The sequence below is a fragment of the Papaver somniferum genome, chromosome 9 (assembly GCF_003573695.1).
Source record: "Papaver somniferum cultivar HN1 chromosome 9, ASM357369v1, whole genome shotgun sequence".
Lineage (NCBI taxonomy): Eukaryota > Viridiplantae > Streptophyta > Magnoliopsida > Ranunculales > Papaveraceae > Papaver > Papaver somniferum.
The window spans coordinates 145,444,175-145,516,263 of NC_039366.1; the positions used below are offsets into that span (position 1 = coordinate 145,444,175).

Here is a 72,089-nt window from a genome sequence, read left to right on the forward strand (position 1 = left end):
GACTATTCAAAAGGAGGAGATTGGATGTGACTTGCCTATTGTTATAAACGGTGTAACACCCTCCCAAGAAGATTTCACAATTTATACCGAGGAAGATTTAATGAGAGATGAATGGTCCGATTCCGATGAAGAGGTTGACGAAGAGATTGAGATTGAGAATGAAACCAAATTGATTAAAGTCGCGGAAGACCCAATTGAGCTAGATAATAATAGTTCAATAGATGACCACGATATAATTGAGATAAATAATTCACTGTTAATTACGAATGAGGATCCGAAACAAGGTTTGTCTAATCCTTTGCATAATTCAATATCTATTGATCCTTTTCCTCCAATTGAAGTAGATTCTAAAAGACTTGTTAACCCAACTTTTAAGAAAATAAATCACTTAGGATTGGAGTTGTGTGCTTCCAAAGTTTTAACGGATTATTTTTCTTCTAAGTATCCACCACTTGATGTGTTTGATTTGAGAATTGTGCAGGTTCACCAAGCTGAGGAACCTTTTGAAGTACCTGAATTCTACGCTCTCTATCCACTTTCGAGTGTAGAAAGGACTGAGTGTGGGGGAAACTTCAATAAAGTGATAGCTTCAATATTTATACTTTGTGCTAACGATTTTGGGAAGCTATTATTTGAATTGCATATTTTTATTTGGAAGGATTACCAAATTTTCAGATTGTTGGTGTACGGACGATAACAATAACGTCGGGCTTTGACGACGTTAAACCAAGCACTTCGTGGGAGGAAACCCATCGGTTTTGTATCTGTATCCCTTTTGTTTTTAGTTTTCTTAGTTTTTCATATCATATCTTGCATTCCCATCTTAGATTTTACAAGTCCTACATCTATAATGAAAGTTTTGACGAATTCTCGTCAGAAAATTCTGACTGCACACTTGTTACAAAAACAGCTCTCGAGACTTCATACGGAGTCCGATTTGAGTGGTTGACCCCAAATTTTAAAGAGGACAGACTCACCTTTCTTTTACAAAAATAAAATCTGAATTCGAAGTATTTTAAGTTGTAGCGATAAGCCTGGACATTTGAGTTTCGGTATTATTTCAGAACTTGTTCAGATTGCTTGTCAGTCAGTACGGAGGCTATAAAAGTCAGACCGTTTATCGAAACACTTTAAAGTTTTGACACCTTATATAAAAGACGTAGGCGAACAACTTTCGTTTAGGATGATTTTCCTAGTTCCCTACCCATTTGTACAGATTTCGAGTTTAATTTGTTGTTACGTCAGAAATCAGAATTTTCGGTTTTGAACATTGAGGACAATGTTGAGTTTAAGTGTGGGGGAGTAGTTAAGCATGTTTGGATTGCATAAAAAAATAAAAATAAATAAATCATACTCTTTGATTTCTTGCATTCTTGCTTGAGACTTCATATTTTGGAGTTAATTATGAGCTACTTAGGATGACACTCTAAACCTTTTAACGTTGAAACAGTTCTTACGGCTATAGATTGAGTTCCACTTTATCATTCCAAAAAACTTAAATATATACGTTCATAATTGATTGTGAAACTAAGTTATGGTAGTCGTTTGAAAGATTTATCCTCGCAATTAATCATTACTGAATCACTTTCTTTTTATTTTTGCAGTTATATGTTTCTCTAAAGTGATTTGGTGGGATCCTGATACTGCCATGGATGTTGTAGCAAGCTAATCATTGGTTGAGTATATAAAAGCCCCATAAGACAATTGTCTTACATTCATGAAGAGTAAAGAGTGAGCCGGAAAATTTTTTTATTATATATAAATAAGGCTCCTCTTCATTTAACGACACTAATAAATGATAGGTCCGGAATTGCGGACTAATCATGTAGTCGATGAAACAAAAAAAAACGTTTTATCATTATATCGCAAGTAGAAAGACTATTGATGAGGTTATTGACACTTTGATAGAAGTATGTGTGAAACGTTGTCCCTGTCTCCGTCGCCTAAGCAAGCATGGAGTGCAGGATCCAAGGCAACTATCACATACTTGCTGAAAAGGAACATGCGCTTAGAGTATCTAATCATGTGGTCGAGTTAAATGGGTGCTTCTCTCAACTAGTGCGCTATAAATAAATCTCCTTTGACGACATTCATACAAGTATTGTGGGTAACATCTTTCACTTAAGTCAACATTTGCACGCTTCACTTTTCTATTTCCATTTTCTTATCTATCCATGTGATTTCAGTATGCGAGTGTTGTGACAAACGTTGCAACAAGTACAATGACTATTTTTAGTAGAGTTTTGACCCCAAATCACAATGACTATCTCAGAGAGGTGATTGATTAATCTAGGTTGTTCTTCGGGAATATAAGACCGGATTATCAATTGGTTCCTGTTCACCTTGATTTTATATCTTAAGACGGAACAAAACCTAGGGTTTATCTGTTGGAGACAGATTTATCCTTTGATAGACTTTTCTGTGTGAGACAGATCTGTTTATTATCAAGTCTGTGATTTTGGGTTGCAGCAAATCTTGGTTGTGGGTGAGATCATCTAAGGGAATCAAGTGCGTAGTATCCTGTTGGGATCAGAGGCGTAGGAGTACAACAGTACCTTGGATCGGTGGGAGACTGATTGGGGTTCAACTATAGTCCAGTCCGAAGTTAGATTGGAGTAGGCTAGTGTTTGTAGCGGCTTAATACAGTGTGTATTCAATCTGGACTAGGTCCCGGGGTTTTTCTGCATTTGTGGTTTCCTCATTAACAAAATTTCTGTTGTCTGTGTTATTTCTTTTCCGCATTATATTTTATATAATTGACATAATACAGGTTGTGCGTTCGTGATCATCAATTGGAAATCCAACCTTTGGTTGTTGATTGATATTGATTGATCCTTGGACATTGGTCTTTGGTACTGTCCAAGTATTCTTGTGTTTTGATTAGGACTCGCTGATTTCTATTAGCTTGAGTAATATCAAAAACAAGAGTGAGATATTAACTCCTTGAGATACTTTTATCTAGATTGAGTATGATTGTCTAGTTGATTCTATAGCAAAGTATTTCGGAGTTAGTCCATACAAATTGCTAAGCAAAATATTGGGTGGTGTTGTTAGACCCCCACTTTTTCAATTGGTATCAGAGCAGGCAAACACGTTTAAGACCTAACAAGTCCGTGTTTGTAGCGATCTGACTCTATGGACAGAAATGCTATCTCTGTGAACGTACCACCAGTCCTCGGTGGCTCAAACTATCTATGGTGGAAAGTTGCTATGCGCACATTTCTTCAGTTGCGTGACTTCCAATCATGGATATGTGTTGTGAATGGCTATGAGACTCATGGAAAGAGATATTGTTGTACCAAAAGATTTATGTATGTACAATACTGCCGAGTTAGTTGCTGCAAGGCAAAACTCTGACGGGTTGAACGCCATCATGCATGCTATTACCCCAAACCTTAGACATCATGTGACCTCTTGCGCTACGTCTAAAGAAGCTTGGGATACTTTAGAAAGCGTATTCGAAGGTAACCCTAGTGAAAAGGAAGCTAGGCTTCAAAACCTTAATTCCGAATGGGAAGACCTTTCTATGGCATAAGAAGATTCGTTCGACGATTTTTATCACAAACATTCTGAAATTGTTAATGCATCATGTGCATTGGGAAGGACCATTCCTGAAAAGGAAATTGTGATGAAAATCCTCCGATCGCTGCCGTCCAGATACGAATCTAAAAGACATGCCATCGTTGAAGGAAATAACCTTAATACTCTTCACGAAACACACTGGTCGGAAAAATTAGAATTTTCGATCGTGAATATATGGCAAGAGACGATCATCATTTGTTTGGCAACCGTGTCATATCTCATGATCATAAATATTTTTATTCAAAATTGGCGAAAGATAAAAGTGAGAATTGTTTTATTTCTACGTTGTCTTTGTTTATACAAAAACTTAAGAAAATCCTCAGACGTGGTAAAAGAAAGTCTCAAAAGGAAACTCCGTTAGTCAATATAAAGGATAAGAATACCAAGAAGAGCCGTACGAATGAAACTGGGCTTATGTGTGTTCAAGTATCTTCGAAAAATCCTGAAACGGAGGTAAGAGAGATAACTAAAGCATGGATGAATACTCTTGATTATTGTCCTGAGAAAATCTATGATTGCTCTCTCAGTATTTTGCTGAAAATCATTCTCATGATTCTTTCATGACATGTTCGTCTGTGTATCATAAGTTGGATCAGAAAACCCCTCCTGATTTTTGTTTTGAATTCCAAGAGTTACTCGAAAAAGGCTCTACGAATCTCTTTGTTCAATTGAGTTCATCTCAAGATCACCTTAGCACGATAAATCAAAAACAGTTCTGCCTGGCTAACCGTTGTGTGCTGAAAAAGAAAAGGAAGTCTACCCTTCACCAAAAGGGGTTTTCAAAAACAGTGCAGGATTTGCAAAGATCTGTAGTCAAGTTTTTTTAAAACTGTGATTACAATGGATATGAAAGTTCTTCATAACTCTCCTTTTCAAATGGATAAACAGAAACCTAGTGGAATGGGTGGTTTCTCTCTTTGCAAAGATTATCCCAGTCTAACCTTGGATTGGAGGCCTTACGCTCAGTAATCTTGTTGAAAAATGATTCTTGTATCATCTTCCTCTTATACAAGAATCATGATACACAAGGGGACTGTAATATAATCTTGTTATTTTCTGTTTGTGCTTTTACCAGGTCTTGTTCGTGAACGGCTTCAACTTTTTGGATAACTATCTTCTGTTAGGGTTTGGTAAAAAGGGTGTTTCTGGAAATTCTACAACTGTATTCCTTTAAAATCTCTACCTCTTCAGCACTCTCATTTCATCTTCTCTATCATGTCATCCTCTAGTCTTTCGAGTAAAGAAAGTGATGTATGGACGGTTCTATTTCCTTCGAAGAAGATTCGTTTCGTTTCTTCTGACAATGAGATGTGCTATGACAAATATGTCCCTTCTTCTGATGAGAGCCCTACTGTCTCTCAGTTTGATAAGCCCTCTTTAACCATGAATCTCGTCTTGGAACAAGTTCGTTCTCTGAAAAATGAACTTGAAGTCTCTTCCAAAAGACTTGAGGAGAAAATGGATAGTCTTGATTCAAGGATTGACCTAATCGAAAAAGATCTTGAAGAATATAGGGAATATGAGAAGAAAATTCAAGGTAAATGAAATGATTTATAAGAGGTTTAAATGCCTAGTATGTATTCTTTTTGGATTTGTTGGAAGAATAACTAGTGTTTTGAATAACGATGATTGTGACTACACATAACTATTTTTTGTTTTCATCTTCTTATGTTTATTTTTTAGGTTTATTGGGTATTAAATTCTAAAAATATTTGGAGGATGATGATATTGCAATTTGTTTATGGGATATGTATTGTTTACGTCCGTGAACTTGAAGGTCCCATATTGCAGTCAAAAGTAAAGTCGTTCATGAAGTAGTATTTGTATTGATGAAAGAACGAATGGAATTTTTGACAATTACAAAATTTATGCCTATGCAATCATGTATTTGATGGAAAATATGATGATATCTTTGTTTGACAAGGATAAAGTCTATTATATCGTTATGATGGAAAATAGAATAGATCCTTGTATGTTATCCACGGTATTGATCTTCATTGATCCATCTTGTTATGTTTTATCGTGAAGGCTCCATTGTGTGTCTTATGTTGAGCACGATACAACTAAGTCGATTTTTCTTATTGGCTTGTTAGTTGTTCCATAAGATGATATATGTCGATCATTAGGAACTAAATTAATCAACCAGTTTGGTTATTTAGTTTGTACTCCATAAGTGTTCCTTCTTATGTCGAGTACATGTACAGTTAAGGTTGTCATATTCTATGATGAACTTAGTCGGGGTTCCATAAGTTCTCTTATTCTGAGCCCAAAATAATTAAATTGATTAGTTCGGTGATTAGTTTGGTTGTTTGTATTCCAATTAGATTAATTATAGGTTCTCTTCTAATTAATCTAGTTGAGTTTTCATATATTCCACAAATTCTTGTGTTGAGTATATGAACGGCTATACTAATCATGTTCTATTGGCTAATGTAGTTGTATATTCCGTAAGGTTTTCCTTATGTTGAGTATGTGAACTATTAAGTTAGTCATCTCCGTATGATTACCTTAGTCGTAGCTCCGTAAGTTTACTTATGTTGAGCACCTTCAATTAAATTGATCACTTTTGTGGTTTGATTTAGTTGCGTATTCAATTGAATTAATCATGGGTTTACTTGTGATTAATTTGGTTGAGCTTTGGATATTATAAATCATTCCTATGGTTTTTGGTGTCCAATTAAAAAATCCTTCTTTTCTTTCGAAATTAAGGTCGCTCTTGTTGTTCTTTCGGGAATGACATCAAATGGTGGAAAGTTCTTTTGAACTTGTGTTTAATGGTAATATCTTGCGGGGTGTGCGGATGTGGAATTTTATAGGGGTTATCTTGTATCTTAAAACTCCTTGATGAATGCATTTAGCTTCGGTTTTATGATTGCATCTAAATTAAGTTGGTATGTATTTTTCTTTTAGTCTATGAAATGTCTCTTGTGGAAATTTCATTATGATCCCGTTCTTGTACCTTTGCCAATTTTATTGACAAAAAGGGGGAGAAATAATGTGGTTCACACTACAAATACATATGGTTTTCGGATCATTGTGTAAGGGGGAGTGGTTTCCATGATAGAGATGGAGTATTGACTAAGGGGGAGTGATACATATCACCGTAGTATTATTGTTAAAGTCGTTATACAATTGGACTTTGATGTTACATAATAATACCATGACACTGTATAATAATGATCGAGAATATCGATTTCTCTCATTGTTATAGCTACGGATCTTCAACTACGGTGATGCTAAACTTACAACCTTTGGGATCATTGGAGTACTTGGAAGGACGAAGATTTCAGGGAACGTTGAAGATTAGACTATGGAATAGGACCCACTAAAGTTTATCTTTTTTGTATTTTATATGTATTAATAGTTTTGTCACTAAAATTGACAAAGGGGGAGAGTTTTAGAGAATAGCTCGGTCGACCTCGCATGCGTTTCTATCTCAAGCATGTTTGTCAATGTTAGTGATCAAAACTATGAGTCTTGATTTCTAGCCTACATAGCTAAGTCTCGGACTAGGATAAAAAAGTGTAGTTGAGCTCAAGGACTTCATGGCGATTCATCATACAACGACGAAGATCTACTCAAGGAACTGATGGAACTTCTCGACAAAAAGGTATGTGGAGACTTGAACTTATCTATCACTCAAAAGTCCATTTATTCTATCTCCTACTTCTTATGAGACAAAAGTCATATGCTATATAGACTAGATCATACACATTTGACATTTTAAGCTGAGCATTCATTGCTTATCTTTTATCTCGAAATCATGTGTTGGTAAAGCGTTTTGCTTTGATCAAGTTTATCTTCACCTAGTGATGAAAGTCATGAAAAGTTTCAATCACTTTGAGAATTGCTCTGACGTGAACCGGTCTGTGAATAACGGCTACATAGCGTCCTCTGAGAATGTCTCAATGATTGAAATGAGAGTTTAGATTACATAACCATGTATTCCTTGAACAGAAGTTTTCGAACTTTGTTGATCAAGAGAATCAGGAGGATTGTGGAATTGGCTTGCCAAGTCCGCGAACCCAGTCCGCAGACTCAGTCCGCGAACTGTCGGAAGTTCTCGACCGAGAATTTCTGATGGATTTTCCAAAACTCGTTTGTGAAGTCCGCGAACTCAGTCCGCGAACTGGCGGAAGTTCTCTTTCCGAGAATTTCTGCTGAGTTTGGAAAACTCAATCGATTAACTTAAGTCCGCGAACTTGTTTGTGAACTTAAGAGGTTATGATCTAAAGATGTGCTCTGAACATGAAATATTAAATTACTAAGGAATGCTTTATGCAAAACGTGGCTATAATGTTCATGAGCCGATTCAATCGAATCGAATCATCTTTGTTTCAATTGTGTCTTGTGTAGTTACATAAGATCTCATAGCAATTGAACAACTCTTTAACTAGTTCATTTGAGTCAATTGAACTGGTTATGGTGAAGAAGAACAAGGTTGATATGAAATGCTCATATGGTTAACCCTTTGGGTTACTATGTTAAACCAACATACACGTACAAACTTGGGCATGGTTTTCACAAACCCAGTAAACGTCTACCCAAGTGTGTGTGACAAGCTAAGTTGTCGATCTAACGGTTGAGAAATATTAGCTTGAATCTAAATCAGGTTTTCATCTAACGGTGAATAAAGATTGCTTTGTAACTAATGCAAAACCCTGATTTGAAGGCTATATAAAGGAGACATCTAGCTTTGAGAAAAACTAATCCCCACACGTCTGTGTGATACTAGTGTGCTCGATAGAGTCGATTCTCCTTTAACCTTTGGTTTTCTTCTCTAAAACCAGGTTAGCGACTTAAAGACTTCATTGGGATTGTGAATCCAGACCGATACTACTTTTATCGTAGTTGTGTGATCTGATCCTGCATCTTCGATCGTACGAGTACAATCGATTGATTGGCTTGAGATCATGAGAGTTCTCCGATAGGCATGATAAAGAAGTCACAAACATCTTCGTCTCACTGTTTGTGATTCCTCGACAAATCTCCTGTGTAATCAGGAAGGATTGTAGAGAGGTGATTGATTAATCTAGTTGTTCTTCGGGAATATAAGACCGGATTATCAATTGGTTCTTGTTCACCTTGATTTTATATCTTAAGACGGAACAAAACCTAGGGTTTATCTGTTGGAGACAGATTTATCCTTTGATAGACTTTTCTGTGTGAGACAGATCTGTTTATTATCAAGTCTGTGATTTTGGGTTGCAGCAACTCTTGGTTGTGGGTGAGATCAGCTAAGGGAATCAAGTGCGTAGTATCCTGCTGGGATCAGAGGCGTAGGAGTACAACTGTACCTTGGATCGGCGGGAGACTGATTTGGGTTCAACTATAGTCCAGTCCGAAGTTAGCTTGGAGTAGGCTAGTGTATGTAGCGGCTTAATACAATGTGTATTCAATCTGGACTAGGTCCCGCGGTTTTCCTGCATTTGCGGTTTCCTCGTTAACAAAATTTCTGGTGTCCGTGTTATTTATTTTCCGCATTATATTTTATATAATTGAAATAATACAGGTTGTGCGTTCGTGATCATCAATTGGAAATCCAACCTTTAGTTGTTGATTGATATTGATTGATCCTTGGACATTGTTCTTTGGTACCGTCCAAGTATTCCTTGTGTTTTGATTAGGACTCGCTGATTTCTATTAGCTTGAGTAATATCAAAAACAAGAGTGAGATATTAACTCCTTGAGATACTTTTATCTAGATTGAGTCTGACCGTCTAGTTGATTTTCTAGCAAAGTATTTCAGAGTTAGTCCACACAGATTGCTAAGCGAAATATTGGGTGGTGTTGTTAGACCCCCGCTTTTTCAACACTTACTATCCTAGTCTGAGACTTAGGTATAGTAGACTAGAAATCAAGACTTATAGTTTTTACCACTAACATTGGCAAACATGCTTGAGATAGCAACGCATGCTAGTTCGACCGAGAAATGCTCTAACAATCTCCCCCTTTGTCAATTTTAGTGCTAAAACTATCAATACATATGGAATACAAAAAAGATAATGAAACTTTAGTAGCTCTTATTCCACATGTCTAATCTTCAACATTCCTCGAAATCTTCGTCACTTCCAAGTACTCTAATGATCCCAAAGGTTGTAAGTTTAGCATCACCGTTTTTGAAGATTCGTAGCTATAACAATGAGAAAGCATCGGTCTCGATCATTGTTATACAGTGTCATAGTATTATTACACATTGCCAAAGTTCAATTGTATCACAACTTTAACAATAATACTATGGTGATATGTATTACTCCATCTCACATGGAAACCACTCCCCCTTACACAATGATCCGAAAACCATATGTATTTCTAGTGTGAACTACATATTAATTCTCCCCCTTTTTGTCAATAAAATTGGCAAAGGTACAAGAACGGGATCATAATGAAATTTCCGTAAGAGACATTTCATGACTTGAGATAAAGAAACACACATCATCTTATTTAGATGCAATCATATAACTGAAGCTAACAGCATTCATCAAGGAGTTTAAAGATACAAGATAACCCCTCTAAAATTCCACAGCCGCACACCCCTCAAGATATGACCATTAAGCACAAGTTCAAAAGAGCTCTCCCTCATTTGGTGTCATTCCCGAAAGAACAACAACGAGCGACCTTAATTTCATGAGAAAAGAAGGATTTTTATTGGACACCAAAACCATGTGAATGATTTTTAAATCCAAAAACTCAATCAAATTAATCACAAGTAAACCCATGATTAATTTAATCGAAATACTTAATCAAATCAAACACAAAAAGTGATCAATTTAATTTATTGTGCTCAACATAAGTGAACTTACGGTGCAACGACTAAGTTAACCATATAAGAGAGTGATTGGCTTAATCGTTCGTATACTCAACACAAGAGAACATATGGAGTAATAACTAAATAACCAAACAAGATGATTAATTTAGTTCTAAATGCTTAACATAAAGTACCTTACGGAACAACCAACAAAGCTAATCAAAAAATTAATCAACTTGGTTGTATCGTGCTCAACATAAGACACATTACGGAGCCTCACAGTATTACATAAAATATGGATCAGTGAAGATCAATACTGTGGAATACAAAAGGATTCATTATATCTTCAATCATTATAAGCATAACAGTAATTAATAGACATAATCCTTGGATACAAAAGATTTTAACCTATCTTCCATCAAAGGATGACAATATAGGCTTAACTTTTGTAATAGTCAAAAGTCTATTCATCCTTAAATCAATACATGAATAATGATCATGAATGACTTTACTTTTGAAAAAATATGGGACAACATAGTTCACGGACGTATACACCAGTATCCCATAACAAGTTGCAATATAACAAATCATAAAGATTAAATACTGCAAAACATCATCCTCCAAACAGTTTTAGAATTTAAACAAAAAACCTAAAAACATGAAGATGAAATTAATAGCTATGTGTAGTCACAATCATCGCTATTCAAAGCACCAGTTATTCTTCCAACTAATCCAAAAAGAAGACATACTAGGAAATAATGTCTTTGAGAAATTCTTTATCATTCCCGAACTCCTTGTCGTCAACAGCCATTGGTACATAAGGTTCGTGAAGATAGGAGTTAATATCAACAAACCGTCTTGGCTGGTGATGTCGAACCAGGGGTTTCTGAATTTCCAAAGATCTTAAAATGCAAGCCTTAAAATCACGAATCTCCTTTCTTACTTCCTTCAACTCATCAAGAACATCGGAAAACTTCTGAGAGTTAGAAGGGACAGCCCTCGGCTTTCTTGTATTCCTTCTTTTTCTTTTCAAGGACGGACTTATTGGAGATATCTCTCTTTCCTTGATTGAAGGCTTAACAATCATGTTGACATCCTTTCCATCCAAAGAAAAGATGCTTTTAGGGAACAATTATAAATAACTGATTTTTGTGAGTGGAATTCACAATCTCAACAAGCAGTCTTAAGATATAAAGAATGTCATAGAGGAAAAAGGAATGTAGGGATCGCAACTTTTAAACAGGTTTGTGGACGTCCAACTCTAAACCCTACAAAGAGTATAATTGTCGATAATAACCCTTCCTTTTATTTGATAGACAGTAACGAACATACCTAAGAAGAAAAACTTTTCCTAAAGCATGTGCATTTGCAACCTTGTCTCTTTTGATCAGGCACATGAGACAAGATTTACCAATCAATACAATTAATTTGTGTTGTGGTGAACAACAATTTGTCCACCATTTTCCTCTTGAGAGGAATCTTCTGACCTTTGTCTATCAAAACGATTTGACCATGTTTTCTTCTCAAATGGTCTTACTTTGTCTTTGGAAACTAAGTTCTTAGACGAAGATAAAATCCTACATACCTCAGCGGTCTTCTAAGCAAGTTTAAGCTTCCTTACAAATAGATTTGCTCTTCGTTGAAGTTTGTTGGCGTGCCTCATTTGATGTTTGTACTTGTAACATATTGATAGTTCATGACCCTTCTGAGAACAAAACGAGCACCTCAATCTTGGATAATATTCAGGAATCTGTGGTGTGACTGCAGCTAAACACAGGGTAGATCCTGAAACATTACATACAGAGTTTCCAAAGGATGGGTCAATTGATTATTCCAGCTTGATTGGGTTTTCTTCTTCACCAAAACCATCAAGATTGATATATGTATTGCTACAACTATCAAAATCAATGTTCTCAAATAGAAGACCGACACTTGATTTCCTATCTTCATCAGAATCATAGATCTCAGACATCTCATCAAGTGTTACAACAAGACCTTTGTTCCCAATGTATTTTCTACGGTTTGGGCACTCGTTTGCAAAATGACCAAAACCTTTACACTTAAAGCACTGTGGCATATCCTCGTCATCAGCCTCGTTAGCATCCCTATTTTTAGGAGGAATGCGATTGTGAGGTTTATCTGATGACTTAGGTTTGTCTCTTGAAAACTGTTTACTTCTGTTCAATAGAAGGTCCCTAAACTGTCTTGTGATCAAAGAGACTGATTTATCAAGATATTCATCCGAAAAATCACTCTCAGACTGATCATCCTCAGAGACATAAACACTTTTACTCTTATCAAGTAATTTAGTGTTCTTCTGTGCTTTAAAGGCAACATCCTTTCTGATTTTGGATGTATGCTCATAATCAAAGATCTTTAGATTTCCAACCAATGTGTTTCTGGAAAGATTATCAAGGTTATTTCCCTCAACGATGGCATGCTTATTAGACTCGTATCTAGATGGCAGCGATTTGATAATTTTCATCATAATGTCCTTTTCAGGAATAGTCTTACCCAATGCAAAAGATGCATTAACAATTTCAGACACTCTATCTCATCAAATGTATCTTCATCTGCCATACGAAGGTTCTCCCAATCAGAATTAAGGTTTTGAAGCCTAGATTCCTTTTCACTGGAGTTTCCTTCGAATACGGTTTCTAAGATATCCCAAGCATCTTTAGACCGAGTGCAATTAGACATATGGTGCTGAAGATTTGGGGTACTGGCATGTATGATGGCATTCAAATCGTCGGAATTTTGCTTTGAAGCATTTATCTCAGCAGGGGTGTATTCACCAATAGGTTTGGGAACGTTTACATCTCCAACTACCACAACGGGAGCATCATATCCATTAAAAACATATACCCATGATTGATAATCACGTGCTTGAAGAAAAGCTCGCATAGCGATTTTCCACCATAAGTAATTGGAGCCATCGAAGGCTGGTGGTACGTTAATAGAGATATCACCTCTGTCCATAGAGTCAGATCGCTACAAACACAGACTTGTAAGGTCTTAAACGTGTTTGCCTACTCTGATACCAATTGAAAAAGCGGGGGTTTAACAACACCACCCAATATTTCGCTTAGCAATCTGTATGGACTAAATCCGAAACACTTTCTAGAGAATCAACTAGACAGTCAGACTCAATCTAGGTAAAAGTGTCTCAAGGAGTTAATATCTCTCTCTTGTTTTGATTTACTCAAGCTGATAGAAATCAGCGAGTCTTTAATCAAACACAACGAATAACTTGAACGGTACCAAAGACCAATGTCTAAGGATCAATCAATGACAATCAATAACCAAAGGTTGGATTATGCTAATTGATGATCTAACACACAACCTGTATTATTTCAATTATAAAGATAAAACAATATAATACGGAAACTGAAATAACACAGACACCAGAAATTTTGTTAACGAGGAAACCGCAAATACAGAAAAACCCCGGGACCTAGTCCATATTGAATACACACTGTATTAAGCCGCTACAGACACTAGCCTACTCCAAGCTAACTTCAGACGGGACTATAGTTGAACCCCAATCAGTCTCCCACTGATCCAAGGTACAGTTGTACTCCCTACGCCTCTGATCCCATCAGGATACTGCTCACTTGATTCCCTTAGATGATCTCACCCACAACTAAGAGTTGCTACGACCCAAAATCGCAGGCTTTAACGATAAACAAATCTGTCTCACACAGACAAGTCTATCAAAGGATCAATCTGTTTCCCACAGAAAAACCCTAAAGTTTTTGTTCCGTCTTTTGATAATAATCAAGGTGAACAGGAAACAATTGATAATCTGGTCTTATATTCCCGAAGAACATCCTAGATTAATCAATCACCTTACAACAATCTTAATCATATGGTAGCAAAACAAGATGTTGCGGAATCACAAACAATGAGACGAAGATGTTTGTGATTACTTTTTATATCTTGCCTATCAGAGATATCAATATCAAGCCAATCAATATGATTGTACTCGTACGATAGAAGATGCAAGGTCAGATCACACAACTACGATAAAAGTAGTATCGGTCTGGCTTCACAATCCCAATGAAGTCTTCAAGTCGTTTAACCTGGTTTTAGAAGAGGAAAACCAAAGGTTAAAGGAGAACCGACTCTAGTACGCAAACTAGTATCACACGTAAGGTGTGGGGATTAGTTTTGTAGAGTTGCTAGATGTCCCCTTATATAGTCTTTCAGATCAGGGTTTTGCTTTAGTAACAAAGCAATCAATATCCACCGTCAGATAAAAACCTGATTTAGATTCAAGCTAATATTTCTCAACCGTTAGATCGAAAACTTAACTTGTTATACACAAATGAAATGCACGCTTCCAGGTCTGTTAACCGTACCCAAACGTGTACATTGTTGGTTTAACAATAGTCAACCAAAAGGTTAGCCATATGAGCATTTCATATCAACCATGTTCTTCTTCGCCATAACTAGTTCAAATGACTCAATTGAACTAGTTAGAGAGTTGTTCAATTGCAAGGAAATCTTATGTGACTATACAAGACACAATTTAAGCAAAGATGATTTGATTCACTCGAATCGGTTCATGAACTTGAATATCCACGGTTTGCAAATAACATTCCTTAGTCTTTTTGAGTTTAAGTTCAGAAATCATCTTCAGATATATAACCTTCTCAAGTTCGCACACTAGGTTCGCGGACTTAAGCAACCGGGCAGAGTTTACAAACTCCAGCAGAAAATCTCGGCAAAGGACTTTCCGTCGGTTCGCGGACTGGGTTCGCGGACTGGTACTCACGCAACTAGTTTGTCAACTCCAGCAGAATTTCTCGGGATGAGAAGTTCTGCAGTTCGCGGAATGGGTTAGCGGACTTGGCACTTGCCAGTCTTCCGGTTCTCTTGATCAACAAAGTTCGAAAACTTTGGTTCAAGGAATAAGACTTATACATAAATGTGTTTCCACAACAATGTTTATGTCCACCATTGGTTATGTAATCTAAACTCTCATTCCAATCATTGAAACATTCTTAGAGGACGTTATATAGTGGTTACACCATTTCTCGTCAAAGCAATTTTCAAAGTGATTGAAACATATCATGACTTTCGTCACTAGGCGAAGATAAACTTGGTCGAAGCGAAAAGCTTACCAACACATATTTCGAGATATAGATAGGCGAGGTATACTCGACTCGAAATACCAAATGTGTATAATCATAGTCTATATATATAGCATACGACTTTTTGTCTCAAAGAGTAGGAGATAGAATAGATAGACTTTTGAGTGAAAGATAAGTTCAAGTCTCCACATACCTTTTTGTCGAGAAGTTCCACCGGTTCCTTGAGTAGATCTTCGTCTTGTATGATGAATCTCCATGGAGTCCTTGAGCTCAACTGCACTTACTATCCTAGTCCGAGACTTAGATATAGTAGACTATAAATCTAGACTTATAGTTTTGATCTCTAACATTGACAAACATGCTTGGGATAGCAACGCATGCGAGTTCGACCGAGCAATGCTCTAACATACTTTGTTGTATTTTCCGTTTATAAAAACATAATAGATTTAACTTCTGAGCATATATGAAATAGTATCTCAATTCACGAGAACGTAAAAACACAAATATTTCATAAGACTTTTGCAATAATTAAACCAATAATGATTACATACTGCAAGTTTATCTTCCAAAAACTCTAGAATTTAAACAAATAAATCTAAAAACATGCAAGATGAAAAATGTTGGAAATAGTTATGTGTAATCACAATTTTTTCTATACCAAACCCTAGTTATCCTTCTCAAGAAAAAATTCTCAAAAGAAGTTTCCTAGATAAAAACAAAAGAAAATAAAATCATATGTAGTCTGCGACTTGAGTATTGAGAGAGCCAAGGTCTTCAAAGGCTTTTCCCAGTTCCGAAATGAAAAGTTTGGGATCCCTTTTGGTAGGAGACAATTGTTCGAACACCACCTTGATGTCACTCATAATGTTTCCTACCAAATCTCGATAAAACTGAACCGATCTTGACCATGTTTTTTCTTGAGCAAAGTAACATGATATGGTGGAAGGATTATCGTAAAACTCAACAGTACCTTTGGAACCATCATCCTCCATCTTTTTTGAATCTTCCTTTGTGTTGTTTGAAAACTTAAAAGCATCCATGGTTTGAACGTCCGTGAGTTATTCAGCACTTTGTAAACATGACACAAGGTAGGCGTACCTTGAATACATATATATATATATGATCCCTGTCGTATGCGTCAAAAATAATTTCACTTTCTCACTCAACTAAATATAAATGAAGTAAGTGGTAAGAAAGAATCGTTCCCACAGAGAGGTCTTGGATTGTCAAGTTGTCTCAGTTTCCTATGTAAAATAAAGGGGGGATTTTATGATTTTTAATAAACTAAAATAAAAGCAAATAAACAAAAGTAAACAAATCAAACAAGTGAAAATATTGGTCAAGGATTTCATCTTCCTTCACAAACATGTATTTGAAACAATAACTAGAATTGATATTTAATCTCAACTTAATCAAAAGCCCTAGGATATCTTGATCGCAAGAATATCCCGCTAATTTCCTCTTGTCATCAACAAACACATTAAAATATGCGAATATCAACTCTACCTAAGAGAACAACCTAACGTTTAAAGGCAATAATCAAGTTTAATTCCCTAGATGCATTAAGTTCTATGAAATCAGGACAATCAAAGCAACCGATCGTGGAAAATGCATTAACTGATTTAACAAAGGTTATGATTCACTTGTGAATACTAGGATATATCACTACAAGCAATCAGAAATTATCACTTTTACGTTTAATAACCCTAATCTAGCAATAGAGAAACAAACTCAATCGATTCTAGACTCGACCAAACAAGCATTCAAATCACATAACTATATCAACATTGAATCATAAACGATAAAGCATGGGGACAAAAATAATTTATTGAATGCAACTCATGTTTGGAAATCCAATTTATTCCTTAACCAAAATAAAATTAAGTACTCATGCTCAAGGAGTTCATGACAAGAATAAAGAGAAAAGGCTTAATATTTCCAAACCCTAGAGCCAAAGTGGAAGTTAAAGATTCCCTTCTTATGGGTGTTCTCTGCCCTTTTATAGACCTTCTTTTGCAAAACCACGAATTTATAAATCTCGGCAAAGGCCTAACCTTTCTCAATCTCGACCAAGCCCATTATGTCATAGCCCAACCCTCATAAGCTTATTTAACTGGTCAGTCTCGTGAAACTGACAACCAACTCCAGCCAACACCAATACCACCAGGAACACAACATAGATCCTTTCCTGCAATGTCATTCACACACACTCATTCTTACTTGCACAAAATGAAAAAGCGGGGGTCTAACAACCACACCCAATATTTCATTCGACAGTCTCTATGGACTAACTCCAATATAATTCCAAGAGAATCAACTAGACAGTCAGACTCAATCAAGGAAAAACATCCAAGAGTTATATCTCAATTTCTCAATACAATCTGCAATGGAACAGATAGAAATCTATGAGCCTGATTAATATGAGAAATAACTTGAACGGTATCAAAAACCAATGTTCAAGTCCAAGACGAAAGGACTGGAAATAAATAATGTCAGCCTAACCCAGAGGTTGATAAAAAAGGGAGAGGAACCCAATGCTTAGTTCGATCTATAAAGAGTCATATCGAAATCATCCAATCAAAATCATAAATAAGACTGGTACCAAATTAAAGGAAGACTAAGCCATTAAGACTAAATTCGAAAATTCAAGACCCAATAGAGGTCATAAAATGTTACAGGTCGAAAAACTTAAAGAGTTCAGGCCGAAAAGAGAGTTTGGATTAAAGATTAACTTAATCCCATTATATGACTCAGATCAAAAATAAGATCTCGAAGTAAAAAAGAAAGTCAAGTTTTTAAATATTTGATCTATATCTAAGTCATGCCAGGTTAAATACCAAATCCAGGTAAAAACTAAGGCTTGAAAAATCTGAAGCTTCATAGAAAGCAAATCAGATCAAACAGGACACCAAGACCATGGTTTCCACAAGGATTACTGACAATAAAATCAGAATCTAAGCTTAAAATTGTTTCCTAAAAATTAAAAAGCGGGGAATAGCCAAAAGAAAGTGGAAATGTGAAAAAATATATATAATGCATTAACTCAAGGCAGAAAATAATTTCATTTATTTTATAAATGAAAAGATAGAAATAAACAAACATGGCCTTAGTCATTACAGACAAAAACATACAACAGAGAAATTATAGGGAATAAAGCTCTCCAACAGCTAGAAGCTTCGCAATCTAAAGGAAAATAGCTATGATAAAGCAGCTTCATATCACAAGAGTGATCATTCAACTTTCTCAAACTCCGTAGGTCGCAACCAACGAGCTGAAGCTACCCTCTCTCCAGCCCAACGATCCTCTTTTGGCCTTCATTAACCCGACCTCAAAATGTCTAATATAGAGAACCCTGCTTGTAAACTAACACAGAGAACCCTGATTGTAAACAAAAGATAGAGATCAACAATAGAGAACGAAAAAAGATGGGTAAAAATAATATCCAACTCACCCGGCCAAACCGCGAGGCGTACTTAGCCTCAACCCCTGAAGATTGCTCATAAGCAATGAAAATGGGGAGCACAACTCGAAGTGCATCTGGAAAGATGAACGGAGCATAGACTTTTATCTTCAGATGAATACACCCTGATAGCGGTGACTAACCCAATAGCGGGATTCATGAGTACCAATGCAGATAAGGGTAACCGAAGAAAAAATATAAAAGACTGACATCTTGTTTGTTTGCAGCTGACTTGGCGTCTGGATCTCAGTCAACCTCTGACTCGGGCCGAGTCAACATTCAGACCGTTTGTTTTGCATTTTGAGTCAGATCTGACTCGACCTATGACTCATACATAACCCCTGACTCGGACCCATTTGAGTCAGGTAACAAAATACCCCTGACTCACGGGACCAAACCACTGACTCACGTTTTTTGAGTCAGATCCAGATGAGTCAGGTGATTTCATGCAGATCCAGATGACTCAGATCCAGACGACTCAGATGAGTCAGGAGTAAACAAACATAGTGTGAGTCTCTCAACCTTCTAGTTGATCGAGAAGAAGAATCAGTTTCTAAGATCTTTCGTTTGTCTGAAGTATCTTTTCCCCAATCTGAAAAGTAGAGGAACAACATGGTTATGGTCAGATTTTATATTCAAAATAAAAATAAAAAGATAAAAAATAATAATAATTAATATTTCCTTGCAACTTACTGGAAGAGAGATGAACTTTTAAATCATCAAAACTGTCAAAAAGCTCGTGTCCGCAAAAACCAAAAAAAATTAATGAACATCTTTCTAAAGATGTGCCGCTAATACCAGGAAGCATAAAAAGAATGTCATAAGATGGACCAACAAGAGCACAATCATTTTCTACCAAAAAGAAATGTACAACAACATCGGTAAAAGATGTTAAACCACGAAGCAAGAATGACCCAGGAATGGGTAGCTCATGTTTCATATAACAATCGATGGGAGAAACATTGTTACTAAAAAACTCGCACCAGCGGATTTCAACCCCAAAACAATTCGAAACGGCGGAAAGATCCAGAATAACTTCAGTAGAAGCACAAACTGGATCTATCATCGAAAAAATAAAAATGCCTTCAAAATACAGCTTAAGAAATCAAAACTAAAAAGCTGCGGGGAGAAATCTGAAAAATCGAATTTCAAGCTGAAAAGGAGAGGGTACCCAAATATACCTCAAGCTAAAACTTTTCCTACCTATAAGTCCTTTCTCCGAAAGTGATTGTCTATTAACTGAGTCGAGACAATATAAATAATAGGTTCACACTTTGTGTGATAGTCTATGGGTATGAGATCGAGACAATACAACAACGAAGTATGTTTACTTGATACAGAGGTTCGGACTTAACCAAACACAATAGGATTGCTTATCAAGTAAATAAGAATTAACGTTTGTGTAATTTACTTTAATTATAATAAAACAATTATAATGCGGAAAATAAAAGTAAATGACACAGCAAGATTTTGTTAACGAGGAAACCGCAAATGCAGAAAAACCCCGGGACCTAGTCCAGAATTGAATACTCTCAGGATTAAGCCGCTACACAAAATTACACCTAACTTCATATAGTTGAGACCAAGTAACTAATCCTATAGTTCACTTAGTTCCGTCTGTGTTCCCACGCCTCCGACCTATGAATAAGTCACGTACTTGGAACAATCCCTTTGGTTCGTATTCCAAACAGTAAAGGAACAAGAAATCTGTTTGGTATCAACTCTATTCAACCAAGTGATATGAGTCGGACAAAGGCTCTTCTGTTTATCTTAACATAAACTCCTTCGTCGGATCTAGATCTATCTTATGTTTAATCACCCTAAGGTAATCGTTTAAGATTAAGCCAACAACACCTTTAATCCGAAGAACCGTGTTGATGCCGATCTACTCAATTAATCAATCCAATCTACCACAAGGATAAACCGATTATTAATTGGATCCTCTTTTACCGAAATAAGTATTGTGCACACCAAAGATTATAAAATCCAAGTCAGATCTTCAATATCTTCTTTGTCTTCAAATCTTCTTAAATCTTCAATAAAAACCTGCACACAATCACTTTAATCTCTTGCGATCAATCACGCACAGAACGGAGTCTGTTAACAATGGATTATCACAAGATCGTCTTTAGAACTAACAACAGTCTAAAGATCCCTGTCGAAACTCTGAACTAGTTTGAGTGAATATTATATCAGAAGAGAAGATTCTCAAGAATAAACAAACTAGGTGCAATCAGATTTCAACCACCGTTAGTCAATCAAATCAATCGAAAACAAAGATAAACCGCAATTATCTAGTTTCCCACCAACGGGTCGCGCTAGAGCTTCTCAATCCCAAAGAAGACTTTAAAACGAGCAGCCGTAAGAGATTTCACCTAATTAGATTACTCTCCTCTCCGATAGGCGGCTACACCAGTAACAAAGACAAAAGAGGAAGTCTGTTGTTACGAAGGATTAGTTTGCTAGAAAGGCAAACTTCGTCTATTTATAGACAATGAAGTTTGGACACCAATGAATTTCCAAAATCGAAAATATTCTCAAGATATTCATAAATGCACAGATTCGGTTTTCATAATTCCTGGAAATGCTCTGTCCAAAAATAACAATCGAAATCTCTTGGAAAATATAATTAGTAAATGCACATTACCAATTCTGTAATTTCCATATAAATGAAATTAATAACCTTAATTAAAATATTCTTAACTTATTTTTGTTTCGATCCTGAGATTCTCTTCCCTTAGCCGTTAAGGAATATCTTTGAACAATTATAGAAATAAACATTCTCAGCACGTGTTCAAAGTTTGTCGACATCTTTACTTTGTAAGTTCTCTTCCACACTTACAACCTTGAAACCGATTTTCCACACTTCCAAACAAGTTTAGAATTGGTTCATCTGACTTTCAAGAACTATGTGATTGATCAAACCAACATTCAATCACAATCATGAGTTTACGGTTCTACCAAAACAAGTTTCGGTTCTATCTCCATGTGAGTACAACGCATAGTCACACTAGCTTCCCAAAATATTCGGTTGACTAGGTACTAGGATCGGTTCCCCACATATATATGGTATCTAACTTATATGTGTTGCACATGTTCACAGGATCGGTTCCCCTTTCTGCTGTAAACCTTGATGCACCCCATACAAGGATCGGTTCCCCTTGATGTACTGCACCCCTTACAAGTATCGGTTCTCTTTCCCCAAGGCAGACATAATCCGATCATACCAAGGTGATTACTTAAGATTGGTTTTACTAATAAAAGTTATACCAATACAAAATTCAGGCCTTTGTGAATAGTTCTACCAAAAACACAACAAGTTGTGAGCGGTTCTACTTTATCACACATATTGGTTGTTCATAAGATATGCAATGAATAACAAAACCAATAACACCTGGAAATTTCCTTTTCGGTTCACAAAAAAAGTTTATGAACTTACTTCCTCAGAACACATGTAAACATTGTTCCCTAGGATGAAATCCTCACCTCATACCCATACATAATCATAATAGCATTCAAATGATTATGGCGATGTATTATCTACAAAGTTTAATGGTTAAACAATAAACCTCGTATTGTATTCCTTAATACTATGTCTATCTAGAGTTCAAATATGCTTCGCAGTTATGTTTTCAATATGCACGACTTGAAAGATACGTTAGGGAATGAAACAGTTCAAGTCAAATATCACTAACCTCAAGTGGAAGGACGATTGTTGTCGTTGTAACTCCTTGCTTCTTCACATCTTCAAGTCTTCGCAATACTTGTAATGTCTCATATCCTAATGCTTTCAAGCTAACTTATACGAAGTTTAACTCTAGTACATAATCAAGCGACTCTTAACATGAGTTTTGATTCACTAAAATATGACAACCAAACTTGACATACCAACGCTTGGTGGGTTCAACCGAGCCATGCTCTAACAATCTCCCCCTTTGTCAATTTTAGTGACAAAACTCTTATATCATATGGATAAACAAATTACAATAATTCATTACAATCCGCTTGATTCCCGATTCAACAACACAGTGAAACTGCTTACATTCAATCCTTGAAAATGTCGTTGTTGACATTATAATAACAAAGAAAATACTCCCCCTAAGGAAGATAGGTAGATATTCAATCCGCACGTCTTTTTTATACCAATCTATATGACATGTTACTCCCCCTTAGTCTGTGCTTTCACTCTTTCGTTAGATAAAACATTCAAGTACCAATGTTCTTTTCCTTAGTTATACCAATTAATCTAAAATAAATGCTAGTATCACTTGTTTACTCCATATATTTCTCCCTCTTTTTGTCACAAAAATGACAAAGAAACGAAAAAATAAAGGACAACACGAAAAGAATCTTACAAATCTCAGAATAGACTTGCAAACCTGTAGAGTTAGGCACGAGGGTTCCACACATCATGTTATGATAACCAATATCACTGAAACTACAAGTAGTCTTATTTTGATATGTTACCAAGGAAACAATTACCCGAAACAATTTTTCCCATTTAGTTTAGTAAACCAAAAACAACTAATCACATTAGTTCCTTTGCTAAACCGATTGTTCAAAAACAACCGCTTAATTCGATAAGACCAAAATAAAAAATAAACTCCATTTTTCTCATCGGGTTCTAATTATCCATAAACTTAGACCTTTCAATTTTAAACAAACCAAATACTAGGTTAGTTAACTAGTATTTCTTTGTTTAGGCATTCAATTAGACTTGAATAACTGAAACCTCACTTTGATAAGACAAACTAAGATCAGAATTAACTTAGTTTCTTATTCGGAATCGAATTGGACTAAACAACTCATCCCGTACACATATTATTTCGTTAAGCCATAAATAATTCATAGAAACCAATATAAATCAATTTGCATAATTATTCACCTCAACCGGAAGCAATCGAAACAATAATAGATATTATAAGCACCGCAATTGCACCGAAATTTTGTAAGCCTAAACGATTGATACCATACAAAAGCAAGATAACAATAGTTTTTCTTAACCAGAACCAATTGAATCACACACACATCAATTGTACCGAAATTTTGTAAGCCTAAACGATTGATATCACACAATAAAGCAATATAACAATAGTTTTTCTTAACAAGAACCAATTGAAACACACATCCATACACACATCATGGAATAAATATCAATTGAACCTAAATTTCGTTAAGCAAAAACAACAATATATATAATATAAACTCAGGCTTTTCTTAAACAGGAAAACAATTAACTAACAAGATTGTTACCTCAAATTTCGCATCCACTTCTCCAATATGATTGCATCTTCGTCCAGGGAGAATTGATATTGAAATATCACCACGTTGTCATCCTTATGTGTGAACAAAAGAATAACAACATACCTCAACCTTTACCAGAGAAAGGTTGAAAACCGGTTTTAATAATTGCAAGCAAAAGTTGAAAATCGTCGAAACACATATGCTTTTATGCTAAACCAAAACCGATTCAACATATTGTGACTTTTTTACATATTGTTTCTATTAAAACCCCTCATAATCGTTTGATAAAGCCTACCTACTAGGGATAGAACTTAATCCCGCTAAATCAAAAAGTCACCCAGACCATGAGGGTTCACAATATATGAGATCGAATATTAAGGTATAAAACCGAAATCAAACATCCCATAAACAAACATAGCAATAAGGTAAAAGCAATTAAGCACAGGCTATGTAAACCAAAAACTATCACAAGAAAAATTACTAATCAAATAATTTTATTCATAATAGACCAATACAATCAATGAAAGAAATAAAAAATTGATCTCTACTAAACTTGATTAAGTATTACAGGAAATAACTTAATCTATAGTGGTGCTCTCTCGTTTCTTGTGAAGATTTCTTTCAAAAACTGGATTCAAGTTCCTCTGAGTACTTCCTCTTTCAATTGATATGTTCATCTTCAGCAGTTGAGAATGAAGGTTTTCTAGTACTTCTTTCGAATCCTTTAACATTAGTTCATGATATCTAATGCAACCTTTAACGGAGTGAATCTGTTTTCTTAGAGAGTCTTGAGGATCATCATGAAGAGGAACATCAAGAGTTTCAGTCATAACTGACGCACAGAGTGCTAGTTCATCAAAAGATGATTTTTCTTTTTCCGATTTCTCCATTGAAATATAATAGTCTTCTTTCGGACAGGAAGAGGATTTATATGATAAGAGAAAATCAAGGAATATCTAAAATTTTGGTTAAAGTAAACCGAAATTATTCTTTTCCAAAAATAAGAAATATTCAATATTTTTTCACTAAAGAAACGGATATGAATAATTTTCCCAGATTTATGCTTCCTCACAATCAGAATTTTGGGCAACAAGTGAGGATGCAAAACTCAACGTCATCAGTGTGTGTTGAGGTGAGAATTATCCTCACCTTTCTTATCCGAAACATCCTTAGGATGATTTATCAACACAGTGAACTGTGTTTCCTTCTGATCTTCTTCTCTCTTGTAATTGCCAGAGTTTGCAATCAGTTTTTGAAAACCCAAAAACTTGCTAGTCTTCCTTATACCTTTTCGAAGGACTTGAAAGAGTTTGATTTCACAAAGGATTGTAGCGAGATCTTTTTCTTCACATGAAGAGCTTCTTGTGTCCTGAGAAAAACCGGTTTCCGATTCTCTTTGTATTTCACAAATTTTTTCTGGTTCAAATTCTACCATACAGGTTTTATCTGGGATGAACTTCAAAAGGTTTTTAAGATTAAGGCTTAACCTTTTATTTTTCTTAATTTCCAACTCAAGTTTTTCTAGGAGTTGATTAGATTCACCAGAATCATCACAGTTAGAGTTGGCAAGAAGTGCATTGCAATTAGATATTTCTTCATTGGATTCTTCCTCTGGAATATCATCAAGAGTGGAGAAATATGCCCTGTTGCACTTTCTATTTCTTCTGCTGGGACAGTGTTTTGCCATATGATCGATTTTACGGCACTTGAAGCATTGAACTTCATCATTACCATTTTTATGGAAAACTGATAATGTATCAGGAACATGTTTATCGCCAAATAATATATTCTTAATTCGTTGCGCAAGAAGCACAGTAGTTGAGTCAAGCTCCTTTTCAACAGGTACCATAACCTTTTGGCAACGTTTCCCAGTTTCATTCTTCAGCAGAATTTCTTTATCAAAGATCTTTAACTTTCTTACAAGGGAGCTTCGAGAAAGTGTAGAAAGATCATTTCCTTCTATTATGGCATGTTTCTTAGACTCGTATCTGGATGGTAACAATCTGATAATTTTGCAAACTATTTCCTTTTCAGGTATTGCCTTTTCAAGGAGAAAAGATGCATTAACAATCTCAGAAAGTTTAGAGTTAAACTCCTCGAAGGTGTCGTTATCATCCATATGGAGATGTTCCCATTCAAATGAAAGGATGAGAAGTCTAGCTTCTTTTTCAGATTCATCTCCTTCGAATACAGTCTCAAGAATATCCCATGCTTCTTTAGAAGTTCTGCAAGACAGCACATGATGAAGAAGATCATCACTAACTGCATGTATAATGACGTTTAAGCCATCATAATTCTGTTTTGCAAGAATCCTTTCTTCAAGAGTATACGACGCTAGTTGTTTGAAATATGACTCCGAATAATCTTTCGGACGTTGGTATCCGTCTTCGATTAATAGCCGTGTATTAAAATCTCGGTATTGAAGAAAGGTCTTCATAGCCGATTTCCATAATGGATAATTACTTCCATTAAATCTTAGTGGAACGTTAACCGAATCACTTATTAGATTTATTCTTATAGGTTGGATCGCACCAAACACAGATTGTTAGATCTTTTCGTGTTTGCCTGCTCTGATACCAATTGAAAAGGCGAGGGTACCCAAATATACCTCAAGCTAAAACTTTTCCTACCTATAAGTCATTTCTCCGAAAGTGATTGTCATTTGACTGAGTCGAGACAATACAAATAATCGGTTCACACTTCGTGTGATTGTCTATGGATACGAGATCGAGACAATACAACAACGAAGTATGTTTACTTGATACAAAGGTTCGGACTTAACCAAACACAATAGGATTGCTTATCAAGTAAATAGGAATTAACATTTATGTAATTTACTTTAATTATAATAAAACAATTATAATGCGAAAAATAAAAGTAAATTACACAACAAGATTTTGTTAACGAGGAAACCGCAAATGCATAAAAACCCCGAGAGCCAGTCCAGAATTGAATACTCTCAGGATTAAGCCGCTACACAAAATTACACCTAACTTCGTATAGTTGAGACCAAGTAACTAACCATATAGTTCACTTAGTTTCGTATGTATTCCCACGCCTCCGACCTATGAATAAGTCGCTTACTTGGAACAATCCATTTGGTTCGTATTCCAAACAGTAAAGGAACAAGAAATCTGTTTGGTATCAACTCTATTCAACCAAGTGATATGAGTCGGACAAAGGCTCTTCCATTTATCTTAACATAAATTCCTTCGCCGGGTCTAGATCTATCTTATGTTTAATCACCCTAAGGTAATCATTTAAGATTAATCCAACAATACCTTTAATCCGAAGAACCGTGTTGATGCCGATCTACTCAATTAATCAATCCAATTTACCACAAGGATAAACCGATTATTAATTGGATCCTCTTTTACCGAAACAAGTATTGTGCACACCAAATATTATAAATCCCAAGTCAGATCTTCAATATCTTCTTTGTCTTCAAATCTTCTTAAATCTTCAATAAAAACCTGCACACAATCACTTGAATCTCTTGTGATCAATCACGCACAGAACGGAGTCTGTTAACAATGGATTATAACAAGATCGTCTTTAGAACTAACAACAGTCTAAAGATCCCTGTCGAAACTCTGAACTTGTTTGAGTGAATCTTATATCAAAAGAGAAGATTCTCAAGAATAAACAAACTAGGTGCAATCAGATTTCAACCACCGTTAGTCAATCAAATCAATCGAAAACAAAGATAAACCGCAATTATCTAGTTTCCCACCAACGGGTCGCACTAGAGCTTCTCAATCCCAAAGAAGACTTTAAAACGAGCGGCAGTAAGAGATTTCACCTAATTAGATTACTCTCCTCTCTGATAGGCAGCTACACCAGTAACAAAGACAAAAGAGGAATTCTGTTGTTACGAAGGATTAGTTTGCTAGAAAGGAAAACTTCGTGTATTTATAGATAAGGAAGTTTGTACACCAACGAATTTCCAAACCCGAAAATATTCTCAAGACATTCATAAATGCAAAGATTCGGTTTTCATAATTCCTGGAAATGTTCTGTCCAAAAATAACAATCGAAATCTCTTGGAAAATATAATTAGTAAATGCACATTACCAATTCTGTAATTTCCATACAAATGAAATTAATAACCTTAATTAAAAGATTCTTAACTTATTTGTGTTTCGATCCTGGGATTCTCTTCCCTTAGCCGTTAAGGAATATCTTTGAACAATTATAGAAATAAACATTCTCAGCACGTGTTCAAAGTTTGTCGACATCTTTACTTTGTAAGTTCTCTTCCACACTTACAACCTTGAAACCGATTTGCCACACTTCCAAAAAAGTTTAGAATTGGTTCATCTGACTTTCAAGAACTATGTGATTGATCAAACCAACATTCAATCACAATCATGGGTTTACGGTTCTACCAAAACAAGTTTCGGTTCTACCTCCATGTGAGTACTACGCATAGTCACACTAGCTTCCGAAAATATTCGGTTGACTAGGTACTAGGATCGGTTCCCCATATATATATGGTATCTAAATTATATGTGCTGCACATGTTCACAGGATCGGTTCCCCTTTCTGCTGTAAACCTTGTTGCACCGCATACAAGGATCGGTTCCCCTTGATGTACTGCACCCCTTACAAGGATCGGTTCCCTTTCCCCAAGGCAGACATAATCCGATCATACCAATGTGATTACTTAAGATTGGTTTTACTAATAAAAGTTATACCAATACAAAAGTCAGGCCTTTGTGAATAGTTCTACCAAAAACACAACAAGTTGTGAGCGGTTCTACGTTATCACACATATTGGTTGTTCATAAGATATGCAATGAATAACAAAACCAATAACACCTGGAAATTTTCTTTTCGGTTCACAAAACAAGTTTATGAACTTACTTCCTTAGAACACATGTAAACATTGTTCCCTATGATGAAATCCTCACCTCATACCCATACATAATCACAATAGCATTCAAATGATTATGGCGATGTCTTATCTACAAAGTTTAATGGTTAAGCAATAAACCTCATATTGTATTCCTTAATACTATGTCTATCTAGAGTTTAAATATGCTTCGTAGTTATGTTTTCAATATGCAAGACTTGAAAGATATGTTAGGGAATGAAACAGTTCAAGTCAAATATCACTAACCTCAAGTAGAAGGATGATTGTTGTCATTGTAGCTCCTTGCTTCTTCACTTCTTCAAGTCTTCGCAATACTTGTAATGTCTCATATCCTAATACTTTCAAGCTAACCTATACGAAGTTTAAATCTAGTACATAATCAAGCGACTCTTAACATGAGTTTTGATTCACTAAACTATGAAAACCAAACTTGACATACCAACGCTTGGTGGGTTCAACAGAGCCATGCTCTAACACAAGCCATAAGCAAGAGCTAAAAGAAATTTTGAAAGAAGAAGATACTTTAAACAGCCAGGTAGAAAACCATCGGTCCCTAGGTAGTTCCATGGTGTCATACTTTTCAGAGTTTCAAAATTTTCATCTTATCTGGTGCTCTTATTAGAATGACATTGTCAGCTTCATCTACACATTGTAGAAGTAAAATTAACAAGTCTTCATTGATTACTAGAGAAGAAGTACTGTTAATTTCTTTGAAGTGTGAGGTAAGCAATTCTGTAAGATCTTCTCTACCAATGCACCAAGACCCATCCTATCATTTCATAGATTCAATTTTGTTTGTTGTTGTTATTAAATTTGCATTCACATGAATAGGCTTTGTATTTTAGACCTCATCATTTAGGAAAGAATCTCTAGATTTTTATCATTCTTTAATTTGCATTTCCACTTGTTTAATTGAATGTGAATTGATACCATTGATGTTATTCTTATCGAACTCAGTGAGATCATTGTGAAGAGCCTTAGATTTCTATTTCACTTTTCAGGATTTATTCTGGTCTCAGAAACCCTTTGATTAAGTCTATAATCTGCATAACCTTTTCCATGTCTAGACCAAGATAAGGATATTTGTCCTTATAATAATATATGAAGGAGAGATAACATTGTTAAAAAAAAATTGTGAATTCCAAATTGTATTAATAAATAGCAAAAATTACAACACAGTTTGTAAGAAAAGAGGTACAACACCCCCAAAAACTTACAAACTAATCAAATCGAAAATAAGTTACATTCGGTAATTCAATAGCAGGAATGAAATCAGGCCTAGTATCATAACTCAACCCCTCACCATCTTCCAATAAACAACCCCTTTTAGCCATAATATCAGCAGAAAATATGCCTCTCTATACGTATGGACAAAGCGAATCTCATTATATCTTTCCTTCACAGCTAACCATCTCGAACGCATGAACCAAGGAACCCCAATCTTGTTACCCGAGTAAACCAAAACAACAGCCATGGAATCAGTACGGATACATATATCAGCCATACCAAACTTGGTTGCCCACTCTAAGCCCACAATAATACAGAAAAGTTCAGCCAAGTAATTGGTTTGAATACCAAAACCAACACTCATTGCGCCCAACACATTAGCATTTGCATCACGAACCACAACACCAGCACCCTCTCTTCCCTGATTTCCCTTTGCTGCACCATCACAACAAAGCATTAGCTCATTATGCCTCGATGGAACCCAAAAGTATTTTGTCGGATCAGCCCCCTTAACCTTTTTATGTCGCACCCTAAAGTAATTCAGAGCACGTAAATCATCTTGACTGTTGAACATGTATCCCTTCAAACGCCGCGAGTGGTCATGAATCTGGTTGAAAACCTTGTTTTTGAAGAAATTGCAACTGACTTTTTGGTTATTATAAATAAAACCGTAACGGGTCATCCATAATTCTGATCGAATCACCAAAATAGCTTGTAACCATAAATCCTTGAACATGCAACTCTTCCCATTAGCCATCTTGTATGCGGTAGTAACATTGTAACACAGCTTAACAACCCAACCCCAGATTAGTTCTTAGGGTTTCCAAATCTCGGTTTCAATTTTTCCATCCTTAACTTGACATATTAATTATATCAGTCCTAACTTTACATCAAATTTTACCTTCAAAAGCAGTTCATTGAACTATGTTTCTATTGGTAAGTAAATTAGAGTCTTCAATTATTAGTTTTAATCTATTCGTTCAAATATCTGGATCTAATGTATTCAGGATGTTCTGCTTAAGTTTTTCAAAGATATTCTGCTAATCATTGTTAGTATCTCACTATTGAAATACAAAATTGGCAAATTTGTTAAGGATTTCAATTGTGCTTTGTAAATATTCGATGAAATGTGTCAAAGAATATAAAAATAGTTTTTCTGAAAACAATGATAAATTAGTTAACAACGAGCTTCATTTGCATGCAATACGTGGGTCAATTATGAAGAAATAAAGAAATTGAATATAACGACTTGAAATAAAGAAATTGAATATAACGACTTTCTGCTTAAAAGGAACTCATATACATGTGAGCTGAAAGATAAGGAAGAGTTCCATTCGATTCAAGCATGTTATAATTCAAGTACTATAATAATATGGTGCAACAGGTGCTACAATTTTAATCAAGCCTATTATAAAAAAAAACTTGAGCATTTAGAATTGATGGGTACAGTGAACAACAGCAGTGAGAAGCTAAGTTTACTTATGAAACCGAAATAAATTAAGTCCATAAAAAAGCAGTGTCGCACAAACAATTAGATGAGGAAATGAAAGCATAATGGACATGAAGAAGAAACAACGACCACTGGAATTTCAGCAGAGCAGTTTGTATAAGTCTATGTCATGCATTTTCTAAATACTTTCTTTTTCTTAAAGATGTGTATATTAGTATATATACCCCACATGGACAATGATGTTTTTCCTTCTTTTTTTCTCTTTCCCATGGTCAATTAACTTTCGTGTGGAAGTAGAGAATTCATGCCATAAGGATGAAAAGATTTTGCTCCAACATGTATAGTTAACTCATTCGTGCATCGGACGTGAACGACAGGCGCCTTGCGCTGCGTCAATACTAGTTAAAATAAGGGAAACCAAAAACACAAGACTGCAACCATTGTGGCTTAGCAGGGTGACTAGCAACTAAGGCATGAATCATATTTCTATCATAATGCACAATACCAAAACTAAATGGTAAAACATATCTCTAACTTTTCCTACCGAAGGTACATTGAAGAAATTTGGAAATTTTAAAGGTTTAATCAACCTTAAGATTTTATCAGTCCTTACTCTTGTTTTACATAAGAAAATTATGTCAGAATCAAGCATTCTACTCAAATCATTCGTATGTTTCCTAACAAGCTTTGCAGCAAAACCATTACAATTCCATGTTATAATTTATTATGTACTTTTATATATTATAACGTTTATCAAAAAATTATATATTTTTACATGGAAATTCATATATCTAAATAAGGAAATTGCTCATAAAATACGACTTTGCTAGATATACTCCAAATTCTTATATCATGTGCGCACAATCCAAATCCTAAATCTAGAAATAGTATATCCTTTAAAAACGACGGATCTTATATGGAAGCTATAGGTAATTTATGAATAGTCGACACATAATGGTATATGGATTTCGGTGTAAATAACGGTGTAAACATAAATTTTTAACAAGCCAAGAGGAAAACTTTTCCAAAATCGACGGTAATAAAGTATTACCCTCTTTACCGGGCCCAGTCAGTTGTGACCAACCATCCCAAAAGCGGTTCTCCATTTTCCAAACAGGCTTTTATTTTTGAAACTGCTCTCGGGAGATTTTGTTTTTTAAGGTAGTGTCTAGAGTAAACATCCGTCTTTGGTTCTGTCTCGGACTAATTAATGACATTAGTAGGCTTGAAATATTTCCAGGCTTTGTTGGATCTGAAGACTATTGCTACCTACTACTTCATCTTTGCTAATAGGGGTAACCGATTGTTAGGGAGTGTACCAAAATGCATTACACAAAATTGGTCAATTAACCCAATAATGATAATTTTTGGGTGAAAAAAACATGTAAAATTTGATACTGTTCAAATGGACGAGAATGTAAAATTAGTCAGGATGTAAACAGTTTCATCCTACACATTTTCAAATACTTTTTCTTATTTTTAATTTACATCAGGATGCATTCAGTTTCATCCGCGTTCTTTTTAAAGTTTAAGACAGGATGAATCCAGTTCCATTCTTGCTATTTTGTTGGTGTCCATTTCACCATATTAATTTTTACTCGTCCATTAGAACCATGTTTTAAAAATATTTGATCAAATGACCCATTTTCCGAATTGAGACAAAATACTTATAATACATGGATTGGTACACCCCCTAGCAAATCGGTATCCCCTATCAGCAACCATGAAGAACTGAGGTTTGAAATTGACCCCTCGATTCCCGTACTGTTTATGCACTACACGAAAGGTCATTCCAACGAGTCTCATAGTGCAAATTGCCGCACCTCCAATTGTCGCTCACATTTGTTGTTTCAATTCTTGTTCTTGTTGTCATTGATTGTAAAAGCCAAAGTTATACACAGTAAAATAAGAACAGTCTGGAAACAAAATATACAATAATTTACTCCAACAAGTATTATTATATTTTTAGAGATAGAAGTTTTGAAAGAGATTGGAGTTTTCTAAGTGGGATGCCACAAATTGGTGGAATCCACCTCATGCATTTCATTAGTATTTTTCTCTACGTATAACTAACCCTTCTCTAAGATGACCTCCTGATGAAATAACCCCATCAATTTCTTCTCCCTTCACGGCTCTTAGCATGCCATATATGCATGGTGCATTCATAATCAGCATTGTTCATTGTGAATATTTTGTTGGACCTATCTCGACTAGCGACATGTTTTAATGGCTATGGCCAAAAGCCAAAATAAAATCTATGTTACATGCATGCTTTCGTTTGCCTTTTTCACTAAATCACTTTCTTGCTCATGTTACATCGGCGATTAAGATTCACGAGATAAATAAATGGCCATTTTCTTAAGGGTTTTTGAATCTGCCCTCTTAATAAATTACCGATACGATTTTAACCCCTAATTTCTTAGCATTGGCGCTTGCTTTCGGAAAACTCTTATCAAAGATTGAAATATCCTAGTATCCAATTGTTCATATAATTCAAAATAATAGCGTCTAATCACAGTAAATTTACAGTTCTTCTTATAACACCTAATCCAATGGATTTGATTGATTAGAAGAGCCAATTTAGATGGAAGGACAGATATACCAAACTCTAAATTCATTTCTTACTTAGGGAGGGGTATTTCGGTCAAAAACAAAATTTAAGAGTAAAATTGCAATTAATTTAACAAATTATGCATCACTACTAATTTGTTTTAGGAAGCAAGTTGAGAAACCCCAAAATTAAATTCATAGGTATATAAAAGGTGCGGTATACGTATTCTCCTCTCATATGACAAGTAGTTCTCCAAATCCCTCTCAAATACCGGAAACTCTATATGTACCGAGAACTGATTCCCAAGATTTACACCAGCACTAACAAATGATAAGACCCACTTTCCACACTTATAATCTCAATGCTAAAGTCATTGGATAACTGCCACACGATTTTTTCTTGGAAGAAATTTCGATGGATAATTCGGTGAGTCTAGCATCTCTGTTAAAATACAACCTTGACACTATTAATAAGATTGAATGCAGCGACGAGGCTAGGATTGTGGTCTGGGTGGGAAAAAAAAACTTCTTATGGATGAGCTAAAATGAAATGGCTTAGTCAAAAAGTAGGCTTGGGAGTCCACTAGCGTGGGTGGGAAAACTGCCAACCCATGCCTCAAGCTAGTTCCGCCCCTCGTTGAGTGTCACAGCAAAAATTCCCATCAAAAGCACTTCAGCTACATTCAAGCCATATACACCACCAAATCCCATAAAAAGTAGTTACCACGAAATAGCAGGACAAATTTGATCCCCTGATTCCACACAAGTTGCTAATAGTATAGTAGTGTATTACATCATATTCCACTTAAGATGTCACAATTTAATTGGGGTTCCTCAACTAAACAAGTGCAACTAAACAAGTATTGGCTTAGCCATCACTAAAGCTGCATACTTTGAAAAAATTAAGAATTAGAATAATTTCAAGTATGTGTTGTTTTTATAAAAAGAAAAGAGAATTTATGCTATAAATAATGTGAATAAGTGGTCCTTACAACACCTTTCAATTGAAACCACTCGATCACAGACTAAAATCAAAATCCCGATTCGTATCTTTGAAATGTTTAACTCAAAGTTTGATCAGCAAATACATCACGGACACATGATCGCCTCAAATGACACAGACGAATAAGAATTTCTGTCGACAAAGCATTTTATTTAGCAAAATGATCAAATTTGTAGTTAAGTTTTACGGAGCCACATCTGAGAAGAATAATGTATTAGCCAGTAACCCTCACGGCTCCACGACAAAAGATTCAAGATTCTTTCTTACGTTTTGATAATACCAACTCAAGATTCCATTTTGGAAAAGATAAAAATAACAAGATTCATGCACTCAGGAATTAAAATACGATTTCTTTTATCTTTTGAAATCCTAAAGACTTCGACTAGTAAAAAAAAGAAATTGATGTTAATTTTAAAACCTCAACTTTAGCAAGCTGGTTACCACCTTGGCTACCTTACTAGACTATAGCACTTCAAGAAAGCAGCTTACTGGAACAGACACTACCATTCCAATAATGCAGTTTGTACAGCTTTGTACGCACACTAGCCAAGTATAGCCAGAATATAGCCTGCAAGATCCGTGTTGCTCTGCTCCCTTGCGTCTGTAAAATTATACCTTCTCGTTTACCTAGCCATGGACACTGCCTGAATGACTTTAAAACTCTATCATCTTCTCATTTATCTGGCTATGTATACAAAGCATACTACACCGCTCAAGTAGCTTAGTTGTTAACATTTCACAGCTCCCACAACACGAATGATCTATTAACAATCATAATCTCAACAAAAAAAAAAAAACTGCGCCAAAACGGCCCAAACCTTTTCGACAGTGTAAGTGCAGGTGTCTTCCTGAGATGCATTGTATCAGGTTTTGTACTGATGTTTGTTTTTTTCTTGCTTAGCTTTATGGGGTTTTGTCCTCTCATCTCTTTTCTTCACCTTTCCCTTTGGCTGTCCTTGTATCTTTACCTTTCATCCTACAATGGGACTCTTATCTGTTGTTGCTTTAGATTAACTAAATTATTCACAGCCATCATTCCCTTAGACTACACTTAAATTAACAAGAAGAACAAGATCTAGTTAACTACTGTTGTTAATTCCCTCCTATAATTATCAACTTACTTTATATTGTTAGAGCTTTTAAGCTTTTTATTTTTATATCCTGAATCTTTTATATTATATATATCAGATTTTTATGTAAATCAAAATATTCTACTATTTACTTTTAAAAATATTCTGTCGTGGTAACGAATACCCTCCACCGGTTTAACTCATAAACGTGCATTGCAGTACAACTGTTTAAACTCTACATTCCGTCACAACACTAACATAATTCATCTGGACTTCTGTTTTTCCTGAAACTTTACAGGACTAACCACAGAGATTCTGCCTGATCATGCAAATTAACAAGTTTTCAACATGATCCCGGCTACTATTCATTTTGAAACTAATACAGTAACAGGGATGGCAAAGCATCCAACCAGTGACAGCAAAAACACATATTCCCTGATAACAACATATAAAAGAATGTTTTGAGTGCAACATCTATGGTTCAGTAGGGTCTAATATGTTTCATTTAGAATATTCCTGATAACATCTTATAGGCTTATATGGAAAGTGCAGAATAGATAACACCTTGCCACTTACGAAACAGTTAAAATAAAATAGACAGGAAGAAAGACAGTGGAAGATATAATAATTCACCAAAATCAGCAGATTGATTCAGTTTTCATGTATGTGCACCACGTGTACGGCGTGTACTATACGATGCAAAGTAGCAATTATAATCTAAAAGTTCAATCACTAACCATATGAAATTACAATATAAATATGCAAGTACTTAGCAGTCCTTAGTTTTAAAACAAAATTACCTTGGTACTTTCAGAGTACTTCTACTACTACCGCTCCTGCTACTACTATCTCGTTCTTTCTTTATCTATCTCTATTAGAATTACAAGGTAAGGAAACTGGAGGAAGCAAACTCTGATAAGATCAACAGAAGCTAAAACACATAAAGAGGAAGAACTATTTTCCGACTGAGGAAAGATTAGAAGAATCCAAAAGATGAAGATGGTGCAGACAGAAGATCATATACGAAAAGGTCCATGGACTGAACAGGAGGATCTGCAATTGGTGTGTTTTGTAGGTTTATTTGGTGATCGCCGTTGGGATTTCATAGCAAAAGTATCAGGTTCGGGGGGTTGGCGAGGATGAAAAAACACTATTACTACTCTATCTCTCTCTGTACTTGATAGTACGTGCTTACAGCGTACATACGTTTAGGTTCTCGATTATTTGGAAGAACGAAAAAAAAAACCTATATGGTGGTATAAGGAACTATGTACCTTTAACCTTCCATGATCAATTTTGTTTGTAGGTTTGAACAGAACAGGAAAGAGTTGCCGGTTACGTTGGGTTAATTACTTGCACCCTGGCCTCAAGCGAGGAAGGATGACTCCCCAAGAAGAACGTCTTGTACTGGAACTTCACTCTCGTTGGGGAAATAGGTTTGATCACACATGATGTCATCTCTATCTATTATGCATATAGAGCCACTAGGAATTTCTGACACTGTTTCAGTAGATGCTATAACCTGTTGATTTCTAATGTTAATTATCTTATTTCTTATAGGAGATAATGATGTATCAGTAATTGGTTGCAGGTGGTCTAGAATTGCAAGAAAAATACCAGGCCGAACAGATAACGAGATAAAGAATTACTGGCGAACACATATGAGGAAAAAGGCTCAAGAGATGAGAAAACGAGGTACAGCAATGACATCAATTGCATCATCATCAACTATTACTACTATGACAGAATCACCAACAAAATCCGAAAATGTTCCAGGAATAAGCAACAGGTTCCCTGGTAACGAAGGAAGTTGTAATACTACCGACATAGATGTTAATGGAGAAAGAGATATAAGTGAAGAGGAAGATTACTCGATGGATCGAATATGGGACGAAATTGCTTCCCCAGAAGATGAAGTAAACAGTGGACAATTTTTTGATGAAAGATCTAACAGTAGTAATAACAATAAGGAAGTAGGTTGCAGCTTTCCATGTGCTCCGATGGCTTCTCCACTATGGGATGTTGGTTCATATGGGTGGGATTGGTGACCATTTCAATTCAACTATGAACACTGTGGACAATCATAAGTTATGTTTCCATTAGTTACTTTGAAATCGACCGTGTGCATCCCTACATATGTTCTCTAACTTCTCTAGCATATGTGTAAGTGTAGTTTTCATTATGTTTAATACTTACGAAATTGATTTTCAATGCTGTTCGTTTGCTTTCAGTTTTTAAGGTCATCTAGAGATCATTATAAAGATGTGTAGCTATGTAATATAATCCCTCAGTTTGTGACATGTCATTAGAGGAGATTTATATGTATGATCAAATAATGTAAAATATAATCACAATCAAGATGTTTCCGTTTTAGGCACAGCCAGATATATGTACACATCTTTCAGATGGTTTACAATATACTGCACTCATGGAAAAATTATAAACCCAGAGAGTGGGAGGACGGAAAACAAAAATGAAAGAGAAGACATAAACCACATGCAAAATGTTTAAATGCAGAGGCAAAACTCTAGCAAGGGGTAAATCAAAGATTTCCGAGTCATAAACTACTGATTTCATTCTCGACTAATAAACCCCAAATTTATCCAGACCTTGAAGTCATAATTTATTGATTTCATTCTCAACAAGGCATTACAAACACCAAATTTGTCCAGAATCTAAGTATATGTTTGTCAAAAACCTTAATAGTTTTGCATGACTATTGTATAAGTCTGTTACTAAAAGAATATATTAAGTTCCGACAGATATTCATGTTTCAAAGCTAAACCTTGTAGTCTAAGGAAACCAAGGATGAGCTAGAAAGATGATGCAGAAAAGAGTGGACTGCACTAATCACTTTACACCTATTTATTTTCTAATTTGTCTTTGTAAAGTGGTCGGCTTTTAAGATAAGAGGATAAATTTAATTTAAGTAGTGGTTACAAATTAAATTTAATAACAAGAAGTGTTTAGTGGTTGTCAATTGTAAGTTATTGAGAAGTTAATTTTAGTAGCTAGTGATAAGCTAGTCGACAGCTTGATATCCTAGAGAGGTAGTGGACCCAGTGATCTAAAACCCGTGGTTGTGATCGAGTTCATGACTCAGGATCTCTGATCATTTTTCTGTGCAACTTCTTATGCATTAGAGAGAAACTATTTTTGTCTATTAATTTTGTCTGGAACCAACTTATTCATAACTTACGTTCAGTGGCATTAGAGCAAAGACTATGGGACGAGAATTCTCGCTCAAAGTGAAAGAGTTTGGTCAAAATTGATCAAATTTGATGATACTATCGGTAGCGGAGAGGTCCACTTTTACCCAAATTCATTCATACACTCAATCAAGTGAAGAAGTGCCTGACAGTGTAGACTAAGAAATTTACCTTGAGCGGCTGATCATATGCCTTTCTAGCATTTTTTTCAGTTTCTTTTATTTACTTGAAACTCTTTGGCGTCCCATACAAATTTAATATTAAACTAAGAAAAGAACAGATTGGAAAGGCTGATGTTCAGTTGCTTAAGTGATTTTTTTCTCTCCAAAAGCTGATCACGTGCTTCTTAGTGTGTTAAAACTACCTCCCACAACCAGAAAACCACTCCACCTAGTTTTTCATTGTTCGGTTGCCCTTGCTCTTAGAAAGGCCCTTTAAGTTGTGGTGATCAACTTCAAAGACCAATACATATACCACCTATGTCCATAATTGTTTTCTATAAATATGAGGAAAGCTTTTTGTCATCCATTAAGGGATATCTTAAACAAATAAAGAAAACACTTTGGTCTGACATTTGAGTCTTTTAGATCTTAGAGCGTCCACAGTGGGGCAAGTATAATCAAAGACCAAAGATTAAAAAAAAAGATCAAATTTGGATTTAGTCCGTCATGTGGCGTAGTGGGAAAAGAGTATATTTGGTCGCGCGTTGATAAAGATTACGCCTGGAATCAGGCGTTGGTAAAGATGACGCCCGACGTGGAGCGTTGGTAAAGATGACGCCCGACATGGGGCGTTGGTATAGTATACGCTTCAAAAAAAAAAAATGGGGCGGAGGTATAAAGCCCGCCCCATGCAAGTTTGAAAAATTTTAAACTTTGAAAATGGAGTGGGGCGTTAAGTATATGAACGCCCCATTTCGCGCGTTAAGTTTATGAAGGCCCCATCGGGCGTTATCTTTACCAACACCCCATTCAGGCGAAGTTTATATGCACGCCTGTTTGTTGGACGTTAACTATACCAACGCGCGATGAATGGCGGAGATTATATCAACGCCCGATGTGTAGCGGAGATTATATTAACACCCGACTATATTTGGATTTGGTCTTGATCACCGACCAAATTTGGTCTGGATTTTACTCTTTGATCAAATTTTGATCGATGGTCCGTCCCATTACGTCAGCCCACTCGACTAAAAATTTGGGTTTACTCGTCCATTGCAGTTGCTCTTATAAACCCCAACTCTACCAGACTTTATTATATATTAAGGGTATATTACTCTCCTTTTTTAGGTGGTGAATCAGTATGGAATCTATGGATCACCAACGTAAGAACTGGACATTAACATCCAAGAGATCCTAAATATTGTTTGGGCCTACATGAGTAAATGACAAAGAAAATAAAAGAAGAAAAGTTGGCAGGCCATGCCCAAGAAGCATGGGACTTCCACTAATGGAAATCAAGCTGATAGTGCTGACAAACTAAACATTCACCACCACTTCCATTATTAAATTCATCATTAGCACTCCTATCATATAGTTTAGCTTCAACCTGACCCAGACCTAGACCAGTGTATCTGAGCTTGTCACTCTATCCTGCCTAACTACTGGTACAAGAGGTCAGCCAATTACTGTGCTACCTAAAATAGAAACCTATTAGACAAGTGAGATCAAGCTGTTGTAGGTTTAGATTTGGGCATCGAGAGTAGACTCCTATCACTTCTCTAGTATTTTAATTCTGATCATGTGTGTTCCGTAACTTCCGTTCTTATTTGCAGAGAACGGTAAAACTATGTTTTAATACTGCATCAATCAGTGAAAATCTCAAAGCTGGGATATATGCAAGGAAGTGCTTAAATTGAATGATAAAATAACAACTGCTAAAGTTAGTTCTAACACAAAACTAGAAGCCAGTGGCACAACATTTGATCTTCATTGGACACACTAAATATCAATGTCTACTTAAAAAATTGCTGCTGAAAGACAAATCAATTGTACTAATTCATACTTAAAGTTTAATTCGAAAGTATGTTGGGTGGGATGAGCATGTACATACGCATGCCCACTTTAGATATCCATCCATCATCTCCAACTTTTATACTTTCTCTTTCTATACTAGTAAGGACACATGCGATGCCCATACTTGAATTTTTACTCATTCAACAATAATAAATTTGAAAGTTATGAACTTTTTTTCCTAAAACAAAAATTTACTAATCTTATTTGTACTCGTTACATCGATAATTGAAAGAACTTTTCAAATATATAAATTTAAAAAAAATCCGGTGTATATTTTGAAAGATATAAAGTTTTTAAAAATTTTGATCTATATTTAAAACAATGGTATTTATGTAAATATAAAAAAATTGGGACAACTAAGTAATTTAGGGGGTCTCCTACCAAAAAAAGCTCTTTTCTTTATATTAGCATAAAATGTCAAATAATAATTCAGATTTTTTGATAAGTATTGAACCAGATCAACTGACAAAATTACTTATAGATGCCTCCACTTGCACCATATAAATAATAAAATGCTTTCAGTTTAGCAAGCAACAGGGTTCATTATAGATACCAAAAAAAAGAAATCATAATCACAAGACTAATCACAAATCCTATTTTTACTTTTACAATAACATCATTATAAATCAAGGCTTGTGATGTTTTTCCAATTTAACTGATCTTTGTAATCCACGTCTATTCAGAACACTAACCTTAAATTTTGACCTTAATTTCACTTTCACCAACCACCATAAAGGGTCAATTTGTTGCATGTCCAAACTGAGCACCACTTTCAGATAACCAACATCAATAACCCTAAATTCCATCTTGGCCACTTGGACACCACCTCCCTCATCATCACAATGACTTCTACCACCACCAAAGGGCTACTTAGACATCACCTCCCTCGTCAAATGGCACATTTTCACAATGACCTGTGCCACCACTACAGGGCTAACACAATGATGTGGAACAAGGATAAACTTATTTATTAATCCTAGCAGTTACTAGAAATGACTATTTCTTTAAGTAGTTATTTGTTTGCTTTCCTCTTCATTTATGTGTCTAATAGCTAGCTCTAACTGTCCACTGTGTATTTCAACTCAGAGAACCTATTATCAAGGGATTATCTTACTAGAAATAAATTCTCAAATTATGCTCTTGTGGATCAGAACACAAAGCCTTGTATTCTCAAGGCTTATTAGTGGACCACGTTGTGGATTCTCAACTCTTAGAAACTGCTGCGTCAAACAAACTACATCACACTGCAAACACAAGCTCAACACTGTGGAATAAACAGCTCTATAGCAACGCCAGTCGATAACAAATAACAGTTGTCATCACCTACCCAACACGACTCCCATGTGGCTACCTTCAACCCGCTACCACCGCTGAGGCTAATCTATGAGACAACCACAACTCTGCCACAACAGCCACAGACTTGCCAAGGAAACCACACAACCCCACTACTAAAAGCTATCATTGACTTTGCCATATCCAAAAATCCACGCCAAGCAAATACCACCAGTATCACATTTATGACTTACCACCCTCACCACCGTTGATAATACAACCACATCAGACCACTTACACGACCCTCACAATGGCTTGTTATCTCCACACTCTTTTATTGTTAATGTTCTTCACTTAATATTTATGTGGCCAGATAACTATTTTACTCTTTAAAGTTCCTTACTTTACTCTCTGGGCAGGACTCTAGCTACTAAGTTTTTCCTCTGTTATTGCTACTAATAAATTTTCCTTTGGAAATGATTCGGCTTGCTAACTCTACGAATGACATAAAAGTATCCTAGGCATACATGGAAGTACAAACACATCATTTGACAAGCATCACAGACTTATAAATTATTGATACTACAAAATCTTGGAAATTATGCTCAATATAGATTAGAAGTTCCAAAACAGAATTCTTGTCAAAGAACTATAGTAACACAGATCCATAAAAGACTACCTCGGCAGGACCTGTCATGTAGATATGATTGTCTTCCTCCCTCCACTCGATCTCCAATGGTCCCCCAGGCAGATCAACTGTGCAGTTCTGTACATGCAGTAGGCAAGATTACACATAAATTGGAACCTTATTGGAAAACAGAAGCAAGTGGGTAATTGATATATTCCAAACATTATGATGTATTACCCTCTCGGAAAGACCCTCAAGAACAGCTGCCACCACAACTGCACAAGCTCCAGTTCCACATGCCAGTGTTGCTCCTACATTAATACTCATTTCGAATACACATTAAAAAAATAACAACCAAAACATGTACACCCAAATGATCCTATCTGCAAGCTCAGAAGACCATATAACTGCAACCTATGCGAGGAGGACACTGGACATCTAGATATGTGAAGTACAATTAAGAATAGGGTTGCAAAAAAAGGTAAAGTGACATCATTTACCTGCACCACGCTCCCAGACTCGCATTTTCAGGTGGGAACGAGAGTACACTTGCACAAACTCTGAAAACGAAGAAAAAGAATCATATGAACAACTTAAAACTAAAAAGGCAACCATGTGTTAATACAAAATGAAGAACCAAAAGATACCAGTAGTAAATAAGGAGCTGAATGAACCAACCAGTATTAGTTCGAGCAGGAAATACTTCATGGTGCTCAAATTTCGGACCAATCTCTGATAAATTTAAGTCGTCAACCAGCAAATTCTGTTCAAACACTATTATGAGATGTTGCACTGATATATTAAAGAAGGCGGGAGTGCTAAGGAGCGTTCTCGGAGATCAAGGGTAGCATGGTAAAGGAACATAGTGCATGATGCATGAAATTTGATGTTACTAGTTTCCTCCAAAAATGCGTACCTTGCATTCACTTGTGGAGAAAGTAACGCAATGGGGATTTCCCATGCTAACACATGTCACATTCCAGGTTGCACCATCAATTTCTAGTCCTGCCTTCACCACAGCTTGGTCCTTGTTGGCTGGCAATTTGGTAGGTACATCCAACGCTCTAAGTACAGGTTGACCCATATCAACTTTAACCTGCAAACGCAACGATTATATACAAAAAATGGTCAATTTCACTGTTTAGATGTGTCTTGTGAAATTAGAGTTAAAGACCAGTTTGCAACATGCATAACCAGTTTCATGAGTTATGACCCTCGAAAAACAATCACAAGAATATTGTTGGCCACTCAATGTTGCAATTTAAAACAAACCATCACTAAATACAAGATCCCAACAGAAATATCAGGACACGTCTCAATTAAGGAAAAACACCTAAAACGGAAACAGCTAATTATTTTGCACTTCCACTGTACTTTAGAGTTGTGACATGGCTAAAACTCTAAAATAGAATGGCCAATGGTAAGCACAGGACGCTACAACACAATGACATGGTACATTAAAATATATTAATCTAGCATTAACTTCGTGCTGTTAAATCGTGAACCTACTGTCTGTGCTCCGACTACAAGGTTCAATAACTCGTGTAGAATTCACGGAAATGTAAAGTTGAATTTACCTTCCCATCATCTTGAATTTCAGGAACAATTAAGCCTGCACCAGTATGAATGGTAAAACTGCAAGTAACACAATCATTAAAACTCAGCAAAATTGTGCAATAGAACAATTTTTTTTTCAGCCGTCAAACATTCAACATGTTTTGTCAATTATTAGCTACTACATAAACAACTGTTCAAAAGCTTAAACAAGCATCACAGAGAGAAACACACAAATGCCATAGACAAAATTACCTCTGCTTCCCTTGTGTATCATCTAGATCAGCAATAAACCTTGCAAAGCAACGAACACCATTACCACACATCTGGAACATCCAAACTCAGAATCAACAACAGCAAAAAAAAAAAATTGCACCGCCATTCAACTCAAACTCAAAACCAATCTTTAAATGCATTAGCTCAACAATTCAGTAACCTAACTTATTCATAAACTGGCTAAACCCCTAAACATTGCATAATAAAAATCCTTTGTTTAACCTTCTAACAATTTTAATCAATCACCTCGGGTTCGCTTCCGTCTGAATTGAATATCCTCATTGTATAATCAGTTCCATTGATCCCCGGCATTGCAAAAATAACACCATCAGCTCCAACACCAAAGTTCCTATCGCATAACTTCACAGCTTGGTCAGGGGTTACCTTAGGTTCCACGGAATCTCGATTATCAACCTAACACACAAAATTTCCTTCTTTTTTAATCCCAAAAATAAAAAACAAGTACAAGAAAAAGAAAAGGGACTGAAATTTAAGTTACCATACCAAAATGAAATCGTTACCAAGACCATGATACTTGACGAAATGTAATACTCCAGATTCTTTCCGAACTAAGAATGAAACTTGTGGAGCTTTCTGCGTTGCTTCAATGCTCATTGAAGCTGAAACCCGAAAACTAGGGTTCTGGATAGAAGAAGATGTTGACTTGAAGATTTTGAACTGAAATGGAAGTTGAGATGGTTTGATTGAAGAAGTGAGATGATGATGATAACGCCGAGAGTAAGTGATGTTGGTAGAGTTTGAAATCGAAGCCGCCATTGCCATATCTTCTTTTTCTTACAGTTTTGTTTCTGTTCTATATCAAAATCCAATATTACGACCAACAAAATTTGGTTAGTGGGGCTAGACGTGGAGGAAATAGGGGTAGTTTTGGATTTTCCGGATTTCCAGCATTTTCCGGATTTTTAACAGGGAAAAGTAAAAAACCCGCCCATAGCTTAGGTACTAACCCAATTGCACGAAACCTGCTACTTTTTTGTTTTTTTTGATAAAAGAAAAAGAGACAGACACACTTAGAGAGTGAAAGAGCCTTCATGTGTCCAGACAAGCGGATCATGGATAGGTCTTTCTCTCTTAGCCAAATAAATAAGGTCTACATGTTTTTTTGGATTGTAAATCCTTACACAAAATATTGATAAAAGCATTAAAAAGATTCAAAATAGTATCCATGTTCTGTTATTTCTCCAGTTTGTTGCTCTCTTGCTTTGTTGCATAGATCTCCTGACATTTGGATTGTTGACTAACAAGTTGAAATCGCTGCACTGAAGTTGAGAAGCCCATTCCAATGTTTGCAAGGCTGTTATGCATTCTCCTTCCTCTTTGCTATGAGCTCTGACAGTGTTGGTTCTTTTGTCGATGGTTCTCCCTGTAGTATCATAGATGATAGAGCCAATTCCAGTGAGTTCAGTTGTACTATCATAGTGGGTACTAAAGGGAAAGCGGACCAGTTGGTATTTAAGGTGAGCCTAGAGGAGTTTTTACTATTGGGGAGAGACTGATTAGGCAGCTGACAAGAAGTATGGACAGAGTTCAGGTGATCAAGAATTTGTTTACCAGTGAAGAGAGGATTAGGAGTGGTGCCATTGAACATCCAGTCAGATCTGGCTTTCTAGATAAACCAGGTAATGGTAGCACAAAGATCATGCCAATTTCCAAGAGGGGTACTAGAGGGGTTAAAAGAGAACCAGGAGTTACACCAGTTGGGGCAGCTCTTGTTTGGGAAAGTAGAGTTATCTAGGTTTAGGTTGCAACTGGCCCAAATAGCTCTAGTGAAAGGACAATGCAGAAAAACATGTTCAGAAGTTTCTATGGCATTATTACACAAAGTGCAGGTGGGATCTATGTGTTGCATATACTTGGCCAAACGACCACTAAAAGGGAGAATATCAGTGTAGAGTTTCCAAGCAAACATTTTGATTCTAGGGAGAGCACCTAGGTTCCAGATTTTTGAAGCGGTTTTGTCGACCGGATGGATATCATTTTTGACAAGCACATTGTAGAGGAATTTAGTAGTGAAAATACCATCTTCCGAGTGGTTCCATCTCAGGGTGTCAGGGTGACTAAGATTAGGCTTTATAGAAAGGATACATTCAACGTGAGAGGGGGAGAAAAGAGAAGAAAGAAGGGGGACATTCCAACACTCACCAATTAGAAGATGAGCAACTAGGAAGACACCCTGATCTTCATAATCATGACAAGAAAGTTCAATGGGATCAAGTTGATTTGGTAACCAGATGTCTTTCATAAAATTGATGCTAAGACAATCCCCTACTTCCCAACAACAGTTTTTTTTTAGAATCATGATACCCTTGTGGACACCTTTCCAGGCCCAAGAAGAGCTAGAGTTGCAAATAGAGTGAAAGGGATTGGAGAAGGGAAAATACCTTGTCTTCATGTTTTGGCCCACATGGAATTAGGCTGAGAAAACAGTCTCCAGTCGTTTTTGGCAATTAGAGCAAGATTCATTTTCCCCATATCTTTAATGTCGTTTCCACCTTTATCATTAGCTTTACAGAGACCTTTCTAGGCTGTGCGATAGAAACCTCTTTTCCTAGAATCCTTCCCCACCAGAAATCACGGACAATTCCTTCGGCTTTCTTGATAATGGTTTTAGGGAGGAGAAAAGAAGACATAGTGTAGACGGGAATGGACTTAAGAGTGGTTTTGGCTAAGACATTTCTACCATCCGGAGAAACATTTTTGCCAACCTAGCCAGTAAGTCTAGCATCCATTTTCTCAACCACATTAGCAAAGCAGACAATCTTGGACTTATTGGTAAACAGAGGAGTTCCTAGATATTTGTCGTCTAGGGAGATATTTTTAACTTTTAAGATGTTAATGATTTTTTTCCCGAAAGCATTCTTCATTTTGGGAGAGAAGAAAATCCCAGATTTGAAGAAATTGATCATTTGGACAGAAGTTTTACCATAAGAATCAAGAGTTTTCAGCAGACCTTTGTTATGTTTGATGGTGGCCTTCCCAAAGATCAGGCAATTGATAGACACATTTTATGTGTCTATTTTGATCTCAATTGTATATATTGTTAGTGCTCGATTTTCTATTTATTATGGGTTTTTATGTCTTTGTAGGTATTTTTGGAGAAATAAACATGTGCAGAAAAATTGGCTCAAAAACTGGTATTTGCGCTCGTGGGAGAAAATCACTAAAGGCACCCAGAAAGATGTACTAAAGGCACCCCGGAAGTGTGTTAGCGACGTCCCAGAAAAGTTATATTTACACTCCATGTCATGTGCTAAAAGGACCCCATTCTTGGCTAAGGGGCACTCCACTGATAAGGGGCGCCCTAAATACTATTTATCCCCACCTGCTATTCACACCCCATCAGTGGTTAGGGGGACATCACTTTCTTCTCCGTTTAAATAAAGTTTTGGCGGGAAAAAGAATTATTCAGCAGCATGAATTTCAGGTGAGAAAATGATAAAGATTTTGTCGGACTTTTACATGGATATGGACTGGTATCAAGTTGTGGAGACCAAACAGGGTTGGTATGGAAGTTGGTTGCACTAAAAAGGGAATTCTCATCTTATTTTCGAAGAAACAGGGAAATGTATATACTCGGATATTTTCTGTCTTAAACTTGGAAGTTACGTGAGACAGGGAGGAGAATAGATTTTGTGAGATTTCTTTCTATCTCTTGCGGGAGTTTTGGATGAGATAGAGAAGTCGTGTAAGAGAAGAACAGGGATGGAAAAATATTCAGAGTTTTATATGGAATTACGTGGGGAACAGGCGAGCGATATCTTCTTTTCGGATTTCATTCTATCAATAGACATGGAAGATTCGGAAGGTATATGGTAAATCAGGGAGCCGTGTGGGTAAGAACATCAATTGTATGAGAAGAATCCGTAACTTCCGATGAAAGAAAAAGAAAAAGAAAAAAATAAACTAAAGATTTATTGAGATTTAGTCGGCTTGTTTGTTATAAAAAGGAGTTGTTGGGGTCACTTAAAGGGAGTCGACAGTTAGGGGTTAGAATGTTGGAGAAAATGAGTTTTTAATGTTTTTATTTTATGGTCTTGGTGGGAATGGAACTTGGGACCCTTGGGTCTCTAAGATCTCTTACTCATTTTCTATGAGTGAATGAAATAGGTCATTTAGTCCCACATTGGGTATAACTAAAGAGGAGATCCACTATATAGCTAATCCTTTATGGATAGTTAGTAAAACAATGTGGTTGGAACGGGTGGGGCGAAATATTTTTGTTTCCACTAAGGCTTGGGCTCAAGACTCGGGCTCGTGCCACCGCCGTGGACAGGTCAACCAAGACATTCCTTTTTTGGAAAAATTTCCTTTGAATTATTTCCTAAAAGAATTTAAATTAAATTAAATTTTGTCATTAATTATGTGCATGGAAGTTATGGCGAGAATATTTTCATTTATGTGCATGGCTGTTTTATTACCGTTTTGAAAAAATCTTGAATTATTTCGATTTTATTTTTATCTTTAATTCTGATTTATTCTCTCATTAATTCGCTCTTAATGCACAATCAATTCGACCTCTCTCTTCTCCCCTATATAAACCACTCGATTTCTTCATTTCAATTTGTGTTCAGAAGAGCTATTATCCTCTTCTTTTCGTCTCTCTCCCCCTGTGTGGTTTTTTCTTTCTTTGTGCCATTGTTGTTGAGTTCGTAAGAGTGGGCAAGTATTGTAGTGCTAACAGTGCTTGCATCGGGAAGTTTTATCATGGATACAACTTGACCACATGGTATAGGCATCACTCATTATTGAGGCGTACCGGTCTATTGTGTTAAGGACAGCGTGTTGAACACGTGACTCTGTCCTCTGTTTGCTGTCGACATTTTGAGTGTTTATTTAATCTTTTCAGAAAATCAGTTCTAACATTTTCTTTGAGTTTTATTGTTACAGTTGTAACAATAAAGAAGAAAGAATTGTTGCAGGAAGAGTTACAACAGAGCAGGAAGAGGAAGAACATCAAGAACATAATGCTGCAATAAACAGTCGCAAAGTCTGCTGCACAATAAAACAGCCGTTTAGTAACAGTCAGATACAATTGTAACAGTGATCTTTGGAACGCTTATAAATGTTGCAGATTCACTGATTTATTTATTTTGAATTCTTTTCTTCTTCTCAAGCACTTTTGAGCCATGTATCAATCTTTTGAGAGTGTTTTGAGCCTAATGAGCTAAACCCCAACATTGGGACAATGGAGGAAGCCATTCTTCACGCATGTGGTAATTTTATTAATTCTTTTATGACTTATTGCATTGATTTTTAATCGTATTTTATGATTTTTATTGAATGATATATTGTGATTTCAATTGATGGGTCATGCTTTCTTAAGTGTTTTGATGTATCATGCTTTAGATATACAGTCATTACTTTCAGAATCTACTTTCGGCAATGAATTAGAGTCAATAAATTTGAGCTATAAATGTCTAGAATTATTAGTTGAACCACATGAATGTGAGAATTGGTGGAATCCTGAGTCTCAGTACCTCTCGATATCGTGACAGTATTTTGTACATATTTTCTAGTATTAAGTCTAAAATCAATCTCTACAAGTCTTTGAACGAACTTTTCTTATTACTGTAAAAACTACATCAGCAACCATCCGCGAAAAGAAGGTGACTAATCGGAGTGCTTTTTGGGGATATTTTAAAACCAGAAATAATTCCAGAAGATTCAGCATTGGATAGGGTTCTAGAAAAAAAATTCCATGTAAAGAATAAAAAGGTAGGGGATATTTTAAAATCAGCAACCATCCGCGAAAAGAAGGTGACTAATCGGAGTGCTTATTAGGGATATTTTAAAATCAGAAATAATTCCAGAAGATTCAGCATTGGATAGGGTTCTAGAAAAAAAATCCATGCAAAGAATAAAAAGGTAGGGGGAGAGAGGGTCCCCTTGCCTTGAACCTCTAGTAGGTTTGAAGGAATTACTAGGGATACCATTGATGAGAATTCTAGAAGTGTTGGTGCTGATGCATTGGAAGATCAGATTGCACCAAGCATCAACAAAGCCCATACGCTTCGGAATGGCCATAAGAAAGGGACATTCAACCCTATCGAAGGCCTTAGCCATATCAATCTTTAACCCCATAAAGCCTTTTCTTTCCCTCTTCTTCCTCATGGCATGAATAATTTCATGAGCCACAAGGACATTATCAGAGATTTGTCTTTGTTGAACAAAAGTGCTTTGATATGGGGAGATTAAACTATCTAAATGAGGTTTATGACGATTGGTTATAACTTTAGAGATAATTTTATAAACTATGTTACAGAGACTGATATGCCTATAATCACTAGGACTAGTGGGGTGATGAACTTTGGGAATTAAAGAAATAAAGGTTTGGTTTAGTTGTTTCAGCATATGGCCACTAGGGTAAAAGGCCTGAACAGTTTTAGTGATGTCAGACTTCACGAAGTTCCATTTTTTTTGGAAAAAACAACCTGGAAAGCCATCTGGGCCAGGACTGGAGTTGGGAGGCATACCGAAAAGAGCAAATTGGATTTCAGCTTCAGTTTGGCGAGACATAGGAAGTTTATTGTCTTCATCAGTGATGACAGTCGGAACCAGATTGACAATGTCATAGTTTATAACAGGAGAGGAAGTGCTGAGAATTTCATGGAAATGAGTGTTCATACAAATACTAATCTGAGTTCTACCCTCCATCCAGATTTTGTTTGAGGAGTAAAGACCATCAATGTTATTTCTCCTACTTCTAATGACCATGTTTTGATGAAAAACTTAGTGTTCTTGTCTCCTAGGGCTATGAATTTTTTTTTACCTTTAATTTTTAGCATTTCTTCCTCGTACTCATAAAATTTCTCGAGGCTAGCTCTAGTATTGATTAAAAGAGGGTCACCTAGTCTATTAAGAGGATTAGCAAGAAAATCTTTGAGAGTGTTGGAGAGAGTTCTGATATTAGCTTAGATGTCTCCAAGCTGAAGTCTGTTCCATTTATGGACTTCAACTTTCACAATGGAAAGGTTGGAAACAAGACGAAAAGCGTGAGACCCTGGAATATCAGAATTCCAGCTCTCGTTTATGACATTTCTGCAACTCTCTTCTTCTCAGAAGAGGCCAAAAAAATTAAAAGGTTTATGACCAGGGATGGGTTGAACATCAGTGTTTAGGAATATAGGAGAATGGTCGGAAACTATGTGAGGAAGGTGGTGGATTTTGGCATTTGGGAAAAGGGTAGACCATTCTCCTTGGGCCACACCTCTATCCAGTCTTTCTTCAATGTGGTGTCTACCAGATTGTTGATTAGACCAAGTGAAGGGAAATCCTACAAAACCTATATCACTCATTCCTAGGAAATTGAAAATAAATTGGAAAGTAGTAATGATGGTTTTGTTTGGGGTGTTGCCACCTATTTTTCAGTGGGAGAGAGGATCATGTTTAAATCTCCTAGAATAAGCCAAGGAGAAGTGACAAAGGGAGACATTTTCTAGTCTAGGGACCAACAAAGATCTTTTTTTTCCGGATGAGGAGAGCCATACATGCATGTGAGGAGCCATTCAGACTTAGAACTTTCAACCCAAATTAGACAATCTATTTGGTTATCATCTTGATGAATAATATCTAACTTAGTGGTGTTATCTCAGCAAACAGCTAAACCACCTTTCTTGCCAATAGGGGGTTGAGTACACACATTATAGTAACAATATTTTTTTTTAGTGTCTCAATCACGAAGTCATTTTGTTGCTTTGTTTCAGAAAGAAAGATGATGTTTGGGTTGGAATCCGAGATAAGTTTGGATAGTTGTTGTCTAGTGTCTTTTGAGCCAAGCCCTTGGAAATTCCATGATAGTACACTAATAAACTGCCAGAAATAGGATATGATGGGATAAGAGAAGGTAAGAAGGGGGTTTAGGTAGTAAGATTTACAGGTACAGAACAAATTAGGTTTTTCTAGATTCCTAAGACTGACAACATTCAAGAAGTAATCCAGATAAGCACAAAATTGGACATAAAGCATTGCAGTTTTGGAGATTGACTAGAAGTTGAAAATTTAAGGCTTCGAGAATTCCTGACCTGATTATGAAGGAGAGGATTTGCTTCAGCAGGTAAACTGTCATTCCCAAGTTCATAACCATAAGCTCTAGCACCTTCCGCCGCTCCTTTGATTTTGATGCCCGAATTTGCTCTCTTTTTCTTCAATTTGGAACTAGCTTTGGATAATTTCTGGGTAGAGGACCTAGAGGTAGTTGTTCCCTCCGTAAAGAGTTGATTGGCAGCATCAGAACTTTCAGAGCACCAAGAGAAGGTAATAGGATCTTTGGAATTAGGATATTTGAGTTTCTTGACAGAAAGAGTTTCATCATCTATGGTTTTCTTTTAGGATTTAGGGGTTCAGAGATGAAACTAGAAGAAGGGATTTGGGAATGAAACATTTTTTCTCTAGAGATACGAGACCAAGATGGGTTTTTTGGTAAGATCTCAGCCAATGGGGTAACTAGAGAAAGAGAGGTGTCGGGTTTAGGACTGAAACCCGGGGGATAGGTGAGATCCACCTGCTTAGAGTCAGGTTGATGAAGTTTGGTGGGCTGAAACGAGTTGTTGGTAGCATTTCTGTTCATGAAAGGGTTGAAAGAGAAGTCATTTATGTCATGTCCCCTGAATATAACTGGTTGTTGCGGCCCAACATGAGAAAAGAAGATTGGGGTGGATTGTAATGGTTGCATGGCCGACATATTTAGAGGAACGGGTTACATGACCATGACAGGGTTTGGGAGAAAGAAAGGGTTCTTTGACCAGGGATTGGAGATATGAGTTTGATGGGGTTGAGATTTGAAGAAGTGTTCACCAACAGGGGGAGAGTTAGATGGTCCAGCAATCTTGTTATTGCTACCTTCCCGAGGGGTATTTTTGGAGACATTTCTTGCTATGTATTTTTGTTTCTCCTCAGGGTTACAGATCTTGTTTAGAAGAGCTTCACGTCTTTCCGGATTGCAGTTATCTTTGTTGTGATCAAGGGTTCTGCAGTGTTGACTAAGTCTGAAAGAGTGGAGAGAGTAAGCAAATTCGATCCATGTTTTCTTTCCTTCTACTGCACAGTCAGTTCCAAATGGTAAACTGTGTGTAACCCCCACTTCAACCAAAACTTCCACATTTTTTTCATAGTAATTTCTTCCATAAAGATCTTTGAAGTAAAGCATATGACCTGCAAGACTAGAGATACCAAACAGGGCTTGGAATGTTATATAGTTTGCTGGTACTCTCTTAAGATGAATGCTTAATAACCCTTTGTTAAACTCTTCTGGGTCAATCGCTTCAATACCATCAAAGGGGATTTGAACCATTACCATAACTAAACCATGTATGAGTCAGGGTCTTGGTAAAGCAATAGCAGTGAAATCTTCAAGATGCTTGAGTCTGAGATGATAAAAGTTTTTTTTTGTTGAAAGGAGTAACTTCTGCTTCTCTTTTCAGATCCCAGTATTTCCTGATATGGGCTTGAGTTTCAGGGTAATGAAAATTTGAAGGACAATGTAGTTTCCAAATGGCACACCAAACATTTGATTCCACATGAGTTGGTTTTAGCATAGACTTGTCAAGGACAACCACTGGACGAAGTCTATCTGGGATTTTTAGGTTATTCTGCGTGGTTTTAGTGATTTCCTCAACAGAAGAACAGTTGGAGTTGGTGGTTGACATCCAAACTAAGAAAACAATAACTCTCCATCGAAAGATTGAATGAGGGTAGTACGGATTGAAAACTGGTTGAGGGTTAATGCAATAGTTGAATATTTTTCCTGCAGGTTGGGTAGAGAGTAATAGGTGAGAGAGGTTATATTATTTTGAGTTTTTTGAGGGAGAGGGTGAAACATAAGGAGAGACAGACTCCCAACGACCAAACAATGAGTATGTACACGAGGCCAACAACCAAACTCAGAGGTAATTAATGTCGTCCAGAGAATTGTGAACCTCAGATTAGTTGGTTTGAAAATTATCACATGTTTAAAGTTGTTGTTTTTGGGAGCACCTGCTATTTTGTTTGTATCCCATACAAATAGGGGTTTAATGAGATGCAGAAGGTGGTTGGGAGAGATAACAAGACAAAGTAGCAAAGTACTTGTTTGGTATTTAGTATGCATAATGATGTCCAGGGATGACTGACCACGGATAGCACAGATATTTTGACTAGATGTTAAAGAGACATTTCTTGAGATTTTAGCCTGTTCTGAAGACCCAGTGCACAAAGGGAGAGGTTTTGAAAGTTTTTTAATTCGAATTATTGGAGAGCCCTTAGTTTGACTGTGAGATAACGGTCTTCCATGACGGCAAGAAAACGGTTGACCGTGACGACAGGGAGACGATTGAAGATGCCGGAGAAAGACTATGAACTTCGGAAGGGGTTTACTTGCAGAAACAAAAACAATAAGATAATAGAGAGTTAGATGAAACCGAGGGGGTTGATTAATTGGGGTAAGTGGAGTGATTACGTTTTGTTTTGAACGAGGTATTAAATTTCTTTTGTAGGTGGGAAGAGAGTTATGATTTTTGGGGAAGATAGGAAGGTTTTGGGTGTTATAAAAGACGAGGGGAGAAAGAGTTTGATAAGATTATCTAAGGGATTGAAATCAGAGTGAAAAAACTGCAACAAAAGAGAGGAAGAAGAATGGGAGAAAACAGGGAGAGAACCGTGGAGGGTTGGATGCTAGTTGAAGGGACACAGATCATTGCCAAACCAAATGGAGTATTGATACCCATTCGGTAGCCTTGTTTCATAGTGGAGATTGTGGGACTTCCAGAGGTGGTGGAGATAAGCAGTGATGAGGAGACCGTAGCAGAGAGAAGCACAAGGAATGGAAGGCACACAAAGATGGAGGCCAATGAGAAGCTTAAGAGTCCTCAGATGTAGAGGAGAATTAATGGAAGCAGTAGCAGGGAAGGGAAAGATCAGAGTTGAAAGGGATGAGAAGGTATCAGGGGACGCAGAAGAAGGAGTGGTTTTATGTTTTTGTTGTTTTTCTTTCTAAGTTTTCTGTGAGTTTTAAATTTAAGATTTGGAATGAAAGGAAACTTGTAGGAGTGATTTGGGATGAAGAAATTATGTGTTTGAGAAATAAAATTGTTTTGGGAAAAGTATTTGAGATCATTGTTATGGTATTTTTGCGTTGAAAGGGCTTTAAAATCATTTGCTAGTATCCAGGTTGGGTAACTAAGATTCCAATTATGATTGATTTTGCTTGAGATGTAATTTGAATGGAGTTTCTGATATTGAAATCGTGATTGAGAATCGAATTTGATGTGGTTATTCAAAAAAGTGATTGCTTTTTCTTGTGTAATTTCAGAGTCTTTCATGATTAAAGTTGTTTTTGAATCATTTTTACCTGCTACTGGATGTGATTATAACCCTATTTTTCTAAACACCAACCCCAATTGCAACCTCGGACAAATACTAGACTCGATCATAACCCTATTTCAAAAGACATTATCTCTTTATGTTGGAAACAAAGACACTTAGATTCTTCTGCTTTCAACAATCAACATAACTAGAAAAATTAAAGGATGCCAAAGTTAGAGTCAACCTGTGTAGAACAAAGTTGTTTTGGTAACATCAAGTTACATCTAGATGAGTGCTTTAAACAGATGAATTGGATCACCAAGAACAAGTTTGACAATTCAAGAGGTGATGCTATCAGAGAAGCAAAGAAAGAATATTCAATATTTACAAGACATCCATGGGAAATTCTGGAAAACAAAAAGTAGAGACTCAATCATAAGGTTATGAGATAAAAACACCAAGTTCTTCTATGACTCTACTAAGAAAAATATGAGAATAACTAAGATCGATCCTTTTAAGAACAACGAGGGAGATTGCCTTATTGATTACAAAGTCATCTCTAAATGTTATACTTCTGACTTTCATAACATGGCCATTGTTGAGCCAACCACTATTAACCAAAACATCATAACCTCATTCCCAAAACCCTCAGAAAATGCAAATTTTCTTGCTATTTTTGATACTTTGGAAATCAAAAATATCCTTTTTAGTATAGTTGAAGATAAAGCATCTGGACCAAATAATCTCCCATTCAATTTTTTCCAAGCCAACTAAGAAGGTTGAGGGAGATATTGTGGAGATGGTTCAAAATTTCTTTAACTCTAGTTTCATCCTCAAAGAAATGAACTCCACTTTTATATCTCTCATACCCAAAACTGACACTCCTACAACCTCATCTCAGTTTAGACCCATATCTTTGTGTAACATTACCTATAAAATCATTTTCAAACTCCTTGCCCACAGAAAAAGATCCTTTATACCCAAACTCATCTCCTTATTTCAATCTGCCTTTATACATGGTAGACAAATCTCTGGCAATATTCTTATTGCTCATGAGTTACTAGAAACGGGTAAAAAGAGACAAAAGCATCATGGGAATGAAAATATTTATGGCCAAAGTTTTGACAGAGTTGACTGGAGCTTTCTTATGGCCCTTATGACTCCAACCGGATTTTGTGATAAATGGTGTAAGCTTATTCATCAGTGCATATCCACCACCAACCCAGCTGTTCTGGTGAATAACTCTCATGTAAATTTCCCCAAACCTTCAAGAGTGATAAGACAAGGAGACTGTTAGAGCATTGCTCGGTCGAACTCGCATGTGTTGCTATCTCAAGCATGTTTGTCAATGTTAGTGATCAAAACTATAAGTCTTGATTTATAGTCTACTATAGCTAAGGGCTCGGACTAGGATAAAAGTGTAGTTGAGCTCAAGAACTCCATGGAAATCATCATACAAGATGAAGGACTACTCAAGGAACCGGTGTATCTTCATCGACTAAAAGGTATGTGGAGACTTGAACTTATCTATCACTCAAAAGTATATTTAACTCCCATCTTGAGACAAAAGTCGTTTTGCTATATAGACTTAGATTATATACATTTGCTATTTCGAGCCGAGTTTATCTCGCCTATCTATTTCTCTAAATATGTGTTGGTAAGCTCTCGCTCTAGCCAAGTTCATCTTTACCTAGTGATGAAAGTCACGACAAGTTTCAATCACTTTAAAAATTGCTTACTTTGACGAAAAATAGTTTGTGAATAACAACTATAGAATATCAACGTCCTCTAAGAATGTTTCAATGATTGAAATGAGAGTTTAGATTATATAACCATTGGAGGATATAAGCATTGTTGTGGAAACACATATATGTATAAGTCCTTATTCCTTGAACCGAAGTTTGCGAACTTTGTTGATCAAGAGAACCGGAATGGTGGCGTGAGCCAAGTCCGTGAACTGGCGGAAGTTCTCGACCCGAGAAATTCTGCTGGAGTTTGTGAACTCCGTCCGGGAACTTAAGTCCGCGAACCCAGTCCGCGAACTTGAGTAGGTTATATCTAAAAGCGATGTTTGTGAACTTATTCTTATATAAACTAAGGAATGCAAATTGCAAACCGTGGCTATATAGTTCATGAACCGATTCGAGTGAATCAAATCGTTTTTGATTCAATTGTGTCTTGTGTAGTTACATAAGATTTCCTTGCAATTGACCAACTCTCTAACTAGTTCATTTGAGTCACTTGAACTAGTTCATTTGAGTCACTTGAACTAGTTATGGTGAAGAAGAATATGGTTGATATGAAAGTGATCATATGGTTAACCATTTGGTTGACTATTGTTGAACCAACAAATGTACAAGTTAGGGTTCGGTTACACAAGCCTAGAAACGTGCATTTCATTTGTGTGTAACAAACTAGTTTTCGATCTAACGGCTGAAATATATTAGCTTGAATCTAATCATGTTTTCATCTAACGGTGAATATTGAATGCTTTGTTACCAAGCTAACATTGATTGCAAACCCTGATTTGAAAGACTATATAAGGGAGAGCTCTAGCAACTGGGAAACCTAATCTCCACACCTTCTGTGTGATACTAGTTGTGCTAATCTAGAGTCGATTATCCTTTAACCTTTGGTTTCTTCTTCTAAACCAGGTTAACGACTTAAAGACTCCATTGGGATTGTGAAGCCAGACCGATACTACTTTCTTGTAGTTGTGTGATCTGACCTTGCTGTTTGTATCTTACGAGTACAATTGTAATAATTGGCTTGAGATTGATATCTCTGATAGGCAAGATATAAAAGAAATCACAAACACTTCGTCTCATCGTTTGTGATTCCGCAATATCTTTTTTAGCTGCGTTGATTAAGATTATTGTGAGGTAATTGATAATACTAGGTTGTTCTTCGGGATCATAAGTCCGGTTTATCATTTGGTTCATGTTCACCTTGATTTATCAAAAGACGGAACAAAACTCGTAGGTATATTCGTGGGAGACGGATTTATCTATTATCGTAGACTTTTCTGTGTGATACAGATTTGTTTATTAAAGTCTTCGACTGGGTCGTAGCAACTCTTAGTTGTGGGTGAGATCAGCTAAGGGAATCAAGTACGTAGCATCCTGCTGGGATCAGAGACGTAGGAGCATAACTGTACCTTGGATCAGTGTGAGATTGATTGGGGTTCAGCTACAGTCCAGACCGAAGTTAATTTGGAGTAGGCTAGTGTCTGTAGCGGCTTAATACAATGTGTGTTCAAACTGGACTAGGTCCCGGGGTTTTTCTGCATTTGCGGTTTCCTCGTTAACAAAATTCTGGTGTCTGTGTTATTTCTTTTCCGCATTATATTTTGTTATATAATTGAAATATCACAGGTTGTGCGTTGTTCAATCAATTAGAATATCCGACCTTTTGGTTGTTGATTTAAATTGATTGACACTTGGATATTGGTCTTTGATACCATCCAAGTTATCTCTCTAGTATTTGATAAAGACTCGCAGATTTCTATTTGCTCGAGAGATTGAGATATAAACTCTTTGATATACTTTTTATCTAGATTGAGTCTGACTGTCTAGTTGATTCTCTAGAAAGTATATTGGAGTTTGTCCATACAAATTGCTAAGCAAAATATTGGGTGTGGTTGTTGTACCCCCACTTTTTCAAAATCTCTCCATCCTTATTCCTCTTCGGTATGGAAGCCTTATCCAGAAGTCTAATAAATGTTGAGAAGTTTGGTTTGATTCATGGGACTATACTTTGTCCAAAATATCTTGCTATAAGTCACCTCATTTTTGTTGATGATTGTGTGATTTTATGTAAAGCTAACATGGAAGAATGCAAGAATCGGTTTTATCTCTTCATTGAATTTAGCAATTCCTCGGGCCAAATGATCGAGTTCTTTATTGCAGATAACATTAGTAATTTCATGCAAGTCCAGAAGATCGACATCGAGGATAAATACTTAATATCACCACTTTTCACCAAAAAAGACAAAATCAAGCTTTTAAGCCACGTACTGACAAGCTTAAGTGTTAGATGCACTGCTCGGTCGAACTCGCAAGCGTTGCTATATCAAGCTTGTTTGTCAAGTTTAGTTGATCAAAACTATATTCTTGATTTCTAGTCTACTTATAGCTATGTCTCGGATTAGGATAAAATATGTAGTTGAGCTTTAGACTTCACGGCGTTCATCAATTGGAGAAGGAGATCTACCGAGGAGCTTGGAGGAACTTCATTAACAAAAGGTATGTGGAGACTAAAACTTATTTATCTCTCAGAAGTCTATTCTATTCTATTTTCTAATGAAACTAAGTTGTATAGCTCTATAGACTTTTACATTATATACATTTGATATTCGAGCGAGTTTATCTAGCGTATCTATTTCTCGAAATACGTGTTGGAAGCTTTTTGATTTAGCTATGTTCATCATATGCTTGACGAGTTTAGTTGGAAACAATTTATTTGTTGGAAAATAAATATTAAGTCAAAAGATGATCAAGTGAAAATTACCTTGAACATCTTATATGATTTGTGTGAGACAGTCATTTGATGTTAACTCGGGAAGTTTCGTATTGATCATTTGAAAATTACTTAAAGATAATGGTATGTGTAAGATTGCCATTGTTGTCTTCTAAGGATGTTTCAATGATTGAAATTAGATCTTAGAACGATTACCCATGTCTGGATACAACACGGTATGCATACCCAGTATGCGAACTGTATTGTGATGATTCAGGTCCGGAACTCTTGTTTGCGTACCTAGTATGCGAACGGGTTTACCTATCTGGGTCCAGAACGGTCATTCACGAACCGGGTTTGCGAACGGCTTGACTAGGCCAAGGTCCGAGGCTGCTATTTGGCGTACCCAGTTTGCGAACACAGTGGTTAAGTTCTCAAATTGGAAATGTATGATTCTCATACTCATGAACTAAAACATTTATGATTTAAGGAATGCAAATTAACTTTCGAAACTGTGGCTTAATGTTCATGAATTGATTCTTGTGTAAGTACTTTGTACGATTATGAATCAAACCGATTTCGTTTCAATTTGTTCATGAATATTTCTATGAGATAGTGAACAATTGAACAACTCTATTTGAAGCACAATTAGATTCATTTGATTATCTATCATGATTGATTGATCATCGTATTTGATATAGAAGTGTTAGAAGAAAATTGCAAAGTCAAAAGTGTTCATATGGCTAACTTCGGTTAACTGTTATTGACCCAACCCAATATACACGTTTAGGTACGGTTACCCATATTTAAATATAACTATATTTCATTTGTGTGTAACAAGCTAAGACCATCTAACGGTGGAGATTGATTGCTTAATTCCTAAGAAGACTTCGCTTGAATCTTAAATCAGGGGGTTCAACTAACGGTGAATATTGAATGCTTTGTTACTAAGCTATCTTAGCTTTGATTATAAGCAACCCTGATTGGAAAGGCTATATAAGGAAGAACTCTAACAACTGCAAAACCTAATCCCGACACTTTCTTGTGTCCTAGTTGCAAACTAGAGTCGGTTCTCCTTTAACCTAGGTTTTACAAAACCATTATTAGGTTAACGACTTGAAGACTACATTTGGGATTCGTGAAGCCAGGTCCAACTATTTTCTTTGTAGTTGCGTATTCTGGTCTTACTTGTTCTATCGTATTGAGTTTTATCTTTTCTAAGATTTACTCAAGATTTATCTCCGATAGGTAAGATATAAAAAGTAATCACAACAGTTCTTCGGACTCTTGTGATTCCGCAATAACTTCTTATGTTAGTCAGTTAGGTTATTGTGAGGTGACTAATATTTCTAGGCTGCTCTTCGGAAGTATAAGACTGAATTATTAGTTGGTTCTTGTTCACCTTGATATTTGTATCAAAAGACGGAACAAACAGAATAAAGGATAAACATATATGTGAGAGACAAATTTGTTTATAAGTCTTCGACTTCGGGTCATAGCAACTCTTAGTTGTGGGTGAGATCAGCTAAGGGAATCAAGTGCGCGGAATCTGACGTGGTTCTCGAGGTGTAAGGAACGCGACTATACCTTAATAGATATGCGACTTGGTTAGGGATCAACTACATTCCAGTTCGAAGTTAACTTGTAGTAGGCTAGAGCCTGTAGCGGCTTAATACAATGTGGTGTTCAAATATGGACTAGGTCCCGGGGTTTTTTTGCATTTGCGGCTTCCTCGTTAACAAACTTTTTGGTGTCTGTGTTATTTATTTTCCGTATTATATTTGTTTATATAATTAAAATATCACAGGTTGTGCGTAGTTCAATCAGTTGATAAATCCGACCTTGATTATTGGATATAACTTGATTGACATTTAGGCATTGGTCTTTGGTACCGTCCAAGTTATTTCTCATATCAATCAGGCTCACGGATTTCTATCTGTTTGATTTGATGATTGTATTGAGAAAGAGATAAAGTTATTTCATATATTTCTTGATTGAGTCTCACTTTTAAGTTGGTGCTCTTGAAATTATATTGGAGTTTATTCCATACAGATTCCCGAACGAATTATTGGGTATGGTTGTTATACCCCCGCTTTTTCAATTGGTATCAGAGCAGGCAAACACGCTAAGACCTCATAAGTCTGTGTTTGTAGCAGTCTGACTCTATGGAGAAATGTGTTATCTCAAACAACGCATCACCAGTCCAGAAATATTCATACATTTTCCTGAAACTGTGTATAATTGGGAAACATGCCTGGAGGAACAATTGGATGAACTTTCAGATGAAAGTGATTCAGATGTTGAAAAATATGTTGATGAGGAAGTCTTGCAACATATCAAGTTGTTTGACCATCCTATAAAGAAAAAGAAGTCAACGTCATGTCTGATCGAGTTTCTTACTCCTCTCTGTCAAGAAAACAAGAAAATGAGAAAACTCTTTAAGGGATATGATTGTGGATATAATCTGTTACAATCCCTTCTTAAAGATCGTGAAGAAGGTGTGCGTTTAAAAAATTCTGAATGTGAAAATCTTCGTCGAACTCTCTTTGTGTTGAAAGAAAAACTTGCAGAATTTGAAGCAAGGTGTGACTCTCAACAAAGTTGTTTCAGTGAAATAGAAAATGATTTTCTCTCTCGAGAAAAACAATTATAGGTTGACCTAATTTCTTCTCACGATAAGGCCAAATTGTTGGAAGAAGACTTGAAAGAGTTTAGCTCTAGCTCAACCAAATTATCCACTATGCTGGGAGCATGTAAAAACCATCGTGATACACGAGGTTTGGGCTATAAAGGAGTATATGCTCCAAGTATTAGTAAGATTAGTATTTTTCATGCTAATAACAATTTCCAACAGAAGAATCTCACTGGTGACAAAAGTATTGATCTACCTCCAGCAGCTGAAGTACCAAAGAAGAAGGTCCGTCAACCTCCAAAAACAGCTCACACGAGAACATGTAGTAGCATTCCATTCAGTTGTCATTATTGCGGAAATAAAGGTCACCTTGATAGGAGATGCCGTTTTCTTCTACGAAATGAGAAACTTCATAACATTCTTGTTTGGATGTCTAAAGAAGTGATCAAACTTGTATCTCATATTACTAGTTTTAATTGTCCAATATTTAGACAAAGAAAGTGTTGTGATGAGCCAACCTTTGTTTGTAAAGGTAATACAAAACCTTTTCACAATTGTAACAATTGTCAAAGGGATAATGTTTTAAGGACAGATGACTGTCTTCATGTTCCAATAAGATGAAAGATGGTTCTGCGAAAGGAAAATCTTTCAAACTCTTCGTTTATGGTTAAAGCAAGCTTTGAATCGAAAATCTCAACCGTTCCTGAATATATTCATATCAATAATCGTGTTTCGAAACTCAAGACCAGAATCAATTAGGGGTGCACAACGATCGGGTCGGGTTAAGCACTACCGAACAGAGCACCGTACAGGTCGGTTATTTTCTTTGTAACACCAATTAGGAATAATTTTTTAGTTCGGGTCGGTTGTAAACCGGCCGATTCCCGGTTTACCGATAATAACTAGAATCATAAGATTCAGTTCAGGAACAATGGAATTTCATCATTCTTCTCTTAAATTCAATCAAAGCTTGCAAATCTTTGATAATGAGGATATACTTTATTCAATAAGATTGATATTCTAAGCCTATAATTAATTGCTTTACTCAAATCATGCCAAAAGTAAGATCGATAAACATGGATCATCTTTCATTCATACAAGCAATATCATCATATACCATTCATGGACATGCATGTAATCAAACAAATAATCAATTCCATTCTCCGTGTATCACCAACAATAATTGATCAAATAGAGTACAATCAACATTTTTTCACTCACAAAGCAGCGTGAGAGAGAAATCTACCCAATCAGAGATAACAATTGAGCAGAACACAAAATCAAACAAAAAAACGAAATCAAACTAAACCCCACTAATAAGAGTGCCTTAATTAATGAAAATCAATCAAAGAAATTCCAAATCAAACTAAAACCCATTAATAAGAACACCTCAATTAAATAAAAAACCAATCAGAACATCTAAACCAAGCTAAACCGACTAATAACAGTACCTTAATTAAAGAAAATAAATCAACAAAAATTTTCCCTTCCCTGCATAATAACACTAAGATTTTCAGTTGACAAAATAGATGGAAGAAGGTTGGAGATGCGATAATAATAGAGTTTTGGCTTCTGCCAGAGAAGAGGAAAATGAACAAAGAGGGCGTAAAACACTAGAAGATATGAGACTGAGTATTAGGTAAAGTATTTATGTATAGGGTATTAGGGTTTTCTTAGCCATTGAATATTTGATCGGTCGGTTGTGGGCAGAATCGGTCGGTATTTGCGTACAACCGAGATTCACCGTAAATAGGTTGGTTTTATACGACAACTACCGTAAAGGGTTGTTAGCAATATCGGGTTCGGGTTGGTTCGGTAGAATTTTGGACGGTTCGGGCGGTTTGAGCGGTTTGGACGGGTCCATGTGCACCCCCAGTATCAATAGACTCAAGCGCCATTAGGAAGGCAAAGAAGGCAGCAACTTCAGGTATTTATTGTCCTTTTCCTATTGATTATCTTGAGACTAACTTTATTGCTTTGTCTAATGTTTCTCAAGAAATAAAGGGAGAGAAAGTCAACACCTTTGATGAGCAAAATGCTCATCATGTTATAACTTGACTACTTTTGTTTGTGCCTTCTCCATTGAGATCATGTGAGGATGCACAAAATTTCGAGAAGGCATCTTCTTCTTGACAAAGTGGTATTTGCTGTACTTGGATTATTTATTTATTTTTTTCTATAAAAGGAAAACGATCATCTTACTGTGGAGCCTTGCTCCAGTTAATATTTGCACTTGTTAATTGTAGATGGTGGATTTTCGACAAGGGCTAAAATCGTAAACTCATAATTATACGAAGCTCTGATCCAGCAATCAGACGTGAGTATTGAGACACGGGTCTCTCATCGAATTCTTAACGGAGAGTACTACTTTCTCTCAGAGTACATGTAGATATGTAGTCTCACGACTGTACAATGGAATATCTCATGAATACTGAACACTTTCAGTGATTATTTCTATATAGTATCACGAGATGGACGGCTCCTAGACAGCTTGCACTGCTAGTATAGAGCGATAATGTCTTCAGGAACAAACAACGAGTTTACCATGACCATATAAAGGATATGACTTACCGACAAGCTCATATCGGGATAATTAATGCTCCTAGACAGCTTGCTCTGCTAGTATAGAGCCACAAAGTTAATCATTCCTAATTAAGATTAATTCTGCCGTGACATTCACTACTGAATTCCCAGAATAATCTATTATTGCTCCTATTCCATGGTCGAATCCACGACTGGTCCCATGGAATGGCAATAACAATTGATCATATTCCATGTTCGAATCCACGGATGGTCCCATGGAATGGAAATAAACAATTGTTCTGATTCTATGATCGAATCCACAGCTTGATCTCATAGAATAGCAATAACTATATTATCTCATTACTCCAATTTCATGATCGAATCCACAACTGGTCTCATAAATGGTAATAGATAAAACTTAATTACTCCGATTCTATGGTCGAATCTACGATCCCATGGCATGGTAATGCTCACTTTATTATTCTGAATTCGTAGTCGAATCCTCAGCTGATCCTATGAATTAATAATAAACATCTTATTACTCAGTTTTGTGAATTATTCTCCACTGAATTCCACAATTAGTAATAAATAATTAACAACCGGGCGTCTAAGCTACCTCTAAGTAAGCCCCAATTCAAATGGTGAAAGTGTATTCAACGACAATATACTAACAGTCATCGCACGAACGAGTATTTCAAAATACAACGAAACGATGAACCTATGCAAAATAGGGAAGAAAATAATAAATAATTAAAAATATTGACCAAGGTGCTGGGAACACGGACACACGACCTACCGACCGTGCCGTGGTCAGTTCCACGCCAGTTTTATATTTTTAATACATTTTTATTATTTTCCATGATTTGATGAAAATTCTCTCATCTGATCAAATCTCCTTCGTCTCGAGGAAGCTCCTCGGTTTCATGATACTTCCATAAATCCATGACAAATAATATAAAATGAAGGAAAGGAGTGGGGCGTGACCATTGGCCAACCGGCCATGCCTTGGTCCCAGCCGGCCCCACACCCCACGGTTCCTTATTATTTTATTATTGTTATTATTATTTCTCTAATTTCATGAAAAAACTCCTTGATTTCATGGTATTTTTTGCACAAATCATCATATAATAATAAAATAAAATAAAATTATGAAAACTTGTGGGACAGGGCCACTAGCCGGACGACCATGCCCAAGCCAGTCCCACACGCTCTTTGCTTTATTATTGTATTATTATTTATCCTATTTTTCCTTGAATTCATCAAATTCCTTTATTTTATGGTATTTCTCTCAAATTAGGAAAAATTCCCTCAAATCATCAAAAATACCTAAAAATATTAAAAAATTATGAAAAACTCGTGGGACCGATCCATAGCCGGCCGTCCATGCCTCCATAGTCCAACACGCCCGTGTTTTTATTATTTTAATATTTTGCTTCCATGAACTCATGAAAACTCCTTCAATTCATGGAAACTCCCTAAATTCATCAAATTTCTCAAAATTCATGAATTTTTCATAAAATCATCAAAATATTATTAAAATTAAGGAAAAGGCACACGAGACCGTGGTCACGACCGGCCGACCATGCCTTGACCACGGAGGTCCCATGCCTCCTCATTCCTTATTTTATAATTATTTTTCATCATCTCATGGTGTTTTCCTCAGTTTCGTCGAAACCCTAATTTTGGCATATTTTCTCGAATGGATGCTCAATTGCATGCCAGAAAATATCAAAATTCTCAGGACTGAGATGCGGACGCCTTGGGGACACGAGCACGCTATCTTGACCTACCAAGATTGGCTCTTTGGCTCACGGAAGCCGGTCCCATCAATTTTCACAGTTTTGACCTAATTTGCACAATTGCTCGTATTAGGTCCAAAACTCTTCCAAACACTTTGGATTTTCATGAAGTGATCGTCAGGCGGTCACGTGACAACCCAGGTCCGGTTTCATGACTCCATGGTCGGTCCCTCGCCTCGTCATAATTAATTAGGTTTTCTCACCTAAGGCTCAGACGAGCATTTTTGAATAAATGATTAAGCCAGCATTTAACCATTCTTCCACCAACAAATCGTCAACTCTTCAGGAGTTCTTTGTATTTGCTCACGGGAGCATATGGACACTACATGGTTGATCCACGGTCCCATGTAGTCGCTCCCTCCTTCGTCCCATGGTTAAACTTCTGACGAACCATGAATTGATCAACAATTGATCAAATTAGGGTTTCTGAATCCAAGGATCATCATTCCAGATTCCAACCTTAATAATTTTACGACGACCTCATGGTCATTAATTTTATTAATTATGCTCGGTTCAATGACCAGTATTTTAATTAATTTTTTTAGTACGCTGCCAATAATCCATCAGATGAGCAACACATGCTCAGACGATCAAATATTCAGCAATTCATCACATGAGCAACACTTGCTCAGATGATAAATATTTGCTCAAACCAAGGAATATTGGTTCAATAATCAATATTCAACGATCTATCGAATGAGCAATACTTGCTCACTTCATCGTAAGAACTATACCTCTGTCTCATGACATGTTCAATTCATGAGTTTCAGAACATCATGTTCAACTCAGCAACTACATGGACTCATCGTCCCATCAAACCACGAAGTCATCAATTGACTAACATACCATGAGACGTCAATCATGTCACTTTGGGGGGATATCACTTAGGGTTTTGGTCTGGCGGTCTATGACACATGTGTTCAAACACACGATGGAATGTAAGCAAGTCATGCAATCAGTTGAAGGAATTCACGAGGTAGTGGGTGGAAAATCGACCAAGTCTCCACACGTTGAGAAACTGGTTTCAAACACGATCTCCACTTCCCCACTCCTTGATTCCATCAACTGTCACACTTCATGGGATCATGGTGTCTAAAATTCCAGCAATATAAATAAGTCTGTGAATCATGATTGAATCATCAGCGTCAACAGTATCATCAATCTCACGTCTCATCGACAACACGAGATCATCAACTCATCAATTGAGTAACTACTCTCAATTGAGCAATTTCAATCATTCAGAGCTTATCATATTCAGAATTCATACACCCACAATCTTTGATTACCATTGATTCCACACATTTCCCAGCTTCCCTCCTACAGATCAACCCATCCTCTCTTGTGACCGAATTTAATATGGAACGGTCATTGTCTTGATTTAGGCCGGAGTACTACATATTGATCTCTCGAATATAAAGCACCCCATTGTAGCGGTGCATCTGTGTGAGGTTTAACATTTTGCTTGGTTAGAGGAGTCTCCTCCGTACGGTCATCTCCTCAATTCCTTAAAAACCAGCAAATCGTTTTTCCCATCTACAGATTGGCGACCACAGTGGGAGATCATTCTCTCGGTTGCAATCTCACAATTTCACAAGATGGTTGATCTCAGGTCAGGTTCAGTTACGAATCCTAACACAAACCGTGCTAGCATTAGCAATAACAACGATCAGAATATCCCGGAGACAATTCCGACCTCCAACACTGATGGTGGTGACATTACTCCTCCTCACGTCGAAGGTCATCCACTGTCCGGACGACACCCTGAAAAAGTTAGAGGAGATCCACCACCTACCATTGCTCATCTTATCAAAGCGCAGGAGACTCTTGCAAAGAATCAGACTGACATGGCTGCTACACAGAAGGAGCTGTGTAATTATCTCAGAACTCTTACTGACAATATGTCAGAGAAAACTCAAGATAAGGGAAAGGAGAAGGAGAAATCCTCAGACGACGACGATCCTGAAGTGATTCCAATCCATACAGTAGAAGACGACGAAGTCCGCAAAACTGCTGCAGACAACTCATCAGCGAAGGGATCATCGAACTTCATTACTCGCGAGGATCTAGAGCACCTCTTGGAGAACCATGGAAAAGACAAGACATCGCATGACCATCATCATCAACCTCCTTATCCTGCCGCTACGCAGAGGATTCCACTCCCCAAAGGTTACGTTTCTCCAACTTTCACCTTGTATGATGGAACTGGCAATGCTCGTGAACATGTATCTCGTTTTATCGAAGCCCTGGAGAACATGAACATAATCATGTCATTCGTCTCAATGAATTCTCAAAATCTCTGAAAGGCAGGGCATACACCTGGTATAACAACATCACACCAGGGACCATCAACAATTGGGGAGAAATGGTTAACGCATTCTACAGAAAATACTTCTTTGTGTCAGAACAAGTTACCCTCTCCGACCTTGGAAGAATGTTTCAGAGGGTCAGTGAAAATCCCAATGATTATGTGAAAAGGTTCAGAGTCCAAGCCCTGGATTGTCACGACCCAAACATAACGGAGCAACAATTGGTGGACTTGTGCATCAATGGCATGCTCCCGGTCTACAAGGCCTTGCTGGAGAATCTTCGATTCCAGACTTTCTCAGAGCTTCGCGAAGCTGCGAAGAGGTCGACAACCACTTCACCCGCTCTTTTGGAAAGAACAAAGTCTACAAAGACTGAGGATTCAAAAGACACTCGAGGAAGCAGGTGTTTGATCAACAAGCAGTACAACCTGCAACCCTCAACAAATGTTGTCACATAAGGGAGTAAGTGAAAAGCAGAACCACAGCACAAGCAGACTTCCTCCGCCCCTTCAAAGGCACACAAGAAGGAGAATTCGAAAATCCCTCTTCAACATACGGAAGATCCAGAAGCACCTGATTTTCCCTGTTCAATGGAAGAAGTTAATGAATTACTCGATGCCTGGATCCAAGATGGTGCAATCAAATTACCTTATGTCAAGAAGGAACCAACTGAAGAGGTCATGGAAAATCCTCGGTATTGCCGCTTCCATAGATACGCCAGCCATCCCACAAGTGATTGCAAAATTTTGAAGTGCATATTCAAAGAAAAGGTCGAATTAGGAGAGCTCAACCTGGGGACTGAGGGAGTGCACAAAAACCCCCTCCCAGTCAGAACTTTTACCATCTCTGAACCTCTTGTCAAGGAAGCGGTCCAATCTCTGATCGAACATGTCTGCGAGTTGTTGTATCTTTCGAAAGCTCAAAGGAAAGACATGTTTGCTGCACTGAGCCACATCGTGTCCGTAAAACGCTTGCTGATCCAAGAGACCACCACCAAACCTTCAGCCACCGACAAAGAAATGTATGACTTGGGACTGCTCACCACAGTGCACATTAAAGGAAATGAGTTCAAAATGGCGTTCATCGATGTTGGTACCACTGTCAACATCATCCCTTTGAAAACTCTCAGAGCTGCCGGTATTACTCGACAAGAAGCCACCCACGCTCCCATAGCAATCAGGGACCACGAAGGAATCTCCAGAGATGCATACGGCTTCATCACTCTCAAAGTTACGGAAAGATTGATCTGCACTGAGGCCAAGTTTTTCATAATCCGAGAAGACCCTGGATACGACATGGTCCTTGGAAGAACTTGGATTCATGCCGGAAGGATAACGATGCCTTCAACACATCCTATCATCGACAAGGATTCCGACAAGGATTCTGAGTCGGAGGACGAAGCAGAGGACGTACCACCGTTTGAGCATCTGGAAGAAGTGAAAACTCTGATGGGATTTACGCAGGAACTTGGATAAAATACGCACACCTTTGTCAGAAGGTTTCAATCTCCGGCAAGTCTTATTCCTCCTCATGCTCCAATATTACCAATGTTCAAATACGCTACTATGGTCCAGGGACTTCTCCCCATGAACAATTTAGCAGTCATCAAAAGATATGAGTGGGCAACTTCACCTCAAAAATATTACACTCAATGGTTGGGTTCAGAAATTCTTCAAATCGGTCACTCCATCGAGAGGTTTATTGCTGAAGACCTGGCTAAGCATGATCAAAACTATGCTGGATACTCTCTTCCGCGCGAGTGTCCATAAGTGCCACAATCGTGGAATTCCGTCAAACAGGGAATTCCGAATCA

General features: G+C 36.7%; 2 protein-coding genes across 4 annotated transcripts; one reads left to right on the top strand and one right to left on the bottom strand.

The window, feature by feature from the left end:
* Positions 1 to 37,075: 37,075 nt before the first annotated feature.
* LOC113307571 (myb-related protein MYBAS2-like) lies at positions 37,076 to 38,685 on the top strand. 3 transcript variants are annotated; one of them, XM_026556010.1, is made up of 4 exons: positions 37,076 to 37,426; positions 37,613 to 37,742; positions 37,898 to 38,001; positions 38,083 to 38,685. In XM_026556010.1, the coding sequence occupies exons 1-4, from the start codon at positions 37,300 to 37,302 to the stop codon at positions 38,352 to 38,354; spliced, it is 633 nt and encodes a 210-aa protein (XP_026411795.1). In that variant the 5' UTR covers positions 37,076 to 37,299; the 3' UTR covers positions 38,355 to 38,685. The 3 variants fall into 3 exon arrangements, with proteins under 3 accessions (XP_026411795.1, XP_026411794.1, XP_026411796.1); XM_026556009.1 differs by having other exon boundaries at positions 37,082 to 37,426; positions 37,898 to 38,685; XM_026556011.1 differs by having other exon boundaries at positions 37,083 to 37,489; positions 37,898 to 38,685.
* A 4,651-nt stretch (positions 38,686 to 43,336) lies between these two features.
* On the bottom strand, positions 43,337 to 46,097 carry LOC113308237 (diaminopimelate epimerase, chloroplastic-like). The gene is made up of 9 exons (XM_026556712.1): positions 45,765 to 46,097; positions 45,507 to 45,674; positions 45,240 to 45,310; positions 45,008 to 45,065; positions 44,347 to 44,526; positions 44,109 to 44,193; positions 43,931 to 43,990; positions 43,668 to 43,741; positions 43,337 to 43,568 (listed from the first exon to the last, which is right to left on the bottom strand). Exons 1-9 carry the CDS (start codon positions 46,041 to 46,043, stop codon positions 43,452 to 43,454), a joined length of 1,092 nt encoding a protein of 363 aa, XP_026412497.1. The 5' UTR covers positions 46,044 to 46,097; the 3' UTR covers positions 43,337 to 43,451.
* Between the last annotated feature and the right edge of the window lie 25,992 nt (positions 46,098 to 72,089).

What these genes read in the sequence shown, in the direction of transcription:
- LOC113307571 (XM_026556009.1), top strand. Translation starts at nt 37,300, where the DNA reads ATGAAGATGGTGCAGACAGAAGATCATATACGAAAAGGTCCATGGACT. An exon ending in TTTCATAGCAAAAGTATCAG is followed by an intron (nt 37,427 to 37,612) that starts GTTCGGGGGGTT and finishes TTTTGTTTGTAG; the next exon opens with GTTTGAACAGAACAGGAAAG. An exon ending in CACTCTCGTTGGGGAAATAG is followed by an intron (nt 37,743 to 37,897) that starts GTTTGATCACAC and finishes AATTGGTTGCAG; the next exon opens with GTGGTCTAGAATTGCAAGAA.
- LOC113308237 (XM_026556712.1), bottom strand. Translation starts at nt 46,043, where the DNA reads ATGGCAATGGCGGCTTCGATTTCAAACTCTACCAACATCACTTACTCT. An exon ending in GATACACAAGGGAAGCAGAG is followed by an intron (nt 45,066 to 45,239) that starts GTAATTTTGTCT and finishes TGTTACTTGCAG; the next exon opens with TTTTACCATTCATACTGGTG. An exon ending in TCTCCACAAGTGAATGCAAG is followed by an intron (nt 44,194 to 44,346) that starts GTACGCATTTTT and finishes GTGTTTGAACAG; the next exon opens with AATTTGCTGGTTGACGACTT.